Here is a 72,089-nt window from a genome sequence, read left to right as displayed (position 1 = left end):
TACAAAGCTACAGTAATCAAGACAGTATGGTACTGGCACAAAACCAGAAATATAGATCAATGGAACTGGAGAGAAAGCCCAGAGATAAACTCATGCACATATGGTCACCTTATCTTTGATAAAGGAGGTAATAATATATAATGGAGAAAAGACAGCCTCTTCAATAATTGGTGCTGGGAAAACTGGACAGCTACATGTATAAGAATGACATTAGAACATTTCCTAACACCATACACAAAAATAAACTCCACATGGATTAAATACCTAAATGTAAGGCCAGACACTATAAAATGCTTAGAGGCAAATAGGCAGAACACTCTATGACATAAATCACAGCAAGATCCTTTTTGACCCATCTTCTAGAGTAATGGAAATAAAAACAAAAATAAACAAATAGGATCTAATGAAACTTAAAAGCTTTGGCACAGCAAAGGAACCCATAAACAAGACAAAAAGACAACCCTCAGAATGGGAAAAAAATATTTGCAAATTAAGCAACAGACAAAGGATTAATCTCCAAAATATAGAAGCAGCTCATGCAGCTCAATATCAAAAAAAAAAAAACCAATTGAATCCAAAAATGGGCAGAAGATCTAAATAGACATTTCTCCAAAGAAGATATACAGGTTGCCAATAAACACATGAAAGGATCCTCAACATCACTAATCATTAGAGAAATGCAAATCAAAACTATAATGAGGTATCACCTCACACCATTCAAAATGGCCATCATCAAAAACCTACAAACAATAAATGCTGGAGAGGGTGTGGAGAAAATGGAACCCTCTTGCACTGTTGGTGGAAATGTGAATTGATACAGCCACTCTGGAGAACAGTATGGAGGTTCCTTAAAAAACTAAAAATAGAACTACCATGTGACCCAGCAATCCCACTACTGGACATATACCCTGAGAAAACCATAATTCAAATGAACCGTGTACCACAATGTTAATTGCAGCACTATTTACAATAGCCAGGACATGGAAGCAACCTAAGTGTCCATCGACACATGAATGGATAAAGAAGGTGTGGCACATATATTCAATGGGATATTACTCAGCCATAAAAGGAAATCAAATTGAGTTATTTGTAGTGAGATGGATGGACCTAGAGTCTGTCATACAGAGTGAAGTAAGGCAGAAAGAGAAAAACAAATGCCGTATGCTAACACATATATATGGAATCTAAAAAAAAAAAAAAAAAAAAAAAAAAAGGTTCTGACAAACCTAGTGGCAGGGCAGGAATAAAGAGGCAGCAGTAGAGAATGGACTTGAGGACATGGGGAGGGGGAAGGGTAAGCTGGGACGAAGTGAGAGAGTAACATTGACATATATACACTACCAAATGTAGAATAGATAGCTAGTAGGAAGGAGCTGCAAAGCACAGGGAGATCAACTCAGGGCTTTGTGACCACCTAGAGGGGTATGATGATGAGGGTGGGAGGGAGACACAAGAGGGAGGGGACATGGGGATATATGTATATATATATATATATATATATATATATATATATATATATATATATATATATAGCTGATTCACTTTGTTATACAGCAGAAACTAACGCAACATTTTAAAGCAGTTATACTCCAATAAAGGTGTTAAGAAAAAAAATACTTGCAAATCAATTTAATTAAATCTAATAACACTATTACTAATGCCTTTTTATTATTTGTCCCATACTCAATTTGGTGCTATTTGGGAATAATGTATAAAACAGCGTTTTGTCCCTGGGCAACTTTCCTACTAGTAGATAAAACTGAGAAAAGGGGTCATGCCATTAAATCAAAAACACTGATAATTTAGTGACACCAATATCTCTGGGCTTTGTAAATTTTCATTAAACTAGAAAATGTATTATCCATCAAGGAATAAAAAGATTCAATGTTGTCTGAAAAAAAATAAATAAATAAAGGAGATGAAATCAAATGCCTTGTTTTTATCAATATACCATATGCTCATCACTTTTAATAGTAAAAGAGATTACTGAAAGAGAATATGAAACATTAATGAATGCCTAGGAAAGAATTAATCTGTCCCACTTCACCCCACTCACATACTTTCTGAGAGGTTTCAAAGAGGGAAAACAAATAATTCACCCTCTGAACCTCTAAGGTCTCAAATCATAATCTTTCACTTGGCTGGATCTAATAGGGAGTGAAATCCTTTGACCCTCTATTCACATTGTAACTTTAAATTTTATCAACTGCTTTATCATCCAGAAATATGACTGATTAAGCTAGCTATATTTTAAATGATGTTAACCTTAGATTTTCATTGGACTCTGGTCCTTTGCATTTTAGCAGTGCCGCATGTTCTAAGATGTCTGTTCTGCATATTGATTTGAATTTTCATTGTTTTACTTGAACTTGTAAAGAGTGTACATTTAAAAATCTGCTCTTTGGAAAGCTAAGCACAAGTATCCTCTCTTCTGGTATCAATTAATAAATGGATTGGGCTACAGGAGATTCTCATAGACTTTAACAAGAAATTTAGTAGATAAACTCCTTTTGAAGGTTTGCTGAGCACATAGACTGCAAAACCTAGATCGAGGTCTTCCCTACATATGGAAGATTCTACCCATTTCTGGGTTACTCATGTGTTTTCCTTTTGAAAGTTTCCCCCTTTCTGCAAAACAAAAACAAAACCACAATCATTCATGTGTGCTTCTAGTTCCTAGTTCCTGAGAGTAAGCATGTAGTCCAGTGTGGCCAATGTGAATATTTTTGGTAGGTAGTAATATATAAGTTATCTCTTGCTACTAAAATCTCAGGAGTTGAAGACAATGGAAGCCCAGAATAACCCGACACAGTTATTCTAGCACATATAATAATTTGTTTGAGAATGATATCAATAGACAAAATCTGAGCCAAGAGGTGGAGGGAAAAAAAACTTATATTTTTTGCTCTCCTGGATTGAGCCATGTCTGGTGCAAGTTTTAGTCCTTGGACTTTGCAGTTACATAGGCCAATGTATTTCTTCTTTTGCTTTAGTTAATTTGATTTTGGTTTTTATCATATGCTACCATAATAAACATGAAAAATACACTGCCTCATCCCCAATTTTTAAGGTAATCACAAGAGAAAATTTTAAAAACTAGATTGAATGAACTATCTTGATGTCATATTTATCTGAAAGTCAATATCCACTGGTGGAAAGAAACTACTCCAATAAAGTTTTCCTTTGTTGGTTCTGCACAAAGCAATAGAAAAATATCAAATTTATATTTGGGAAGAGTGATATGGGTTGGTAACAATGAATCTGATTTTATTTATGTGGTCATCCTTACATAATATTACATAATATTCTTACATGCCTATAAATTCTATGTAAGAATATTATGTAAGAATATTCTACATAAGAATATTCTATGTAAGAATATTTAAATATATTATTCATTATTAATCGTTACATGTTCCTGCTATTAAGAAGTGATGTTTATTTTTATTACCAAAGGATGAGTAACATTTGGTTGAAGTCAGAATGCTAGAGCTTTTTACATGTGAAGCAAGTACCCACACTTCACCTGGTAACAGCATAGAAACTTTTCAGTACTAAGTAATGTGATATACATTTACTCTTTAACAGTTTGAACTCAAAAGAAGTTTCACTATTGACCTGCATGTCAGTTTAGTCTCTTGGTTTCATCAGGTGATTTCTAAAGCAATGGTTTTCAAAGGAGAGCCAATACATCTCAGAGAATGTTTAGAATTATGCAATGGGGTCCTGAAAGAAAATATGAGTTTCTATAAATTATTTTTGTATTCATAGTTTTTAGGTTTTCTAAGTCACGATATGGTAATAACTCCAAAATCTCAACAGCTTAACACCACAAAATATATTTGTCTCTCTCAATGTTCAGAATAGGCTTGCTGAAGTCTTTGTTATACAGTTACTAGGAGACCCAGGATGACAGAGTCTCTATTTTTTATGTGATCTCTTGCTATTCCTTTTTGTAAATTAATTTTATTGGAGTATAGGTGATGTACAAGGTTGTGTTAGTTTTTGCTGTACAGCAAAGTGAATCAGTTATACGTATACATATATCCACTCTTTTTTAGATTTTTTTCACATATAGGTCATTACAGAGTATAGAGTAGAGTTCCGTATGCTTTACAGTAGGTTCTTATTAGTTATCTATTTTATATATAGTAGTGTGTGTATGTCAATCCCAATGTCCCAATTTATCCCTACATCCTTCCCCACCTTGGTATCCATAAGTTTGTTTTTTACATCTGTGATTCTATTTCTGTTTTGTAAATAAGTTCATTTGTACCATTTTTTTTAGACCCCACATATAAGTGGTATCATATGATATTTGTCTTTCTCTGCCTGACTTACTTCATTCAATACATGAACCCCAGTGTTCATTGCAGCACTATTCATAATAGCCAGGACATGGAAGCAACCCAGAGTCTCTTGCGGAGCACAGGCTCCGGACGCACAGGCTCAGCGGCCATGGCTCATGGGCCCAGCTGCTCCGTGGCATGTGGGGTCTTCCCAGACCGGGGCACCAACCTGTGTCCCCTGCATTGGGAAGCGGACTCTCAACCACTGCACCACCAGGGAAGCCCCAGAGTCTCTCTTATCTCATAGATGAACCAATGTGAACACATGGCTTCCTTTACTGTGGTGACCTGGGCTTGTTACTGCTTCACTAACTATAAGAGAGCCAAAACATACACTCACTACCTCCTCCAAAAAAAGGGAAGTTGAATATTGGTGAGCACTGGTAAAGCTTGCTACAAAATATATTTATTATATACACAGTATATTGTAGAATAATACATGCATATAATTTTTGAAAGATAAATATATAAGGTAAATGCTCAAAAAATTTTACTAGTATTGTGTGTGATAAAACGTATTTTGAGATCATTAAGCCACTCTTAGTTAGATTTTTGTCTTAGTACTCTACGTTTTGTTCCTTTTTCCTTTTGCCAACTTTCATTTGCCTCCATGATTCCTATCATTAGTTTTCTTATATTTTCTAGTCTACAATCAAACTTTAAAACTTGTTTCTCCTAATACTTCTTCTCAGCTTCTACCATTTTTATATAAATAACTTAAACACATGAATCCAATAATTATGTAGCAACTTTTATAAGTACAAGGCAAGAATGGAGTAAAATGAATGTTTCACATATCCAAGCTTTGTTGACAATCTAACAAAACATGGTAAAGATATCACTAAAATCTATTTTTTTACTAAAACATGGTAAAAATATCAGAGGGCATCAAGGTGGTTGATGAAAATAGTGTCCTTGACACAACTGTAAATTCAGAGAAGTTTATTCTCCATTAACTTATGCTGATGGAATGATCCAGTCTGCATGAGAGTTTGATTTTTTTATTGTGCCTCAGATATCAACTGACTCTATCCTGTGACAAATGAAATCATGTGTTTCAACAGCCACCTCTTCAAATTCATCAAAAAATTTTTTTTCTGCTAAGTGTTTTGAAGAAGACATAAATTTAATGATTACATTGCTCATGCTATAGTGATATAATGTTAAAAATCCTCATTAGCTATTTCTATTCTCCAAGCCTTCTCCTTAGCTCCACAGCTGGTACTTCCTACCAGTCCTCCCTTCTCCATCCCCCACTCCGAAGTATCAAATCTTGCCAGCAACTATCATTTACCTACCAAAATTACCAGCAGAAAACTTCAAATTTCTTTCTGGAAAAAAAACAAAATGAAAAACAATTCAGCTTGTCAAAAGAATGAGAAGGCCACAGGATATAACAAAATATTTGCAAAAAAACACATCTGATAAAGAACTCTTATCCAAAACATACAAAGAACACTTAAAGCTCAGCAATAAGAAAACAAACCATGTAGTTTCAAAATGGGTCAAAGACCTCAACAAACATCTTACCAAAGAAGATATACAACTGGAAAATAAGCATATGAAAATATGTTCCACATCATATATTATCAGGGAAAGGTAAAATAAAACATCAATTAGACTCCACTATAAACCTATTAGAATGGCCAAAATCCAGAACACTGACAAGACCAAATACTGGTGAAGATGTTGAGCAACAAGAACTCTCATATACTGCTGGTGCAGAAACAAATTGGCATAGCCACTTTGGAAGACACTTCGACAGTTCCTTAAAAAAAACTAAACATATTCATACTACATTATCTATCAATCATGCTTTCTGGTATTTACCCAAAGGAGTTGAAAACTTACATCCACACCAAAACCTGCACGTGAATGTTTATATCAACTTAATTCAAAATTGCCAACACTTGGAAACAACCAAGATGTCCTTCAGTAAATGAATGTATAGAATACATTCCATTGTCTGGGTGTACCATTTGGTGGTACACCCAGCCAATGGAATTTTATTCAGTGCTAAAAAGAAATGAGCTATAAAACCATGAAAAGACATGGAGGAAATTTAAATGCATATTACTAAGTGAAATAAACCAACTTATGAGGTAATATTCTATATTACTCCAACAATAAGACATTCTAGTAAAGGCAAAACTATGAAGATAGTAATAAGATCAGTGGTTGCCAGGGTTTGGGGTAGGGAGTGAGGAATAGGAAGAGCACAGAGAATTTTTAGGGCAGTGATAATACTCTGTATACTGTAATGTTAAATACAAGTCATTATATATTTGTTCAAATCCACAGAATGTACAACAATGACTGAATCCTAATGTAAACTATGAACTTGAAGTGATTATGATATGTCAATATAGGTTCATCAGTTGTAAGAAATGAACCACTCTGGTTGGCAATGTTGGTAAATGGGATAAGCTATGTATGTGTGAGGGCATAGGTTATACAAAACATCTCTGTACCTCCTCTTAATTTTGCTGTGAATCTGAAACTGCCTTTAAAAAAACTTTAAAAATCAGCTACTAGTCTTAAATTGGTAAAATATATCCTGACATATTGTTTAGCAAAACAAATGATCTCTCAGGCATACCTAATTAGAAAGTAGTTTAGCCATTATCAATTGTTATGAAAGCAAATGGGTTGTGTCTTTTGTTCTTAACCCCCACTTTATGCATATTATCAAAACCTTTTTTCTCCAACAATTTCAGTGCTTCCCCAATTAGTATTCAAGGAATTAACAAAGGCTGCATGGGTTGGGTGTAGTAAGAAAAAATGATACATTCATTAATAAGAAGCTATAGTCATTTTGAGATACAATATAATAAATGGATTAAGAATACACATTCTGGAGCTATCCTTCTTCTTGTCCTTGCAATTACTCTTTGCCAGGCCAACTTACTTAACTAAGTCTCAGAATCCTGAGCTAGAAAGTGAGAATAATAAACCTCAGCTTGTTATTGTGGAGATTAGATTTTAAAATCTATATCAGGCATATAAAAAGTTATTATTATTATTTATTATTAATATAGTTGTTTAATCATTACTTTTTAAAAATCATTCCTAAGATATCTCTAATCTTCCTTTTTGTTTTCTGTATATACTGGCCTTTGGCAAGTAACTTAAAATATTTAAGACTTGGTTTTCTTATTTCAAACATGAAGTGATTAAAAGTACAAGAGGGGAAATGATACAAGCTAATTGAGATGATGGTAGCTAAAGAACCTAGCACAATAGTTAGTAACTATTAGCTATTTCTTATTGTTAGTAGTATTAGTCTTTAAATAATTAACAAGGGCTATACAATAGCACTTCCTTATTTGGTTTGGGGAGGGGCAATACTCTAGGAACCCTGAACTTCCCAGCAAGTTCTTACTGGGTAGACCAAGAATGTTTTGCCCTAATCACTCCTTATCAGGGCCATTTCTCAGGGTTATGTTTGCAGGGCAACCTCCATGGATTAGGTGACACCTCTTCCCCACTTTCTAATACTCTCCCTTCCCCTTTTGTCCCTGCCCAGACAAAGAACTGGCATGTTTCTACTTTCTATAAAAATGGTGAATCCCCCAAATTCAGTGTTCCTATCTTGTAACATAACCAGTTTCATGTGAAAGCATCCATAATAGGCCCTTTGCATTTTCTCAACAGGATCTGGGGGGCATTGGGAACTGATGAAAACCTATATGAAGCTCTGGCTAATGCTGTTGCCATGAGTAATGAAGTCCTTTGTTTCTGACCAAGGAGCTTCATCACTTGTGTCAACATTCTTGAAATTGTGGAGGTTAACATATTTGTGCGTGAATAGGGTAAAATTTCAGATGCTGCACAATTCTTGACACAGGTTAACTCCAAAAGATATTATGAAACATCAATTTCCCAAGGAACATCAAAGTTTAAAAAATATTTAAATAATTTATAATTGATACACTAAAAATATAATTCATTATTATATGAGCACAACACTTATAGTAAAGGGAAATTGACTAAAAACATTATATAATCTGCTACTAGTTGTTGAATATGTAAAATTGATTTACCCATATCATCAATAACAATACACAAGAAATTCTATTCACAAAAAGTTCAGAAACTCTAATATATTGCATTCTACCCAAGTTAAATGATTACCCTACCTAACTAGGAAAAGGAAATTTTTGCTCAAACCCTCTGCTGACATTTTGATCTAAATGAAGAGAAAAGTGCAAGGGTGGACTTCAGAGTTGAATCTGATAACTGACAAGTCACCTAATCCCCTTATTATAAGACTTAGCATTGTAAGGAGAAATATGACCTGAAAAACTGAACTTATGGAAGTAAAGTTCAGAAAATGAATAAAAGAGACAGAAAACAGGTAAAGAATGTTTTGAATTGCAAGAGCTATCTAGTTAATTCCTTGTTTTAATGTTTCTTGTGAGTTAAGTTTATACAACTTTGAAAGACAGCATATTCAAAAGCAATATATTTAATTTATCTTTTTTTTTTTGGTCATTGAATTTATGTTCAAAAGTAATGTGAATACAGGATGTTTATCTGTGAATTCTGGTCAAGATATTGCTGTGACTTGAACTGGAATCCTGCCCACCCTGATTCAAACAATGATTGTTAAAGTATTTTTACACCACACAGACATCCCTATGAAACAACCGAGTAACTAAAATCCACAACAATAAATGAAGCCTGGCCTGCTGTTCTATGAAGTTCCTAGATCAAAAGCTGTTGGAGTCACTTGGGGGATTGACCCCATCAGAGTACTAGAGCTCCTCCAAACCTCCCTCCTGGGGTCACACCATTGTTGCCTAATCCATATATTATGGCTCCAAGGCTGTTGTTACATGCCTACCAACCACAAGTATATGGTCATGATGACTTGCGGATGCTTCAGGCAAGATTTCCATTGGATTACTACAGCATCCCATTTCCCACGCCCACCACTCTGCTGACTGGGAGGGATGGTAACCTGGCCAGCAACACTTATTCTGGTGACCTCACAAAGTTTGGACATGGGGATGCCTCCTACCCGGCCCCAGCCACAACGTTGGCCCAACTCCAACAGAACCAGACACAGACTCACCACACCACGCAGCAGACATTCCTGAATCTGGGCTACCTCCTAGCTACATTTACATCAGCTGGCCATACTACACAGGGATTCTGGGCTTCCGCAACACCTTCCAGTGTGGACCTGCTGTGTTCCCTGTGGCTCCTACCTCTTCCAAGCAGTGTGTTGTGAATGTCAGTGTGTATGCATCATCCACCCCTTTCCAAGAGCCAAGTGAATATGGTCTTATGGATACAACACTGGAAGAAAATAGCTCCCCCCCCTTAAGCATTTCTGGACAGCAGAGAGCTAATTTGACCCAAGGCTGGGGGCTATGTTTTGTGTGTGTGCATAAATTTGCACTGAAGTCTTGTTTCAGAAATCAGACCACTGAGGAGAGTCTGCTGAGCTGTGGCCATGGCTTGTGTGGCTTGGGGAAATGACTTGGTGGATACTTCCTGGGCTTTTGAACTTGCCCTTCCCCAATTTCTATTTTGTGTGTGGCAGTGGGCAAGAGCCATGTTGAAATCTTAAAACATTCACAAAAGTAAATGTAGAAAGGCCACAATTTACTGCCTGGGGCTGTTCTAGGAAAGCTAAGTCATCTAGATTCAGGAGTTAGAACCATGATATCCCTGCAGGATGAGAGCTCTGAAACTCCAATTTAAGAAGTGATTTTAAATGTAAGATCTCACTTTTCAGGGTGGAAACCACTAGTCATAGATATATGAGCATAGGAATTAAAAAAAATAAATCTTGTGCACACATTTACACAAATATTTATTCAAGATGAGTTGACATACCAAGGTCTAAAACACACAAAAAAACTAAAAACTTTAAAAATAGCCAGATAGCTCAACAAATGGGAGAATTAACTTGTAAGAGCATGCAGATAATGTAGCAATCTTTGGAAAATGACTATAAAATGAATTTCCTTAATCTATTTGGAGGGATAAAGGAAGGAATAGCATTCAGAAGTCATCATAGAAAATTATGAAAATAAATAGGTGGATATGAATCAGGAATGAATTGAGATTTAGAAATACCAAATAGAAATCCTGGAAATTAAAAATATTATCAATAAAGGAAAAAGATGTAATACATTTTGGATGGGAAATAATTACAATTGCAGTAGAAATAATTATCAGACTGTAACACAATAGTGAGAAAATGGCCAAAGTGGAATGTAGAAAAAAATTAAGAAATATGGAATGTAGTTTTAGATTTGTCAACATATAAGTAAGAGAAGTTTCAAAAGATGAAAAAAGAGAAAATGGTAAGGTAATGTTTAAAGAAATAATAACAGAGTCATTTTCTGAATCAATGAAAGAGATGAATCATCAGATATAAAGCCAAAGAATATTGATCAGAATAAATAAAAATAATCACACACTTAAACACATTGTGAAATTACCAAACAAAAAGGATTAAAAATAATTCTTATAAACTATTAGGAAGAAAAATCAGAATGTTTACACAGGAATTAAAATTACTGATACAATTCTTTCAGTAGTAAAAAAAAGACCACGGAGTATTATTTTCAAAGGTCTGAGAGAAAATCACACCGAATTTTGAATTCTACACTCAACTATCAACACTTAACTATCACTTAAAAGTGTGCTTTAAGGCAAAACATCAGATTGCAAATACTAAAATTATTTTTCATAAACAAATGCTCATGTGAACCCAGAAGGAGGACTATGATATTAGAAACAAAAGAGACTTACAACATTAAAAAAAATAACATATATATATATATATATATATATATATATATATATATTTAAATAACAGTAACAAAATGTGGATAGGGAAACCTAGAGAGTAAAGTGTAAAGAGGCCACTGTCTAGTTTGGGAGGAAGACAGATGTTGTAAGTAACCTTAGATTTTGATAGTTTAGTGTGTATAAAAAGACAGTGATACAATGACTATACTACTCAAGGCAGTCTACAGATTCAATACAATTCCTATCAAAGTACCAAGGGTATTTTCACAGAACTAAAGCAAATAATTTTAAAATTTGTACAGAAACACAAAAGACCCAGAATAGACAAAACGAACTTGAGAAAGACAAACAGAGCTGGAGAAATCACCTTTCCTGACTTCAGACTATCCTACAAAGATACAGTAATCAAAGTAGTATGGTATTGGCATCAAAATAGACAGAACAATGAAACAGAATAGAGAGCCCAGAAATAAACCCAGGCACTTATGATAAATTAATCTATGATAAAGGGGCAAAAATATACAATGGAGAAAAGACAGTCTCTTCAATAAGTGGTGCTGAGAGAACTGGACAACTACATATAAAAGAATGAGATTAGAATATTCTCTAGCACAATATACAAAAATAAACGTAAAATGGATTAAAGACCTAAATGTAACACTGGAAACCATAAAACTCCTAGGAGAAAACATAGGCAGAACACTCTTTGACCTAAATCATAGCAATAGTTGTTTGGATCTGTCTCCTTAGGCAAATGAAATAAAAGCAAAAATAAACAAATGGGACCTAATTAAAAGCTTTTGCACAGTAAAGGAAACTTTTGACAAAACAAAAGGAGAGCTTACCAAATGGGAGAAAGTATTTGCAAATAATTTGACTGATAAGGGGTTAATATGCAAAATATAAAAACAGCTCATACAACTCAACTTTAAAAAAAAAAAATAACCCAATTAAAAATAGACAGAAGACCTAAATAGACATTTTCCAAAGAAGACATACAGATGGCCAACAGACACATGGAAAGATGCTCACCATCATTAATCATCAGAAAAATGCCAATTAAAACCACAATGAACTATCACTTCATACCTGTCAGAATGGCTATCATCAAATGACCACAAACAACAAATGTTGGAGAGGATGTGGAGAAAAGGGAACCTTTGTTCACTGTTGGTGGGAATGTAAATTGGTGAAGCCACTATGGAAAACAGTACGTTCCTTAAAAAAAATAAAATAAAAATAGAACTCCTGTATGACCCAGCAATTCTACTCTTGGGTATATATACAGAAAAAAGAAAACAATGATTCAAACAGATACTTCACTCCAATGTTCACAGCAGCATCATTTATAATTGCCAAGATATGGAAGCAATCTAAATGTCCATCAAGAGATGAATAAAGAAGATGTGATATATATACAATATCAATAGAATACTACTCAACCACAAAAAAGAAAGAAAAAATTACCATTTGCAAGAATATGAATGTATTTGGAGGGTATTATACTTAGGGGAATAAGTCAGACAGAAAGATAAGTACTGTATGATATCACTTATATGTGGAATCTGAAAAATAAAACAAACTAGTGAATACAACAAAAAAGAAACAGACTCGCAGATACAGAGAACAAACTAGTGGTTACCAGTTGGAGGAGGCACAAGAGATGGATAAGAGATTAAGAGGTACAAACTACTATGTATTAAGTAAATAAACTATAAAGATATACTGTACAACACAGGGAATATAGCCAAAATTTAATAAGTGGAATATAACCTTTAAAATTGTGAATCACTGTCTTAAACACCTGAAGCTTATACAATGTTGTACATTAACTATACCTCAATAAAACAAAGACATTGAGTAGGATTCATTCACTTATTCAGTACATACCTATTTAGGGCTTAATATGTGCTGGCTAGGGTCTTAAGTGCAGAGGAACTTCAGCCTATACCCTTAGCTGAGGAAAAATCATGAAGTGTCAAATAAATATTCTTAGATAGTCACTAGCTGGAGAAGGACAGTACCAGCTGTCAAGGCTTAAACCTGTGAGGGTTACTATGAGAGAATTCTGAGTCCTATAAAGGAAAAAAATAAGGAAATGCTTGCTATGTTCTAAGGTTTGGACTGTATTTGAACATGGAGACTGGTAACTGGTGCTGGTGTAGAAATTTCTATAAAGATTTGGGGAGTATTAAAAGAACTTGGAGGAACTGCGGTGCAGCAGACCTAAGAAGAAGATGGGACATTTCTTGGCAGAACCCAGTGGTTTCCTAGCTCCATAAAGAGAAAAATATGCTATGGGACTGCAAGGAAGGCACTAGAAACCATTAATCTTATTTATCTTCTAGGCTATAATTATGCTCGTTTGTAAGATTATTGTGCTTTGTTTTCATTTCCAAGAAGAGCTCTGTTGGGCTGCACCCCCCAGGCGTACAAGCCCTGCACTTGCCCAGCTTCAAGATTGAAGAAAGAGCCCAGACTCAGCAACAGAGACATCAGTGGTTTAATGCATGGGGGAGCTTACACGTCTGAAGCAAGGTACTGGAGAGACACCTCACTGTGTGCAGCGCATGGTGGAAGGACATGGTGTCAGTCTTCACTCCCAGGGGTGTTGGGGGAGGGGAAATTACATAATTCCTATAACTGGAATTATTAACCACTCAATTCCAGTTATAGGGGAATTGACATCAGGTGGGCTTATTAGTTACTAGGGAAACAAGAAGAGTGGCATGCCCCTCACTGCCCCTTTGATAAGAGCAATCACTAACTGGAGCCTGGGGCAAGTACATAGGAAGGTCACCGTGTGTCACGTGCATAGGGTATAGGTGAAGCAGGCACTGGTCGAAAAGGGGATATACAGAGAGCAAGAGAAGAGCCATCTTGACTGGCATCATCATACAAAGCTCCATTAATAGTATATAGATTGTATTGTATACATGTAGTTTTGAACTATTCTCATATGAAATTGAATTGATTAATGAGTTATATAACTAACAATATGCTGCCAAACTCAGATCATAATTAGTTCACTATAAATAGTCTTAGGGAAGCGTGAGGTAGAGGAAAAGCCATATGCTTGGGTATGGGAATTTCACAACTAGGTGAGAATACGTGAGAGAGATCATATGTGAACATTGCTACTTTACTAGAAGTTGACTTAATGTCTTCTGGTCAATTGCATATTATATGCCCTTCAATTCATTCCTCATTGTTCCCAACAGAATGCAGCTCAAGAGCTGAGCTTTGCTCAGTATAAGAATTCTATCTTATCCCCCACACAATCAGACAAAAAATATAGATAGATAGATAGATAAATATGTCAGATGACAGATGTGTTAAGTAAGTAGATAGTGGGAATCCTTTTACAATGTATACATAAATGAAATCACCACTTTAAATATTTTATACTTTTATTTGTTAATTATATGTCAATCAAATGAAATTTTAAAATTAATAAAATTAAAATTAAGAAAGAAATAACAGTAATCATGAGATTCCTAGTGTCCTGCTAATGAAAGCTGTACCAACTTCTATAACTTTGCCTACTGTCCTGTAAAATGTCCCTTTTGCAGCTTACCAAAACAGAGGAAGAATATTTCAGAGTAAAAAAATATGAAGAGTTACTTCTTTGAAGAATTGTGGGGAGAAGCCAACTCTTAATGATAATAAAATTTTGCACATGTATCACTAAAAATTAATAGAGGAAAAACAAGGATGACTATAAAGCTGTATTAATTCCTAAGCACAATCCTAATACAAATGATCTCTTGCCTGAAAGAGAAGTGTAAAACTCGTAAGTACTAATAAGTGGGGTTGAGGTTTGAGGAGAATAAACCTCTGGTAATATTCTTTAGGAGAAAATGTACAATGATGTTAATGATTGACAAACTTTCCTGAAAATCTGCTGAGATGAAATGTAAAAATAAAACTAAGTGTATTTATAGAAAAAAAAATATTTTTTTGTATAAGTGAGGTATTGGCCTAAGAGTCACACCTAAAACAATCTTTTTTTAGAGACTCACTCTTGTAGGTGCTTTGCAGGAACTTGTCAATATTTTAATATATCCAGAAAGCAATCAAGAGCACATATCAAGCCTGGTAAATATACAGTCCAAGGGGGAAATGTTGGTCCTGGTCAAGGGAGAAGGAGCCAGAACCATAGGATAAGGTATTGTTGGGTTATTTTGTGTATTTATTCAGAACCAGACTTTTCTGATGGATTTCTCTTAATGTCTTATTCCAAAACCAGTAAAATTTTAATTAACCTAATTTCCCTCATTCTGATCCCATGCTCCCCAAGCAATCATCAACTTATGAAGCTCAATCAAATGGACTTTAAATATTTATGATCTGTCTGACTGTGGTTTCTAGAAGTGAATTAGTACTCTAATTCTCAGTCCTGACTTTTTTTTTTTTGGTTCCCATGCAGTTTGAAAATAGTGACAGAGCTTGTTTTTGTAAATATGTAAATATGTTGGAGTACATGTCATTGCAAATGTTTTATTTTTCACTGTAAGTTTGGCGATTTAGCAGTCTCTTGTTTACTTTAGTGTTTTCAATATTTTACTTAGCATGACTCAATCCTCTGGCTCAGCCCTCATCACTCATGAACACTGATAAAATAAGCTTTTGGGACCCTAGAACGATGTTACCAAATTGAGGTGCTATGTCATGTGATCCAGCAGAGCTCAAACCAGTCTTCCTCCAGATTACACTGCTCCCACTTCCTACTCACTCTACTAATTTATACAATTCCTGTTTTATGAAGGAAAACCCATGAAGTTGCATTTAAGGATACGTGGTTGGTAACATAGCTAGAAGAAGTGGAACTAACATTTTGTGAAGTATATACTACACTCCACACACCATGCCCCCAACATCTTATGCAGATCCTTCTGTTTATTCCTCACTATTTCCTACATAGGTTTAAAGGGTTATATCATCAGTCCCACTGGAGAATTGAGGGACCTCCATACATAAGCTGGCATACAGTGTCTTCCCAGGGCATCTATGAATGGGGTTAATATTGATGTGTGGTTCCTCTGCTAGCTGTATCAGAATCAACTTGAGTGCTGATTAAACATACAGTTCCATGACTTCCCTTGCCACCACACACAAAACAACCACAAGAACAACAACAGCAATAAAAACAAAACCGTGAAGTTTTAATTTCCAGGCTGAGAGTTGAATCCACATGACCAAAAAGTAACCCCAGGTGATTTTTGTACAAATTGAAGTCTGGCCTCCACTGCTCTAATGAGCCATCCCTTTGGAGAAAGAACCAATGTGAAACAAGAGTCATTGGTGCTATTCTCCATTACACTTTCCTTAGTTTTTTCTTCTTTTTCCCCTTTCTTCTTAACATTAGGCATAAGTTAAAATTTCTTTTAGTCAGGCCTGAAGTACAGTTCCTTTGTGGTTATGACTCATCCAAAACACTTTCAGACAGAACTGCAGCAGAATCAATAAATCAATGTAATTAAATCACAATCATAAAGCATATTACTTAACAGTATAAGAACTGTAACACTTGCCCTAACATGTGTTTCTTTTCATTTCCTATCCTGCAAGTAGATACAATTCTCAAGTGAACAGTTTCAGAAAATATCTCGATAGAGTCTCAAGATGTACTTGAGCAACTGGTACACTGTAATGATGACTGTGACTTAAGGCGCTCTGGGGGTCAATCTTAGGACCATAAAAAGTGCTTAACTCCAAGAAAGAAAACACAAAAGGAAACAAAGTAGCTGGTGAGGAGTCTGCAAATAATAATGTGAGATACATGAAGTTTCTCTCAATTTTATAAAATCAGCATGTTTTTAGCCTATCTGGGCTAAAACAGAACTACCCTGTTTTGGTAGCAACATAAGGACATTTGAAGTTTCTCTATTTTCCTCCACTTTAAAACTTGAATTACTTAAGCTGTTAATGCAGTACAAATAATCTGCATATATCTGGCACAGTGATTTTTCTCCACCAGCTTATAATGAATTTAATTTTGTCTTTCACAGCACACCATTTAGAGTTCCCGTAGCTGTATCCATTCTTCATTTGTCTCAGACCTCAAATAGAAAGCATTTTGAACAATTATATTATATAGATTCCAAACTTTTATAAAACTGCTTCAAAATGCCATTTTCAGATGGTTTCTATTGTACCTTAAAATTAAGTTGTTACAGTTTAAAAGTGTACAAGGGCAGTGTGACAGTTCTATATACTATGGAAAGTACTAAATGGAAGATGATAATAGCTTCTTTTGGCCAGAAAACTGTACAGTAGATCATTCTTTACACATAACTGAAGGTAGACTGAAAAATATAGGCTACAATTTTTTTTTTTTTTTTTTTGGATTCTGAGCCTCATTTAACTTGATGAATTGACAAAAGTCTCAGACAGTACCTGAGATGGAGACTGTCCATAGATGGAAAGCATGACCCTAAATCAAACTGTGAATGAGCCTGTGGGGCAGCTGAGGCACAAGAGAGTCCTTTGGACTCAGCATACAGTCTGTCTTCTTAGCTTTAAAGGATTTCTGGGAGAAGTAAAGTGTTAGTAATTGTATGGTCTTTTCCATCACAGGATGCTGACGTTTCAAATTCCAAGAGCTATAATAACTGGTAGCTTGGGAGAGAACTTGACAGGTTTAGTTTGCAGACCTGCTGGTAGGAGGGTCGAGCATGGCTATGCTCTCGACCTTGGTGGCGGTATCTATGACATGTAAGGGGTGAAGGGATCACTGAAGCAACCTATAACTCAATATTGTTAATTGTCCTCAGGGACAGCAGACTGAAAATTTGCAGTATTGGATTGCCCTAAATGAAAGGAGGTGGGAGGCATCATTTTACTGTCCCATAATTGTATAGTTCGTGGGACACGGAGCAAAAGAGAGGTGCATATCTTGAGTTGTCCTGGAAACTTGCAGATTTTAAGAGTAATAGAATAGCTGAGATTACTATGGCTATTTTTTCATCTTCTTCTCATTTTTTTTTTTCCAAGCCATTATTTGGGCTCTTTTCTCTGTCTCAGGAAACTTCCATTTCTTTCATTCCTCAAGTTAACCTGTGCCCCTCCATGGTGGCAGTGGAGGGAAGTTTTACATGGGAATCCCCTGACTCTCATTCCCTGGAATCCCTTTGTCCTTGAGAATGCAGTCACTATCTCCTTTTTTAATACTTTGTTCTAAGAGAGGTCATCTACTGCCTCATAACCTCAGAAGGGAACAGTTTAAAGACATTTAAACAACAACATCAAAAATTAAGCCACAGAAACAAAATACTCTTCCTTAGCCCAAGGGTTAACAAAAAGAATATATGCACAGTATATTCAAGATAACTAATAAATGCTATCCTCTCTTGCTCTCAGAGGCTATAAGCCCAGACCAATCAAAGTATTGACCAGCTGGGCTGTGGCAGGTGTCACCTGAGCAGCAGCTTCAGAGAAACCTATACCTGCCCTCCTTGAAATTTACATTCAAAGACTTGAGGTTAGAGAGAGAAGACAGTTCTTCACCATCCTGTCTTCAGATTACCCTATGAATTTCATTTTTTTTTCTATTTTTGGATCACACTTTTCCCTTGAATAATTGACAGGGGATCCAAAATGATTAGTGTAACTGGAAAGCCAGGGTCCTTACTCCCATGAATGTGTTGCCTCAATAAGACAACCTTATCAGAATGCAGTACAACATTCCTAAACCAAGTGTGTGTAAGTAATGGGGGGGTCAGTGGGTGGGGAGTATCACTGTGGATCAAACATTCCCTTTCTCTGCATGATAGAATCAATTATCATTAATATTTCTTTGAGAGCAAAAGGAAAGATTAGAATCAATGAATAGCCAGAAAATATGGCATCATCCCTGAACTCTCTCTTTCCTTTACCCTCATAGCCACTTCTCTCCATCTCCACTAACTTAAAAATCAGCCCCTCCTGTACAATCGATGCCATGAAAAATTAAGACTCAATTTGAGAGACACTGAAGGATTGAGAATTTTCCACAGTGCTTCATGTGCCTTTGTCCTGGCAACTGTTTCTCCCACCACCTCTTTTTTTTTTTTTTTTTGGCGGTACGCGGGCCTCTCGCTGCTGTGGCCTCTCCCGTTGCGGAGCACAGGCTCCGGACGCGCAGGCTCAGCGGCCATGGCTCACGGGTCCAGCCGCTCCGCGGCATGTGGGATCTTCCCGGACTGGGGCACGAACCCGTGTCCCCTGCATTGGCAGGCGGACTCTCAACCACTGCTCCACCAGGGAAGACCCCATCACCACTTTTACAAGACCATAGCTCTTAACTGCTACCTCCTACTCCTCTTGACAAAATTCATACTGCATAAACAATGGCTGGTGACCTACACATATAATTCCTTCTCAAGAATCACCCTTGACCAACTCTTCCTGAAACCAGCCAAACTGCCACTCACCCTGCCTGCTAACCCTCCTGAAACCATTAAACCCTCCTGCCCCAAGTTAGAATGTTCCTTTGGAGCCTTCTCATGCTTGGTATTTTCAAATAAAGGCTTATGTTAATGATAATTGATTGATTTTCTTCCACCCAATGTATAAAACACATGCTTAATATTTTACCCCCTTAGAATTAATCACTATGCTTTTGCAGATCTTCAATATCACTCTCTGTGTTATTTTGAGATAATATTGTGATTTTCAAATGTATATTTGACCTCTTTTCAAGTGCATATCTTAGTTTGCTTTTCAAATAGGCTTTTTTTTTTTTTTTTTGTGGCACGAGGGCCCCTCACTGCTGTGGCCTCTCCCGCCGCCGAGCACAGGCTCCGGACGCGCAGGCCCAGCGGCCACAGCTCACCGGCCCAGTTGCTCCGCGGCATGCGGCATCCTCCCGGACTGGGGCACGAACCCCCGTCCCCTGCATCGGCAGGCGGACTCCCAACCACTGCGCCACCAGGGGAGCCCTCAAATAAGCTTTTAAAGTCTATTTTCTGTGAACCCCAGAGCAACTCTGGGAAAGACTGAAAGTTGGGGTTCTGCCCATGTATGAAAGGAAGCTGTAAAAATGATGCATTATTGAGAGATGTGTAGTAGATGCCCAATTCCTCGCTGGCAAGACTCATTTTTTCCTGTGTTCAGATCCTCAGCAAATATTACAAGCCATATTTCAGAATTCCTAGTGTGGGGGCATTTTTTCCCCATAACCACCACTGTGGAATTTGTCCCACCTGAAACCATCACTCATCTGAACTATAACTATTGCCTTCTAAGTGGCATCCCTGCTCTCATACTAGGCCCCTGCAATTTATTCATTTCATAGCAATCAGATTATTCTTCTTAAAAACATACAACAGAATGTGTCACTCTTCTGCTTAAACCCCCAAGGCTTCACACCACAGTACCCTTTGTGTTTCCTGGAAACAAAGATCTCATTTTTTCTCTGCCCTTGATGTACCCTTGTCATCCTTGTTCTCACATCCTCTTCAGACTGATTTCTTCCCACCATTCAGTCTCTGCTTAAGAGGCCCCTCATCAGAGGTGGCCCCTAGAAGACTGAATCTAAACTCTTACCTCTCCCTTCAGCCACTGTAATTTATTTTTTTAAGTATGTATCATTTTAATTTATTATTTTAACTTTTACTTGTTTAATCACTGTCTTATTAAGAATTTATGCTGTATAGAGCTAAAACTTGTCTACAGTGGTAATGCAATGCCTAGAACAGAAGTGACGTATAGTTGTTAGTCAGTTGAATTTTTATTTTAAGTTTTTTTTTTTTTTTTTTTTTTTATGTTCATGTCTTTACTTTTGCAAAGAGAACATATCCAATTTCTCTTAAAGTCCCTTAGGCTGAAACTTCAGCTTTTTATGTGTTATTTCGGTTATTTTCTTCCTGTCAATGAAATGTTCTCTGTGCATTTTTTATAAGTAAATTTTCTATTCATGATAATTGCAGATTCCAGTTTATTTTATTTGCTTGTTGGCATTATCATTATTATTAAACACCTACATAGAGCTTATACTATTTTAGGAATTATTCTAAGAAATTTACAAATATTAGCTCATTTACTAACATCCTTCTGTAATCACACAGATAATATTATTATCCTTATCACACACACAGAGAAAAGGAAGCACAAAGAAGATAAGTAATGCTCTTGATCACACAGGTAGTAAATAGAAGAACCAGAATTTAAACCCAAATTTAGGTAGTCTATCTCCAGAGTCCAACTTCTCAAATGAATAAATAGGTCAAAACCCCAAAATGGTGTACATTTAAAAACTTTTCTCATATATTCATTTCTTTTCAATCATGTGCTTCTGAGAATTTCTAACTCTTAAACAAAGGGCCTCCATTCCTTCAGGGGGAGAAAAATATGGCTTAGAATAAAATGGTTACTGATAATTTTTTTTTTCCCCGGACTGGGGCACGAACGCGTGTCCCCTGCATTGGCAGATGAACTCTCGACCAGTGCGCCACCAGGGAAGCCCGGTTTACTGATAATTTTTGAATCAAGAATCTAACATTTTTGGAATCCTAGTAATCACAATAATTTTAAATCTAAGCCAAGTTGAGAAAAAGATTTTTTTCTAAATTCTCAAAATCCATTTTTACTCAGATCAGATATCAAAGATATGTTCAGCAGACAATAGTAAAATATATTTGAGGATTATTACTGAATGTTGTCGCCTTCCAAAAGTAAAGCCTCCACAAAATTTAATTTTAGTGGATGGGAGGAGAGGAAAGAGATGAAAATCTTAACACTGGGACAGAGGTCTATTGCCCTTAGCAAAGTCTATATCTACATGGCATTCTGAGGTACAGAGAGGTTAAGGGCTACAGGAGGTGTCTAGGTTGTTGGGCTGGAGAGCAACCCCTTATAGTTTGCAGGTACCAACATGTTGCAGAAAAATAAGCCAAGATATCCTGGACTTTGGAGCTGTGGAATACTTGAAGAGAACTGGTGGATTAGAAAGGTCTGGGATTGGAATGTAGTGGCTGCAAACATGGACCTCTTGACAGGGGTCTCTGGCATGTGACAACAAGCCACACACAAAAAGCAGGCAGGGCCAGGCAACCTTCAGTGGATACCAGACCCTGACACAAAGAGAAGAGACCAGAGCAAACCTAGACATTGGGAAGATTGATAGAGGTCCCAAGGACAGCAGTTGGACCAAATATGTCTCTAGCCAAACACATTCATACAAACGTCCTCTTATGTCCAGATTCAAGGAGGGCAAAGTGTAAGCTTTATAGAGAGAAGAATAGCCCAAGATGATTGTTTTTAATTACAATGACATTTTATTAACAAGAGTCTGAGTTAATCTTAAAGACCCAGTTTTAACTTGGGAAACCTTGGGAGAAAAATAGAAACTCAAGAGAATTAGAGCTTTTTCTTATAAAAATAAAGAGAAAGGATTTTTTTGCTCGTACAGGATATAGTGTATGCACATTCACAATTCTGTTATCTAGGAGAACTAAGAATTCACAGAGGAGATGTGAGTAAAAAGAGGAGGTAAACATCAAGACTCCCTTGTGTATTATATTAAAATAAACATTGGGAGCCTTTAGACACAGTGCAAAATATTGAAGCAATTTGAAAAGATCAATATGAAGATGGCAGTCATGCATGTAAAATCTGTTGAGGTATATTTTTTATATGATTAAATTCTATTCCCATGTGAAAGAACATATTTGGAAAGCAATGAAAGTCTATAAATAGAGATAGACATTTCCATCCATAGGAGGGCCAAGGAAAAATTGGTTCCAAGCTTTGAGCAAGCATTGGTCTGTCACAGTCCTTCCCCTGTCTAATAAAGTGGCAACATAAATGTGTTCATAACTTGTACCTCTGGCTGGCATATTAGTGAATATTTTTACAACTAACTCTCACCATTTAGGTCTCTCTTAAGGGGACAGACTAAAGGAAGGTATTTACAGTGTTCTTGCAATGGGTCAGTGGAAAAGAAAGGTTGCACATCTTTTGTTCTTCTTCAGAGAGAGTTCCATGAATAGAAAATTGGCTCTTTTCCTAATGAGTCTTCTGGGAATCAGCTGCTGTGTGCAACTCCATGTGTGCAGCTCCATAACCTACATATCCTACAAAAGACATGGCAGAGGTTAAGTGATTTTGTTCTACATCCAAGACAGCTCATATAGTTTTACTGTTCCTTTGATGAATTGAGTCATTCACTGAAAATACACACTTTTACTGTGCCTCAGATATATTATCTAAGGTATTAATCTCCATTGCACCAAATTGAAATAGAGAAGAAAAATGTAAGCCACAACAATAATCGTAGAATCTTGTTGTTTAACCAATCACTTATTATATTTGACCAGCTGCATTGATAGAGAAGACAATGAAAAAAGAAAATAAATAAAAACCTCAAATGTAGTTTTATGTTATAATGTAAATTAAAGTCATCCTGGATGGCATTACTTACAAATGGCATTCTTTATAAAATGACAAAAAAAAAAGCTAGTTGAATTGGTGGTACCCACATTTATGTTTATCCCAGCACCTTAAGTGAAAGTTGATACATAAAACCTCTAATATTATTTTACCTTATAATCAAATGTAATCTGTATTACATTTTTTTCGTAAACTCAATCATTCCTGAAAGCAGAATCACAGAAGTATCATAGAATATATGTGTCAGATTCTTCAATGTGTTCACAATAATGTAGCTTCACTGAGAAGCTAGCATAACTGTGGGAAGTTTGACCTCACCACTGATGTGATATCAGTTCAACTTTTTAAATAAGGTTGCCACTGTTGTCACCGTAAGACAAACAAGATAGGGGCTGAGGTGATTAAATTCACTAAATGTTGGCAATACAGTGCCTAGCAGCTATATATATGAATAACATCTGAGTACAAGACTAAACTCTTGTCCTTCTTGCAGAGGCGTGTTTGCCATGTAGCTCAGGCTTATATCAGTAGTCAAATCATGTACATCAACTCAGTCAATTTATTGCTTCTGCCTGGGACATAGGGATTTCCAAATGTACCATTTTTATAATTGTTTTCTAGGCCTGAAGGCATGGCAAGGTGTTGGCAATGCCTTTCTGGTAGCTTATTGCTTTCTCCTTGTAGAATTCACTGTTTCTGACTTGGTTAGCACAATATCTTAACAATTTTCTGTGTTATACAGTATGCCAGCTCTCAAGCCACACTGGAGCCAAGAAGGAAAAAACATGATGAAATGCAGCTAAACAGTTTTGCTGACGTCTTCTTGTCTCATTTCGTTCACAGAGTGTGAACCCCTGGAGGTTTACAACCATTTGATATTCAAAGGCAAATGCTGAGAGCATACCATCATGAGAACTGGCACCAATAAAAAAGTTTGTCAAAACTGCTTTGGCACTGAAACCACTGAATGTTTCCAGCATAAGTGGAAAGCTGACACCATTCATACACAACTCATGGGCCAACCCCAAAAAAATATGTCAGCTCCAGTGAATTTCTTTCCTTTCAATTACTGTATGACTTCAACATTGAAGTCTATAAGAAATACTGCTTTTCTCTGAAATGTGTTCTGTGGTATTATTTTCTTTATCATGAGAGGTTTGTCTTCTCATATGTCCTTTACAACTTGAATATGCATTTTGGAAGCCTGATATTGATTTTGAATTTCAAAAGAGATAACAAACATGATTCATGTACTATGACTCATCCCTCTTAAATGTCCTAACTGTATAAACTACATCATTCAAAACATCCTACAGCCACATTAAATATTAAACACATTTAAAAGCACCAAGAGGTACGATTCCTTCATGGTCACTGATAAAACTGTAACTGATCCTCTACTTTATGTCTACAATGAAAAATAAAACTAAAATGATGGTAAGCCTTACATTTTTAATATTAAACTTGAACACACCAGCTCTAATATCCCAGAAGCCCCATTTTACGAATTAATGAAAATCAACTCCACTTCCATATTCATGGCTTCTATAATTTCCCACTTTGTTTGCTTTAAAAAAATAAAATTGAAATTATTTCTTGTATGTTGTACACATCTTTTATCAATAAGTTTATTTCCTTTAAAATAATGTAAGCTTCCATCTCCTAATAATTTGAGAAAGAAATGATCATTGTTCAAACCATTTAAAGAAAACCACTTCCAGCTACTTTCTATCATATTATTCTTTTATTTTGCCCAGGATACGTCTCAAGCTCTCTAATCACTCTTTTGCTTATCTTATCATCTGTCTCCCCTCATTAAACTCTATGTTCCCTCAGGATAAGGCCCTTTTTTTCACATGTTCAAAGTTGTATCCCCTCCCCCTAGGTCCTAGAAGAGTAGCTGATATTTAGGTGGTAACAGAGAACATCCCTTGAATGAATGAATACATAAATAAACAAATAAATGAATAAATCTATGTTCACAGTAAGGTTAGTCAACTAACGTCCTATTCCACAGGTAATTTTCTAAGCTGAGATTGATTCTGTTTTGGGGTCCTGGAAGAGAATATTACTTTACCATTCTCACCATGTAAAAGCAACATTCAAAAAGAATTGATCAGCTGAACATCAAATAACATTTGAGGGCTTTTTTCTGATATTACTCATTCACATAGGGGACTGAAGATATTAAAATTACTGAATTAGTCAGTTTTCTGAGAACATCAGAAGTGTATGAGTAATCTAGAATAGTACTATCTAATATGAATACAATGTGAGCTGCCCATGTAATTCAAAATGTTTTCATAGCCACACTAAGAAATGAAAAGAAAGTATGTGGACTGACTGATTGTGCTCCCCGCCCCCACAATTCTTATATTGAAACCCTAACCCCCAGTAGATGGTATTGGGAGGAGGGGCCTTTGGGAGATAATTAGGTTTCGAAGTGGTCATGAGGGTGAAGTTCCCAGATGGTATTCGCATCCTTTTAAGAAGAGGCAGAGACTAGAGCTTTCTGTCCTCCATGTGAGGACACAGCAAGAAGGTGGCGCATCTGCAAGCCAGACAGAAGGCCCTTACTAGACAGCAAATCTGTAAACACCTTGATCTTGAGTTTCTCAGCCTCCAGAACTGTGATAAATAAATTATTGTTGTTTAAGCCATTTAGTCTGTGGTGTTTTGCTATAGAAGCCAGAACTAAGACAGAAATGACACAATTAATTTTAATATATTTTATCTAATACAAAATTTTCAAAATGTGATTACAACATATAATCACATAAAAAAAATTATCGATGAATTTACTTCCATTTTTTTTACACTAAGCCTTCAAATCCAGTGTGTATTTAATACTCATAGCAGATCTCAATTTAGACTAGTTACATTTAAGTGCTCCATAGTCATATGTGCTAGTGGCTATCATATGGGACAGAACAGAGCTAGAATAGGGACTTATTGGGGTTAGACACTACATAATTATGAGAACTAATGGAGGAACCCATGCAAGGTTTAACCTCTGTGTTTAACATTGAGCCTGATGTTTCTAAAGATCAGCCTGATTGACAACTGGAGAAGAAAGTTTTTTTGTGGACAAGAAAGTTTTTTGTGGACAAGAATGAAGAAAGAGTGGAACACAAGGGGAAAAAGTGCAACACACCTATGTTTCTTACCACCTCCAACCTAGATGCCACAGGTGGACCTACATACTCATGTGGTCCAAAAGTCAGAGCTGCTGAAGGAAGAAAGCTGGTGGGAGGTGGGAAATCTGCAGGTTCAGATGCTGCCTCACACCTACAAGGTGAGATAACAAATCAGCTACAGCACATGCCAGCTGCCACAGTGTTTGAAGCCCTGCATCAAACTTTAAAGCATATAAATATGGCTATAGCTTTACTTCTGCCTTCCAAATCTCATGTAAAATGTCTTTTGTGGCCAGTGTAAACCCTATGACATACAGGGAATGAGTTCTGGGAAATGAAGTTCCAGCTTAAATTCATAACAGTATAAATGCACCACAGTGCATTTGAGTAGGGAAGCCTACTCAAGTGTTTCCAAGTCCTATTAAAATTGAAATTATTCTTTGGAAATATCACCTCAATGACATTACAACAGAGAGGTTTGAAAGAGATGTTCTAATGAAAACTCCTGTTGGGCAGAAACAGTTTTTACACTGAGAAATGAACACTTACAGAATTTGTGTTGGTATATCTCTCCTATCCTTTGCTGCTTCTTTTTTCTTAATCCAAAACTATGGACACAGACACAAAATCATTTAACTGCAGAGATCCTGGGGAATATAAAGAATCACCTATAAAGCCCAGGCAGGATTTGATGAGTGCTAACTGCACTTGAAGTCAAAGTTCTAATGCAATTTTTAAAGTAAAAAATATCACAGGCTTTCAGACTAGAAGTAATTTTTCAAAATATCAGATTGAATTTCCAGATAAGGAACTGAGACCCAGAAACATGAAGTGAGAAACCTCAAATCTGCTTATGCAGCAATTCAGCAAAAACTAGGACTCTGTTTTCCAGAGATCTAATATACCGTAACAGAAATAAAATGAGAAAAGCAAATAAGGTTATTCAGTCAAACGAGGATTACTTTACTGGTTAAGTCTATCTCACCGCACATACATAATACCTATTTGTAAGTATTATCCACGGCACTGTTAAAGACTTACCTATATAATGAGTGCAGTACATTGTGACTAGTAACCTTAGGGCACATGTCCCCAGGGAAAAGATAAATGTTCAAGAGGTATACTTTTAATCACAACAAATAGATTTTATAAAAATGATTAAGGTTAGATAACCTTCTCCCCACTTTCCATTATTCTCATTTTCTTTTCTTTTTACCTTCTTTTTTCTCTCAGCTTTCCCACTGACAGAGGTCATTACAGAAAGGTCTTCACTTACCCAACTTTGGGTTGAATCTCAGTGGAAGAGGTGGAACTATTCAGAGCACTTGAGATGGAAGCAGGGAGCAGGAGAAGGTGTGCAACTTGATTCTAGTTTGTTTTTTGTGCTCCTATGAGTTGGCTGCATAGAGCAGACATGTTTGTGACATGTTTCGGCAAAGATAGAGTCTGAGGAACATGCCTGCCATTCTCCTTCAGCTCCCAGGAAGTAGAGAGAGGGTCTTCTTGTTTGAGTAAGCTTGCCTGTGAGGTCACCACTGTGAGGGAAAAGTGACCTTGTAAGGAACATTGCAGGCAAACCAAAAGGCAAATGGAAATCAAAGCCAAGCCTAAGACGATCTGCACTATTAGAAATTGAGGTGAGTAAGAATATGAACATCAGTGATGACATAGACCAGCCCTTCCAAAACAATTGTCTGAACAACCAGTGCTGAGAGGACTGAATGTGAGTTACTATAGCCTCTGGCTTCTAGTCAGTGGTGACAACAAGGGCAGAGGTCAACGCCACCCAAAGCCAGTGGTGATAACAATCTTCCCAACACATTCACATACTCTCTTGGACCAAAGAAGAAGTAGTAAAACTCTGTGGGATGGGAGCAATAACTCAAGTAAGGAATTTGAATTTTGAAATAGTTACATATTTACCCCAGTGAGATCATGATAACTATAAAGAGACTGTTATAAGCTGGAAGTGTCTGTTGCCTTCAGTTGGGTGGGTTACTTCTTAGTGCTTCAGTATTCTATGGGTAAAATGGGGATCGCTGTACCCATTTTGAAGGGATTTTGAAGGTAAGATTAAGTTTAGTTAGGTTACTTAGGTTAGTAAACTTACTTTTTTTTTTCATCCCGCCATGTAGGAATCAAAGTGAGTAAATTCTCAACACTGTGTCATGAGTATGATGAATATGATCAAGTTTGCATGGTGAGTATGAACTTGATCATTTTGTTTGTTTGTTCCTCCTATATCCTATGGATTTGGAGAACTTGATGGAGAGAATGAATAGAGAGAAGTGTATGAAGGCAAATAACATGGAGAAGGCCAAATTTGGAAGAAACAAAAAGAACTAGACAAAAGTCAAGGTATAGGCAAACTGTAAGCACAAGTATGCTTAGAATGCAGGACTATGTAAGTATATATATTCTACTTATAAATTAAATATTAATTTATTATAAAAAGAATATCTTCCAACTGAAACATTTCAAATTTGTAGAACACAAAGTAATCCCATCCTATAATATGAAGCATTTCCTGTCCTTTTTCCATGTAAGAATTTTTACGTAGTTAATAAAAACTGTTTATATGATTGACTACCCTTTTTCTCAATAGCATTACAGAACAAGCATTTATGCCATCTAATAAAACTTTTTATAAACATTACTTTTAATGACTATACAATATCCAAAAAGATAGTTACACTATGATTGACTTTTCTTTCTTCCAAAGAACTTCATTATATAGGGACCAGGATGGTTTTGTGATTTGTCAACTGGCTAGGCTACTATCTCCAGTTATTCACTACAGGTTAACCTAGATACTGCTGTGAAGATACTTTGTAGATGTGATTAAAGTCCGTAATCAGTTGCCAGTCAAGGAGAATATCCTGGATAAACAGGACGGCACTGATTTAATCAGTTAAAAGGTCTTAAAAATAGTGCTGAGGCATCACCCTGTGGACAGTAGCTTTGCCTCTACCCAGAACTCCATTCTGCCCTTCCTGACAGTCTGCCCTACAATAGAAATTTCAGACTTGCCTAATCAGCCCCTGCTATTGCAATTGTGTAAGCCAATTCCTTGCAATATCTCTTAATATATATCTCCTACTGGTTCTACTTTTCTTTTTGGATTGCACTGGTACAGGGAGGAAATTTTGCTTTTCATAAATAATATCACCATGGAATATAATTTGAAGTAGGAAATAAATGACCAAGAAAAACTCATCAGCCTAGTGAATGCATGAAGTGCATAAGGAAAAAAAAAAAAACTGGAAATTTGAAATCTCTCAAGACTACTAGATCTGAAATGTCAAAGAAAAGGAAATGCCAAGGTGATTGATAATGTGCTAACTGAGCCTTCTTTTGTGGATGAGGAGGGAACAGTGAGAAAGAAGAGGAAAAGGAAACAACTCCTAATTGATGAACATAAATTAGTTTTTCAAACTTAGAGTTTCGGGGTAACCAGGATTTTCCTCCTGGCACCATGAAGCCTGTAAGTATTGTAGTCATGCTGATGTACTAACTCAAATGGAAAGGTTTCTACATAATTTGCAACAGGACCACATGGATTGTCTCTCCTCTCATGCTACGTTCCTATTTCTGATGAAAGAACATAAAATATCTTGCCCCTGAAAATGCAAATAAACTTTTCCTTACAGAGGTGCCCACAAATGATAAAGGGAAGCCTTGAAACATTTCCTCTAGTGAATTACATATTAGAATTACACTTTCTATTTCTGGGAACTTCACATTTTCACCTATTGCCTTGTTCAACATTTGCTGCCTCTGGCTGCAGAAACTGATTAGGAAGTAAGGCCATTTGGAGATTTGAAATGATACTGTATTGAGGTTTTTGTTTTTAATATGGAAGACATAGCCAGCAGAGAAATGTGTAGTAGCATTCTTTATTTAATTGTAGTTAGGGTCATATCTTGTTTCCTCTATTTCATAGTAGCAAATCATGAATATTCCATGCTTCCTTCTCAATTACACTCAGCTAAAAATATTGGGTGTTATTTATTTTAAAGGCATAAGGGAAGACAACAACACTAGGCAGTAGGAACTTTGTCCTTTGTTAGATATTCCTTAAATGATATCAAAAAGAATTCTCCAAGACAAGTGTCATAGATGAGGGCACTGGGGCTGCAGAAATTAAATGTCATATCCAAGGCAGAAACAGGATTTTAACTAAGGCCTGCTCTCTTTTTGCTTTGCCATGCTGCCATTGAAAGTTACTCATGTACTCCATAAAAGTCACATTTGAAATAAATCCCGTTTTAGTAAACATACTTGTGAACTATCTACTAAAAATAATCATTTGATATAAACTCCTTTTGTAGAACAAATGCCATCCTTATTGGCCTTACACCCTTTTCCATTTATTTTCTCTTTTAATTTTGAGAAAGATACAAAAGAATCCTTTTTTCCTAACATAACTACTCCATTAACTGTACATTCTAGGATTTGATAAATACAGGTAAAGAGATCATTTATTGAAGCTAAATGAAAGTAGTGCTCAGAGCTCTCATGTGCTTTTGTAGCATCTACAGAGAAGCAATTTCCTTTGAGTAAGGATGTTTGATTAGACTTATGACATGGTCCTGGACTACTTATACCAAATACATTATCTATGTAAATAAGCCCTCTCTTCCTGCCCCTCTTCCAATGACCCAGATTAATCATTGAAATATCTGAATAGAAAAATAAATAGTGGGTATAAAAGAAAATTTGGGGTGTGATTGTGTGAAATCTTCTAATCTCATTAATTTGGCTTTTTATAGGTTTACAGAATAGGAGAATCCCATCCACTTGTATTTAGCAAGTTGGATAATAATCAAAAGACTATATATTAAGAAATATCTTTATTTAAAATAGGAAGTGTTGGCTCAACAAAGATATGAACAAATAATCATAATGAAATGTTGATATGTAAATATGTTTTGTATACAATTAATGTAAGTCTAAATATCTGGCTCATCTGCATGTATGTTAAATCAATATGTACTTGACTTATTTATAGATGTGATATACAGATTGTTTAGTGTAATAACAATTGAAAGAACTATTTTGCATTTTGATGGTTTTGAAATCTAGTTTCCACTTAAAACATTTAATTTCTGTTATGTGATGAAAAATAGCTCCCCTAAAGAAAAATGCTTTTGTTTTCTTTGTTCAAAAATGCATTTTGGGCTTCCCTGGTGGCGCAGCGGTTGAGAGTCTGCCTGCCGATGCAGGGGACACGGGTTCGTGCCCCTGTCCGGGAAGATCCCACATGCCGTGGAGCGGCTGGGCCCATGAGCCATGGCCGCTGAGCCTGCGCGTCCGGAGCCTGTGCTCCGCAATGGGAGAGGCCACAACAGTGAGAGACCCGCATACCGAAAAAAAAAATGCATTTCACTTAGCCATAGAGTTCTGAGTTCTCAATTGTTTTTGTTTTTTGTTTTTGCTCTTTTTCTGATTGTGAGCAGATGAAAAAAGAACAGGAGGGGTGTAAAGCCCTCTTTGATACCTGAAGGATTCCTAAGGGTTCTTTTATTTGTTGATGGCTGGAATTTTCTCATTTACATCCTTTCTGAGAACAAATAATGTAGCTGCCATATCGTATCTGTGTCTGGATAACATTTTGCGCTAGACTGCTGTGTATGGATTAACTAAGGATTATTATTGATTCAGATATCCTACAGCATTTTTTCTGAGCAGAAGGCAGAAACCAGCATCTTCCATTCCTTAGCATAACAACAGCACCCAGGCCAATTTCTAGAATCATTAGATTTTTATTATAATAAGAAATATATACATTTTTCTTTTCTGAAGTCAAATTCTGAATTGCTACTAGTTCAGAAGTTAGTCTGAAGGTTTACATTAACTCAGAAAGCTTTTAAACCAAATAGGAAAAAAAAAATTAGGACAAAGCTTAAAGCCTTTTAAAAGGTTTAAGTCTTCTGATGCAGTGTGAAAAGTATAATTTGCATATAAACAATTGGTATGATAATTGTAATTATTTTTCCTCCAAAAAAGCAAATTAAGGATTTCTAAGGGGTAGCAATATTTCAGTCTAATTTTAACACTGGTTTTTGTTTGAATGTGGTAAAACATGCTTTCTTTAAATATTTTTTATTCTGAAATTTAATTCTCTTTCATGTAGTGCTCCATTCCTCCCCACCCCCAATCTCAGTCTCTAAAGTAAAAAGAAGGAATACCTTGTCACAGAAATGTAGTGAATTTGCAGCTCCAATCTTGAATCTTGCCTTGGAAGGCCCCAATCTGCTGTTCATTTCAGAGTGCTATGTGAAAAACTTCTTGAGTGAAATATGGAAACTCAATTTTTAGACTTGTTACAGAGAGTCAGAATATAACTCCACTAACAAATAATGGTATTGAGTTTTACTAAATAAGATTTATTCAAGAACATACAACTGGATGCTAAGCTTGTCCCTGTTTTGCAAATAAAGACAACATACTGCATTGACCCTGATTATTGATATCCCTTGTCATTATTAAGGACTCAAAGACCTTAATGTAAAATATGCAACATTATGGGCAATATTATATAGTGTTTAAGGGTATCATTTCTGCAGTCAGAATATTAAGGTTTAAATCCAAAATTTGTAACTTTCTATGTGACCTTGAGAAAGTTACAAACCTTTTCTAAGCCTCAGTTACCCATATCAGTGAAATGTTACTATGAATCTCATTTGAAGGAACTGTTGTGAAGATATAAGAAGAAAATGAATTTAAATCCTTTGCACAATGATTGGCAGACAGTAACTGCTTAAAAGGCTTAGCATTTATTTGTATTCATACTGCTAGCTCACGGATAAAAATTAAATTATTTGCAGATAAAGCCAATTCTTATTTATAAAACATGCAAACCAATTTTAAGAGAGACACACTTGCTTACATTTATAGATTATTACTTTAATGGTACTCATTATGCAGTAATAGATAACTGTCCAGAAAAATTTTTTAAAAAGCTCAACTGAAAGAGAAATTTTCAGTTCACAAGTGATGTTAATAGTAAATATAGAGAGTACAAGACTTGCTTTGTTTGAAAATTGTATTTTCTCCAGTCCTTCCCATTAGTAAAATATTCTCAAAATAAGAAATGGCGATCTGTGATATAGGGGTACGAGGGGAAGATGGAGGAAGAGTAAGATGCGGAGATCACCTTCCTCCCCACACATACACCAGAAATACATCTACACGTGGAACAACTCCTACAGAACACCTACTGAAGGCTGATAGAAGACCTCAGACCTCCCAAAAGGCAAGAAACTCCCCACGTACCTGGGTAGGGCAAAAGAAAAAAAGAAAAAACAGAGACAAAAGAATAGGGACGGGACCTGCACCAGTGGGAGGGAGCTGTGAAGGAGGAAAGGTTTCCACACACCAGGAAGCCCCTTCCGGGCGGAGACTGCAGGTGGCGGAGTGGGGAGCTTCGGAGCCGCGGAGGAGAGCGCAGCAACAGGGGTGCGGAAGGCAAGGCAGAGAGATTCCTGCGCAGAGGATCGGTGCCGACCGGCACTCACCAGCCCGGAGGCTTGCCTGCTCACCCGCCGGGGCGGGCGGGGCTGCGAGCTGAGGCTCGGGCTTCGGTCAGAGCGCAGGGAGAGGACTGAGGTTGGCTGCGTGAACACAGCCTGAAGGGGTTAGTGCACCACGGCTAGCCGGGAGGGAGTCCGGGAAAAGGGCTGGAGCTGCCGAACAGGCAAGAGACTTTATCTTCCCTCTTTTGTTTCCTGGTGTGCAAGGAGAGGGGATTAAGATCGCTGCTTAAAGGAGCTACAGAGACAAGCGTGAGCCGTGGCTAAAACCGCGGGCCCCAGAGACAGGCATGAGACGCTAAGGCTGCTGCTGCCGCCACCAAGAAGCCTGTGTGTGAGCACAGGTCACTATCCACACCTCCCTTCCGGGGAGCCTGTGCAGCCCGCCACTGCCAGGGTCCCGGGATCCAGGGACAACTTCCCCAGGAGAACGCATGGCGAGCCTCAGGCTGGTGCAACGTCACGTCAGGCTTGCCCCGCACTCCCTGGCCCTTGCTCCCCCCGGACTGAGTGAACCAGAGCCCCTGAGTCAGTTGCTCCTTTAACCCCGTCCTGTCTGAGCGAAAAACAGACGCCCTCCGGCGACCTACATGCAGAAGCGGGGCCAAATCCAAAGCTGAACCCCGGGAGCTGTAAGAACAAAGAAGAGAAAGGGAAATCTCTCCCAGCAGCCTCAGAAGCAGTGGATTAAAGCTCCACAATCAACTTGATGTACCCTGCATCTGTGGAATACATGAATAGACAATGAATCATCCCAAATTGAGGAGGTAGACTTTGAGAGCAAGATTTATGATTTTTTCCCCTTTTCCCCTTTTTGTGAGTGTGTATGTGTATGCTTCTGTGTGAGATTTTGTCTGTATAGCTTTGCTTCCACCATTTGTCCTAGGGTGGTATCCGTCCTTTTTTTTTCTTTTCTTTTCTTTTGTTTCTTTTTCCTAATAATTATTTTTTTTATTTTAATAACTTTATTTTATTTTACTTTATCTTCTTTCATTCTTTCTTTCTTTCTTTCCTTCCTTCCCTCCTTGAGACAACGAATCATCCGAAATTGAGGAGGTGGACTTTGAGAGCAAGATTTATGATTTTTTCCCCTTTTAACTCTTTTTGTGAGTGTGTATGTGTATGCTTCCATATGAGATTTTGTCTGTATAGCTTAGCTTCCACCATTTGTCCTAAGGTTCTATCCATCTTTTTTTTTTTTTTTATCTTTTTTCTTAATAATTATTTTTTTAATTTAAGAACTTTATTTTATTTTACTTTATCTTCTTTCTTTCTTTCTTTTTTCCTTCCTTCCCTCCTTCCTTCCTCCCTTCCTTCCTCCCTCCCACCCTCCCTCCCTCCTTCACTCACTTCTTTCTTTCTTTCTTTCCTTCTTTCCTTCTTTTCTTCTTTCTTCCTTCCTTCATTCCTTTCTTTTTTTTCTTCTTTCTTTCTTCCTACTTCTACTAATGCTTTCTCTCTACTTTTGCTCCCTTTTATTCTGAGCCATGTGGATGAAAGGCTGTTGATGCTGCAGCCAGGAGTTAGTGCTGTACCTCTGAGGGGGGAGAGCCAACTTCAGGACACTGGTCAACAAGAGACCTCCCAGCTCCACATAATATCAACTGGTGAAAATCTCCCAGAGATCTCCATGTCAACACCGGCACGCAGCTTCAATCAATGACCAGCAGGCTACAGTGCTGGACACCGTATGCCAAACAACTAGCAAAACAGGAACACAAAAACACCCATTAGCAGAGAGGCTGCCTAAAATCATAAAAAGTCCACAGACACCCCAAAACACACCACCAGACATGGACCTGCCCACCATAAAGACAAGATCCAGCCTCATCCACCAGAACACAGGCACTAGTCCCCTCCACCAGGAAGCCTACATAAACCACTGAACCAACATTAGCCACTGGGGACAGACATCAAAAACAACAGGAACTATGAACCTGCAGCCTGCAAAAAGGAGACCCCAAACACAGTAAGGTAAGCAAAATGAGAAGATAGGAAAACACACTGCAGATGAAGGAGCAAGATAAAATCCCACCAGACCTAACAAATGAAGAGGAAATAGGCAGTCTACCTGAAAAAGAACTCAGAATAATGATAGCAAAAATGATCCAAAATCTGGGAAATAGAATAGACAAAATGCAAGAAACATTTAACAAGGGCCTAGAAGAACTAAAGATGAAACAACAACGATGAACAACACAATAAATGAAATGAAAAATACTCTAGATGGGATCAATAGCAGAATAACTGAGGCAGAAGAACGGATAAGTGACCTGGAAGACAAAATAGTGGAAATAACTACTGCATGGCAGAATAAAGAAAAAAGAATGAAAAGAACTGAGGACAGTCTCAGAGACTTCTGGGACAGCATTAAACACACCAACATTCGAATTATAAGGGTTCCAGAAGAGGAAGAGAAAAAGAAAGGGACTGAGAAAATATTTGAAGAGATTATAGTTGAAAACTTGCCTAATATGGGGAAGGAAATAGTTAATCAAGTCCAGGAAGCACAGAGAGTCCCATACAGGATAAATCCAAGGAGAAATACATCAAAGACCCATATTAATCAAACCATCAAAAATAAAATACGAAGTAAACATATTAAAAGCATCAAGGGAAAAACAACAAATAACACACAACAGAATCCCCATAAGGTTAACAGCTGATCTTTCAGCAGAAACTCTGCAAGCCAGAAGGGAGTTGCAGGATATACTGAAAGGCTGGCAACTTGGGTTTTAATAGTGGCTCTGGAAACCAGAAATAAGACCTTAGGCTAAATAGCACCAAGGAGGTGGGCACACACACACACACACACACACACACGGGAAGTTGAACTTTCAGAAGTTTTCATCCTAAGTGAACTGATGGACTAGAAAAACTGTTCCTGCTGGCAATGACAAAACCCAAAACTAAACCACATTGCTATGAGACTAGATATTAATTACAAGAAAAGATCTGTAAAAAATACAAACACATGGAGGCTACACAATACACTACTTAATAATGAAGTGATCACTGAAGAAATCAAATAGGAAATTAAAAAATACTTAGAAACAAATGACAATGGAGACATGACAACACCAAACCTATGGGATGCAGCAAAAGCAGTTCTAAGAGGGAAGTTTATAGCAATACAAGCCCACCTTAAGAAACAGGAAACAATTCGAATAAACAACCTAACCTTGCACCTAAAGCAATTAGAGAAAGAAGAACAAAAACTCCCAAAAGTTAGCAGAAGAAAAGAAATCATAAAAATCAGATCAGAAATAAATGAAAAAGAAATGAAGGAAATGATAGCAAAGATCAATAAAACTAAAAGATCGTTCTTTGAGAAGATAAACAAAATAGATAAACCATTAGTCAGACTCATCAAGAAAAAAGGAGAAGACTCAAATCAATAGAATTAGAAATGAAAAAGGAGAAGTAACAACTGACACTGCAGAAACACAAAATACCATGAGAGATTACTACAAGCAACTCTATGCAAATAAAATGGACAACCTGGAAGAAATGGACAAATTCTTAGAAATGCACAACCTGCCAAGACTGAATCAGGAAGAAATAGAAAATATGAATAGACCAATCACAAGCACTGAAATTGAAACTGTGATTAAAAATCTTCCAACAAACAAAAGCCAGGACCAGATGGCTTCACAGGCAAATTCTATCAAACATTTAGAGAAGAGCTAACATCTATCCTTCTCAAACTCTTCCAAAATATAGCAGAGGCTGGAACACTCCCAAACTCATTCTACGAGGCCACCATCACCTTGCTACCAAAACCAGACAAGGATGTCACAAAGAAAGAAAACTGCAGGGCAATATCACTGATGAACACAGATGCAAAAATCCTCAACAAAATACTAGGAAACAGAATCCAACAGCACATCAAAAGGATCATACACCATGATCAAGTGGGGTTTATTCCAGGAATGCAAGAATTCTTCAATATATGCAAATCAATAAATGTGATAAACCATATTAACAAATTGAAGGAGAAAAACCATCTGATCATCTCAATAGATGCAGAGAAAGCTTTTGACAAAATTCAACACCATTTATGATAATAACCCTGCAGAAAGTAGGCATAGAGGGAACTTTCCTCAACATAATAAAGACCATATATGACAAACCCACAGCCAACATTGGCCTCAATGGTGAAAAACTGAAAGCATTTCCACTAAGATCAGGAACAAGACAAGGTTGCCCACTCTCACCACTCTTATTCAACATAGTTTTGGAAGTTTTAGCCACAGCAATCAGAGAAGAAAAGGAAATAAAAGGAATCCAAATTGGAAAAGAACAAGTAAAGCTGTCACTGTTTGCAGAAGACATGAAACTATACATAGAGAATCCTAAAGATGCTACCAGAAAACTACTAGAGCTAATCAATGAATTTGGTAAAGTAGCAGGATACAAAATTAATTCACAGAAATCTCTGGCATTCCTATACACTAATGATGAAAAATCTGAAAGTGAAATCAAGAAAACACTCCCATTTACCATTGCAACAAAAAGAATAAAATATCTAGGAATAAACCTACCTAAGGAGACAAAAGACCTATATGCAGACAATTATAAGACACTGATGAAAGAAATTAAAGATGATACAAAGAGATGGAGAGATATAACATGTTCTTGGATTGGAAGAATCAACATTGTGAAAATGACTCTACTACTCAAAACAATCTACAGATTCAATGCAATCTCTCTCAAACTACCACTGGCATTTTTCACAGAACTAGAACAAAAAATATTCACAATTTGTTTGGAAACACAAAAGACCCCGAATAGCCAAAGCAATCTTGAGAACGAAAAATGGAGCTGGAGGAATCAGGCTCCCTGATTTCAGACTATACTACAAAACTACAGTAATCAAGACAGTATGGTACTGGCACAAAAACAGAAAGATAGATCAATGGAACAGGATAGAAAGCCCAGAGATAAACCCAGGCACATATGGTCACCTTATCTTTGATAAAGGAGGAAGGAATGTACAGTGGAGAAAGGACAGCCTCTTCAATAAGTGGTGCTGGGAAAACTGGACAGATACATGTAAAAGTATGAGATTAGATCACTCCCTAACACCATACACAAAAATAAGCTCAAAATGGATTAAAGACCTAAATGTAAGGCCAGAAACTATCAAACTCTTAGAGGAAAACATAGGCAGAACACTCTATGACATACATCACAGCAAGATCCTTTTTGACCCACCTCCTAGAGAAATGGAAATAAAAACAAAAATAAACGAATGGGACCTAATGAAACTTCAAAGCTTTTGCACAGCAATGGAAACCATAAACAAGACCAAAAGACAACCCTCAGAATGGAAGAAAATATTTACAAATGAAGAAACTGACAAAGGATTAATCTCCAAAATTTACAAGCAGCTCATGCAGATTAATAAGAAAAAACAAACAACCCTATCCAAAAGTGAGTAGAAGACCTAAATAGACATTTCTCCAAAGAAGATATACAGACTGCCAACAAACACATGAAGGAATGCTCAACATCATTAATCATTAGAGAAATGCAAAACAAAACTACAATGTGATATCATCCCACACCAGTCAGAATGGCCATCATCAAAAAATCTAGAAACAATAAATGCTGGGGAGGGTGTGGAGAAAAGGGAACACTCTTGCACTGCTGGTGGGAATGTGATTTGGTTCAGCCACTATGGAGAACAGTATGGAGGTTCCTTAAAAAACTACAAATAGAACTACAATATGACCCAGCAATCCTACTACTGGGCATATAACCTGAAAAAACCATAATTCAAAAAGAGTCATGTACCACAATGTTCATTGCCGCTCTATTTACAATAGCCTGGAGATGGAAACAACCTAAGGGTCCATCATCGGATGAATGGATAAAGAAGATGTGGCACATATACAATGGAATATTACTCAGCCAGAAAAAGAAACGAAAATGAGCTATTTGTAATGAGGTGGATAGACCTAGAGTCTGTCATACAGAGTGAAGTAAGTCAGAAAGAAAAAGACAAATACCATATGCTGACACATATATATATGGAATTTAAGAAAAAAATATGTCATGAAGAACCTAGGGGTAAGACAGGAATAAAGACACAGACCTACTAGAGAATGGAGTTGAGGATATGGGGAGGGGGAAGGGTGAGCTGTGACAAAGCAAGACAGAGGCATAGACATATATACACTACCAAACGTAAGGTAGGTAGCTAGTGGAAGCAGCCGCATAGCACAGGGAGATCAGCTCGGTGCTTTGTGACCGCCTGGATGGGTGGGATAGAGAGGGTGGGAGGGAGGGCGACGCAAGAGAGAAGAGATATGGGAACATATGTATATGTATAACTGATTCACTTTGTTATAAAGCAGAAACTAACACACCATTGTAAAGCAATTATACCCCAATAAAGATGTTTAAAAAAAAAAACGAAAATAAAAGAAATGGCCTTGCAGTAAGGATTAAGTCTAATATAATTTCAAGATCCTCTGTTAATAATTTAGAAACATGGAATTACCAAATAGACCCCATCAGCTTCATAAAATGTTTTCTAAGAATCTTAAAGGCTCTGCCCCAACACTCTATGCAAAATAGAGAGGTCTGTTTCAGAAATAATTGTAGATATGGCTTGTGGAACATGATGTGAACAGTTACATGCATAGGAAGCTCACATTTTTAAGGGAGTAGTGTCAGATTGAACTAAAAGGGTAAGAAGTAGTTCAAAATGAAAAGATATCTCTATGCCCACATAGGTATTTCTTTGATCAAAAAACAACCTGAGATGATACTCAGCCTCAAACACTGGTCATTTCTTACAGAGGAGTATCTCACAGGGTAGAGCGAGGAGTCACCAAGGACAAAGAATTTGAGAATCAGACTCCCAATGATCAGAAACAGACTCTAATCAAGGAGCATTCCCTGTCTTTGGAGTGGGGAATCCTGAGAACAGACACACCCAGCTATTTTCAGAATTGTTGTGGACTAGTGACTACCTCTCATTTCTTAGCTTTTTGAACAGGAGTGTTTATTGCAGTTATCCTGTACTTGTCTCATCACTGTATGTTGGCAGTATAAAGGTGTGTAATTTATCTTTTTAGTTTATGGATTCCTGGAATAACAGGAACACATAAAGGTACTGAAAATAAAAAGTATTATCAATATCCAGAACTGATACAGATAAGGAACATGGACTTTAAGACTAATACTTTCATTGAATAAGACATTGGAGTTTTGGCAAAGTGCAAATATATTTTTACAGATGGACTGGGGCATTAATCATTGGACTCAGAGAGCAGAACAGGATAAATTGTTTTATATTACTCAGGGCTTCCCCTTCTGAAATATCATGGTCAAAGGAATATCAACACACATGACACAAGAAAAGACATGATAAATGATTACGCTGAGCTTGCCAGCTGTCACTATGTGAAGAAAAGATCACACTTTTTACACTAAACATCACATGGAGAGAGATCCCCAATTATCCCAGCCATCCCAACTAAGTCCAGCCTTTTACCAAACTTCCAGCTAAATGTAGCTGCATGAATAAACGCAAGTGAAATCAGCAAAATAAACTTTCCTCCAACCCACAAAGTCAATAAAAAATATATCTTTCTTGTTTAAACCTCTGAATTTGAGAGTGGTTATACAGCATTAGATAACCAGTGCAATTACTAATGCCATAAATTCTAATACAAGTGGCCTATCTCGCAAATGCACATCATTGGTTGAAAAGAGTCTAGAATAAAAATAATAAAAACAGGGCTTCCCTGGTGGCGCAGTGGTTGAGAGTCCACCTGCCGATGCAGGGGACACGGGTTTGTGCCCCTGTCCGGGAAGATCCCACATGCTGCACGGTGGCTGGGCCCGTGAGCCATGGCTGCTGAGCCTGCACGTCCGGAGCCTGTGCTCCGCAACGGGAGAGGCCACAACAGTGAGAGGCCTGTGTACCGCAAAAAAAAAAAAAATAATAATAATAATAATAACAATTAAAGTCCTTAAAAGACGACAGAAAAAGAAAAAAATCAAAAAGAAAGGAAAAGGGGAAAAGCATTTCTTTGTTACTAATTTGTTGTATGACAGTGAGGCAGCCATGTAGCCTCTTCTTATTTTGGTTTTAGATAATTTTTCTCATCTATGTAGTAATACAACATATTTTACTCATTTAAGATTTTTCCCATTTGCGGGTTAACTGAGATAATATATGTGGACCGTTCTGAAAAATATAAAACAGCCACAACAAAGATGTTTGTAAAGGTAGATAGTAGGAATTCCATTATTGGAAACACATTTTAAGCACTGAGTCTAGCACATCATTCCCAATGGATGTTTGGAAAGCTAGCTAGGATATATCTTGTTTGAAATGTGATGAGCTCTTTAACTGATAATGCTAACAGATAATATTTTTTGAATTTGTGCCAATAACAATTAATTTGAGAAATTATACCGTTTTGTTTTGGTTGGAATGAGAAAGACTCTTGATCCATATTTTTGAAATTTTAAGGCTTTCAACAACTCAAGGCACACATATTTTCACATTTTATATTGTGATAAGTTAATCAGTCCCTCCATAATTAGTGGAAATTTATGTCACATTCTAGGAGTTAAATATTCCAACTAACAAAGAGGTCTGTAATGCTTTCTTTCCCTGGCAAAACACATGACCCCTTAATAAGTCACAACTATTTCCCTGGAAAAATACTATGAGTTCTTTCAAATGTATGTTATTAGTATTCCTTTCAAATAATCTCTTGAAGTAGGTTGAATTATAATTACAATATCCAATTCCTCTCTCCTGCTGTTTATCACAATATCTAATATTTCCTACCTGAATATGACTAGGTCCTTCTACATCCAATGAGCACAGGGCAAATCTTGGAGGAGGTCTTGTATAAGTTTGGATGTAAGAGAAACTTAGTCCCCACTTCCAGATTGGTGAGCGTTAATCTCTTTCTTCTTTTCTGCAAAACAGTTCTTAGAAATGGCAACAATTTTTTCCCCCTCCCTCTCCCTTTCCCTCTTCCCCTCTGTTTTCCCCTTCGCCTCCTCCTCCTCTTCTTTTTCCTCCTGTTTTTCATTCCTTCTCTTCCTTTTTCTTTTTAATATTCTGAATCTATCTTCCTTTTTTTTCCTCAAGAATCAGAGTGCAAATAAAAGTCCATCAATATTTCAACAGATGATTTCTTTCAGAACTTAAGCAGTATTGGGTACCAAAAAGATGCCAATATTTTCCCTATTCTCCATTGTACAATAACTTAGTGAATGACTAAAGGGAAAGGGCCAGGGTGGAGGGGATTGTGTTAAAAAGTAGGTAGCATAAATATAGAACCACCAAAGTATGTTTGTTTAGGGAGTAACATAATATTACAAAAACTTAACCACCTCCGCCATGAAATGGACAGGACCCTATGGTCTTTGCCCCCATGTCCTCAGTCTGCCTTTTGTCTTTGGAAAACCTTTAGCCAAAGAATAATTTTAATTAGAGAAGTAAGGAAATGCAGAAACAAAGAAAAACTGTCCAACAAGACTAAATAATAACAGTTTAGTCATTAAGCATATTCAAGGACTTTTAGTTCCTCTTCAAGGGCTACAGATAATATTCTGAGCCATATCCTGTGAGCTGTCTTATAGATACTGAAACCCCCACCAGGTGGAAGAAGTTAACTACATGGTGACCAGATGGTAGCCATGACATAAGCTGCCACAATTTCGAGAACTGGCCTCAAAGAAATGCGAACAAACCAACCCTGGAACTAAAGACTAACTGTACTTAAAACAATCAAGATGACACTGATCAGACCACTGCATGACCAATTTCAAGATGACTGTCAGAGCTGACTGTGCTGTTTCTACATGTAGCCCACTCCCTCCACATGTAAAAGTTCTTGCCCACTGGTTGTCAGTGGGGGAAGTCTGTCCTCCCCCTCTCAGATTGCTGGCATCTTAAGTAAAACAAATTTTCCTTTCCACCAGCCTTGCCTCTTTTTTGGCTTTAGAGCACTGAGCAGCGAGACACCCACTTTCGGTAGCAACCAGGCTCTGTCTGCATATACATGGGAGATGATTCTTCCTTTATTTATTCCTTATTTTAGATGTCGTTTCATCAACGACCATTTCTACACATACTTGAAAGGAGACCCTAGTTAGATTAGTATTCCAGAGATTAAAGTCAGTTACCACTTCTTACAAATTATCTTGCTAAATAAACAAGCTATGACTACACGTGCCTCCTACTTAAGTCAAAATAAAGCATATAGAATGGGGGAACAACACATGCACAGCTCCAAAATTAAGTCATACATTATAAACATTGACTAAGACAAAATTTTATTTTCTTTGCCTTGGTTAAGTAATTTTACTGGGGATTAAATGACATTAAAGAACATTAAAGTGTAGTCTGTGGAACTCTTTTTGGTAATTAGGACTACAAGAGAAATAATCTTTTGATTTATTACAGTGATGATAATAGTAGGTAACATTTATGTGTCAGGGGCTGTTTGAAGCACTTTACATGCATCATCCTATTCAATCATCACTGAAACCTAGGACGGAGATATTATATTTTCTTGATTTTACAGATAAGGGAAATGAGGCTCAGAGAAATTAAAAACTTTGTGTAACTTGGAAGGTGGAGCTGAGAGTCAACTACTTATATGCCAGATTCTAAGTGTTTGGTTTTTAAACAAATCAATAATTATAGGAGTAGTTACTGTCCAACATATGCATTTGCAAAAATCTAAATTACAGTAATTTATAGTTTTACCATCTTTCAAATTATATTGCAAAATTACAACCAAAGTAATTCTAAGTGACTAGTTTTTATTAAAATTTGATATCTGACTCTATTTTAATTATTATACCATATATATGTAAATCCTTCTACAAAACCTGAAAAGCAGTTTATTGGCATATAAAAATTAAAATCCTGAATGAAAAAAGTTTTATTTGCATTTTTGCTTGCATATTGCACACACACATACACACACACACACACACACACACACACACACGTTAATCTAAGTATTATTTCAAAATTTTTGTCTGAATTAAAGTTAAAGATAGGGAGGGTGGGAGGGAGATGCAAGAGGGAAGGGATATGGGGATATATGTATAAAGATAGACGATTCACTTTGTTATACAGCAGAAACTAACACAACATTGTAAAGCAATTATACTCCAATAAAAATGTTAAAGAAAAATGAAAAAAAAATTATATTTTGGGAGGAAATTCACAGTATAATAATGAGTTATAGTGGTATACAAGTATTTAAAAGAATATTTCAATATTTGTAAATACAAGGCAAATGAATATTAGATACATCTGTTAATATTTAGTAAAATGTTACAGGAAATGTTCATTTGAAGAAAAATATATAGTACAACATAATGAAAGATCAGCAAAGAAAAAAATCTCTCCCCTTAGTTACAACTCTGCAACAGAATTTGCATTTTCCTATCTACCACCTTGATCTTTTGGTATCTGCCATATCACCAGGAAGTACTGCAATTACAGTAATCCCTATAGTGCCTATATCTCACACCACCCACCATGCCACTTCTTTCCTTTCCTTCTCTCCTGAATTATTTATAGACTGTTTGCACCACTAGATGTGAGTCTACTTTTCTGACACAGGCAATGTAAGGCCATCTCTTTTGATTTGCATGCTTCTTCATACCAAAGAAAGTGCCATGTAAGAGCAAGGTTCAGTGTTTAATGATGGAATAGATGCTTTAACCTGCGGATTTTTTTTAAGGTTACAAAATTGGAGAAGTTGAATTGACTATTAAAGGGAAATAATAAATGCTTTTAAAAATAGCTTATGTAATGGACTGAATTGTCACAGCACACCAAAATTAATTTTTAGTACATACAAGCACCAATGATTCAGAGGTTTTAAGACCATTGATGTGCTCCTAATCTCAATAGCCAGGTGACAGGGTCAGAATGGGTAGTTAGGTAGATCATGGTAAAAGCTATTTACCAGCCAGTGTAGAAGCCGTTTAATATTTTAAGAAATGGCATGACAGTACCAATTCTACCAGTGTAATATCAGCTCTGAGTGTATAATGTGCTTCCTGAATCACTAGGAGCATTCTAAATGATTATAGTTAAAAAGTGAATTTTCTAGAGGATCATCCCATCTAGTTTAATCATTTATTGACTGTTTGTCTTTTAAAATAACATGTAAGGGAAATATTACAAATATCAAAATATTTGAATTACAATGTACACTGCATTAATTTTAGCATGTTTGCCCAGTTCTTACCATGTGGATTTTAACATATTGTATTTGCAATATCCAAAATATATGTTCACTGAAGTTCTATTTGAGAAGCAGCAATACTGCTTAAGAGCAGAATAAAAAGAATTAACAATTCTTTTTTAAGCAGCTTCCTATATCTTTTTCTCTTTTTTTAGTAACTGTCTCCAGATTTTAAAGAACATAGAGTTCTTTCAACATAGAGTTGAAATAATGCACAAATATATAAAATGAACTCATGATTTTTCACTTTATACCCATATAAGCTTTGGTAAGGTCTTACACCAATTAAAATAAGCAATTTTTTATGGTACTACCTCTATTAAGCTTTCCATGGATAAAAGGAGGATTAACTTAAAGAGTTTAGCATTCAGCTAAGGAAAGAAAAGGCAAATGTACTTAAATCTAAAGTCCAAAATAAGTTTGAAGAAGGAAGAGATAACAGAAGGCAACATATGACTCCCTAAGCAATAAAAGATACATAGATCAAGAAAGTTAGCGAGTGTTCAATGATACAGAAGTGGAACGTCAGAAGCCAAAAGCATGAATGAAAATCAAGTTTCAGAAAACACTTAAAAATGTTAATCAGAGGACTTCCAGGAAAAAATGTTGAATTTAGATCAACTTTCTAACCTTCCATCCCTCCATTAGAAGCCTTCTGGAGAAGCCCAAGGGAATATAAGATAAAAAGGAATCATCCACATGGCTAAATATTTAAAAATTTTGCTTGGATATTAGATTCTGTGACAGGAAATTGAAAGAAAAAACAAAGAACCACTCTCGAGTCATCCTCTGTAATCTCAATGAGAATGAAGAAAATAGAAATTCTGAAAACAAGGAAACAACATCAAACATTGGACAAAAATTACTATGATGTTGATAAAAAGAAAGCACACTGAAAATAAACACAATATAAAATAGGTGGTGATATAAAGATCAAAAGATAAGAAGAAAACAACAGAGAATTAAACTATTCATAAGCAATAAAGTCAGAGCTATCCATGCCGACAGTAGATTCTATGACGTAGTGTACAGGTTTGATAAGTCCAGTATTAAGAGGTTAATGTCAGAGATGAAAACTCTAAAAGAGATTATTTGGTAAGGAAGTCAGAAAATAGAAATCTAATATATGGCAATTAGAGCTCCTGAAGAATAGAACAAATAAATTGTAAAAAAGAAATAACCAAAGATACAATAACATGAAACATTCTTGAGCAGAGGTAAGATTTGTTTCTAAATAAAAAGAATCATCATGTACCTTGAAACATTAGAAAAGGAGGCCAAGGGTAATAAAACAGAGTCCCACGAGGTAGGACAGGTTTCAGTGGTGACCAAGAAACCTAGACACTTGGTGGGGGCGGTGGGGAGGATGGTGCATCAAACAAAATCAGAGGATTAAAATGAACAACTCAAGAGTTGTAATATTACAGTATAAAATGTCTAATAGTGAGTGCTGCAATAATTGGTATATATAATTTAGCATGAGGAATTTGTATGTCCGTAAAGCAATGCTAAATTTAAATTTCATTTTTATTAAAAAATTCATTTTATTTTCATTAAAAAAATTTACTGGGCTTCCCTGGTGGTGCAGTGGTTGAGAGTCTGCCTGCCGATGCAGGGGACACAGGTTCGTGCCCCCGTCTGGGAAGATCCCACATGCCACGGAGCGGCTAGGCCCATGAGCCATGGCTACTGAGCCTGCGCGTCCAGAGCCTGTGCTCCGCAACGGGAGAGGCCACAACAGTGAGAGGCCCGCGTAAAAAAAAAAAAAGTAATACCAAATTATCTATTAGAAATCTTGTACCATGCCATCAACAATGTTATAAAGAGACTCTTCTCACTCCATCAAAGCTCAGACACTATCCAGGGTCTAATCTTGCCATTTTCTTAGGCAAGCATCTCTCTTAATTTGCAATTTGTTGATAATTATTGATGTAAATATTTTAAGAAATTTATTGGTCTGTGGTATTTATTTCCTCTTTTGTGAATAAACTATTCATGTTCTTCACCCATATTTCTATTGTGATTTTTTTTCCAGATTTGTAAGTGCAATTTATAATATATTATGTAGAACATGCATGCATAAGATATTATTCTTTTTGTTATTTATATTGCAAATATATAGTTCTAAATTTGCAATTTACATTTAATTTTATGATGTTTGTTGGCATGCCATTTTTTTTTTCAATTTCTATGCAAGCTAAATCTACTATTCCATTAATTTACTATTTGTTCCATTAAGGAGAGACTCATGCTTTCACCACTCTGCGATCAAATAAATATTTTCTTATAGCTGTCCTATGGTTTTATATCTGCATTTAATTATTCAGTCTACACAAAATTTGTTTAGCTATAATATCTGAGGTAGGGATTTAACTTCCTTTTTCAAGTAGATCACAGTTTTCTAGAGTCATTTACCCTAATTTACCCATGGTTAAAACTAGACATTGTTCTAGCAACAGGGATTGGAAATTATAGATTACTATAGATCATAGATTACTAAGGAAGCAGGATACATTTGAGAGCCTAAGGTTTATTTCTCAGTCCTCTTTGTATTTCATGTTTGTGTTAGTGATCATACGCAGTCTCCTGGTTTTAAGTACCATGTACGTCTGATGAGCCCCAAATGAATGACAACAGGGACTCAGTTTTGCTCTTATTGCCATATGCTAGAGCAGAGATTGTCACAAAGTAGAACTTCAATATATTTGTTGCATGAATAAATAAACAATTGAATAAATGAAAGCAAGCCTGACTCACTGAGATCTGTTTGATCCTATTTTCTTCCATTTCTTTTCTATGAGGTGTTCAGTTTCCGAGAAATTTAGTTATTAATATATGATTTATAGTAAGGAATACGCAAGTGTTATTCCTTACAAGGTGCTAAAGGGCTACATCAGAACCTTCTTAAGGCTTACCTGTTTAATTATTTTTAAATTTATCCGATTTATAAATAATATTTTTATAGTAATTATATTTCAATAATATGTTTGGAAATCTTTTTACTACCGATTTTGTCATATTGATTTACTAGGAATTTATAAAACACAAGTTTTCTTTCTTTCTGGATTTTAACTGTCCTTTATACCATAGAATATGTTTCTACTAATTTTACTATGTAAAAGTGATCCACCTGCAACACATTTTATATTTAATAACATTGACATGTTCAAACTCCTAATAAAAGAGCACACAGATGAAGAGGAAAAAAGGACTTTTGAGACAATCACAATCTATGGTTACCTGGTGTTTTTAAGTTAAAGTAACTAAAAGTTGCAACAGAAATGATGTCCTGGGAAGAAGGGCTTTAAATTTTAGCTGCAATGAAAGAACAGTAATTCCAAGGAACCAGCATAGGTTGTAATCTATTCAGTATTTAAAATTCACATTTTCTAAACAAGATCATTATCACATACATTTATTATTTTAAATGGGCTCTCAAGAAAGCATTGAATTTATATTTATGAAGACATTTATTGCACACTAAATGCCAAGTAAAGATTATAAAAAAATATCTTTATTGAAGTCTAACAACAGTGAAAGACATTTTCCATTAGTGGCATAATTAGATCATAATTATGTAAGCAATAAATGCATAATTAGTTTTTTTATTCTCAATATATTAGTATTGTATACAATATTGGCCATGCAGCTGTAAATAATATTGACAAATCAAATCACCATTTCCTTGTGCACTGAATATCAATTTAATTGAAGGAACAGATATTTCTAAAACACAGAAAAGTTTAAGAATTCTTCCACCACAAATCTACATAGAACTCTTCTCCTTGGAAATCTGAACATAGATTATACTTTCCCATATTTGAGGAGGTGAGGGATATAATAATCTAGGCTCTGTAAGAATCAACATTAGAGATAGGACGACTTATCATCTCATTTGATATCCATAGAGTCAAGATAGAGAACATTTCCTTCACCACAAAGGTCCCTCTTATTTCACTTTTAAAGCTACAGCCACCTCTCTCACACTCCCATCCTCTCTGTGTGATCAATTAGTCTCTTCACTATTTCTATAATTTTGCATTTTCAGAATTTCATTAAAATGGAATTATATAATAAGTAACCTTTTGGAATGAACTTTTTTCATTCAGCATAATTCTCTGGACATCTAGGTCAGTGGTCAGCAAACACCCTCCCCCAACCCACCCTCCAGCGCCAGCCGCGGTCTGCACAGCAGGAGGTGAGCAGCTAACTATGGAAGCTTCATCTGCCACTCCCTATGGCTCGCATTACCCCCTGAACCATCCCCCCAACCCCCGCCACCTGTCCGTAGAAAAATTGTCTTTCACGAAACCGGTCCCTGGTGCCAAAAATGTTGGGGACCGCTGATCTAGCTTGTTTTGTTTATCAATAGTCCTTTCCCTTTTATTTCTGAGTGCATTCCATGTTATGGATGTAATACATTTTAACAATTCACTTATTGAAGAACACCTAAGTTGATTTTAGTTTTTTAAATATTACAAGTGCAGCTGTTATAAAAAATGCTCCCCCTCTACTACATATGTTTGTTAGTTTTGTACCATCAAAGCACATTTTTATTAATTTCTATAGCATTTCAGGATGTTAACAAATATTACTTATTGAAAATCATATGCTGTCTGTGAAAAAGAACAATATAATATTTTTTTAAATTAAACTTCTTATGATGAGATAATTGTAGATTCACATGCAGTTGAAACAAATAATACAGAGATCTGTTTTACTACTTACCCAGCTCACTTCTAACATTAACACTTTTTAGTTTTATAACATAAAGATGGCTTGTCTCTCAAAATGTAATAACATCTTATTAAGTGGCTTAATACCAAAAAACTCCTATAAAGCATGAGATGAATTGCTTAAATGTTAAATAAAGACATACACTGCAGAAGTCGGTCATCGAAGTTTTTTCTTTCCCTTATTTTAAGGGCAGTTAGCAAAAAAACAGCATGCCTGAGGCTGAAACTATAACACAATCAATATTTCAAAATCATCATTTAAGTAGAAAGTATGCTTACTGTGTTGGTGCTAATTAAAAACTAGGAAAAGCTACAATTGTCCTATTATGGCAAATTGTTATGTAAATATTGTAGATCCTATGAAGGTATATTATACTAGTTTAAAACAAGTGTTTCAAAGTATTTTTAAAATGTGGAGAAATGTTCACTATAAAACACTTTCTTAAACATTTAATTAAAACAAAGTATACACAGAGCTTAATTATATATTATAAAATGAACATCCTTGTCACCAAAATCCAAATCAAGAAACAGAACTGGGCTTCCCTGGTGGCGCAGTGGTTGGGAGTCCGCCTGCCGATGCAGGAGACACGGGTTCGTGCCCCGGTCCGGGAAGATCCCACATGCCGCGGAGCAGCTGGGCCCATGAGCCATGGCCGCTGAGCCTGCGCATCCGGAGCCTGTGCTCCGCAACTGGAGAGTCCACAACAGTGAGAGGTCCGCTTACCTCAAAAAAAAAAAGAAACAGAACTTTGCCAGCCCCCTAGAGGTCCTGTACAAGTCCACCAACTTAAGCAAATTAAATGCTCTCCTGACATTCATAGCAAGTGCTTTCTTGTGAGTTTTTCTAGTTTTAATATCAACGTGTACTTCCTTAGACACTATAGTTTAATCTTGTTCAAATTTTAAAAATATGATATGCATTTTAAGTCACTGTTCAATCTGCAGATTCTCACTTCATCTTTTATTTTTCTCTTCCCAATTATGTCTAGAAGATTAGGGAGCATTTGGGTCTCCCACAGTATGGATTTTGCTGATTTCACAATCATGGTGCAGTTCAACATTCCTCTGCCTCCCATCTTTCTTGAAAATAAGCAGCTGAATCCAGAGACTTGATTAGACTTAGTTTTAATCACTTTGTCAAGGATACAGATGATGTTTTCTTTCTTCAGGAAGCATATTATGTCTATTTGCTTCATGCTGTTAACAACCATTGGTATTCAATGCCTGGAATCACTAATTTTTTGAGGGTTGCAAACTGGTAATAGCATTTTTTATTTATCAATTGGAATAATTCTATAAAGAGAAATTTCACTCATCTACTGTTAGTGTTATAGTTCATACAGCAAAGGCAGGATAAAGGTGAGATTTTTTTTTGTATTATTTCTTTTAAAGAAAATAAATTGGTTCCCTGCTGTCCTCCAAAGGTGACTAACTAGGATTTTCCTTTTTTTTTTAATAAACATTTTATTTTGAGATAATTGTAGATTCACATGCAGTTGTAAGAAATAATATAGACAAATCCTGTGTACACTTTACTCAGGTTCCCCCAATATGAACATCCTACAGAACTATAGTGTGATACTACAACCAGGCTATTGATATCCATAGAGTCAAGATAGAGAACATTTCCTTCACCATAAAGTTCTTCTTTTCTCACTTTTAAAGCTACAGCTACCTCTCTCACACTCCTAGTCTCTCTGTGAGATCAATTAGTCTCTTCATTATTTCTATAATTTTGCATTTCTAGAATTTTCATTAAAATGGAATTATATAGGAGGGTCAGGATCAAGATGGTGGAGGAGTAGGAAGCAGAGTGCACCTCCTTCCACAGAAACATTGAAAATACATCTACATGTGGAACGATTCACACAGAACAGCTACTGAATGCTGACAGAAGACCTCAGAAGTCCTAAAAGACAAGGAAACCTCCATGTAACCAGGTAGGACAAAAGGAAAAAGAAAAAGAAGGAATCAGGACAGGGCCTGAGCTTTGAGGAGGAAGCTGTGAAGGAGGAATGCTTCCTGCACCTTGGGAAGGCTCCTCACCATCAGAGAAATTAGACTGGATGGAGAGGGAAGATTTGGAGCCTAAAAAGGGGGAGAGCAGCAACCTGTTTGCGGAAGGCAAAATGGAGAGTAACATGCCCAGAGGGTCGGCTCCTCCACACTGCACTCCCCAACCTGAGATACTCCTGTGTCGGTCAGGTGCTGAAGCTCAGACCAGGAACCTCAGGCCCAAGGAGAGGACCAGAATTAGGTGTGGAAACAGTCTGAAGAGTTCAGGCCGTGGCAACTGAAGGTGTGCTAGGAAGAAACCTGGGCCGGCCAGAGAGGCAAGGCGTCATTATTGGGAGGCGCACGAGGAGAGGGTCAGAACCATCATAAAACCTTCTTTCCCTGTGAGTGCTCCCAGGAGACAGGGCACCACGTATGGGAGCTCCGGGGGTAGGAGTGAGTTGCCTCTGCCATCTTGGCTGCAGAGGTGGGCACTGGCTGCCCCTTCCAGACTCATGGGCAAATGCCAGCCCCCCAACCCTGCTGACCTGGAAAGGCATGGACAGCTCCTGAAACTAGAAATTCCACCAGCCAGTCACAATACCCGCCCTCCCAACCTGGAAGGGTGAAGACAGTTTCCCCAACTGGTAATTCTGCTGGTGGGCACTGGGACCCACCCCCAATGATCTGGAGAGGCGTGGACCAATCCAGCCACTGGAAATTCCACCAGCAAGCCCCAGGACCTGCCCATGTTGTCCTTTAAGGGTGCAAATAGCTTCTGCAACTAGGAGGTCCACTGGTGGATGCCTGAACCGGCCCTGATGCCCAAGGAGCATGTGGGTAGTTCTGTCTACTGGGAAGCCCACCAGTGGGTTCTGGGACCCACCCTGCTGTCCTGGGAAGACATGGAAAGCTTCCATGACTAAGAAACCCATCAGTGGGTACCAGAACCTACCCTGATGTCCAGGGAGCATACAGATAATTTCACCTACCAGGAAACCCATCAGTGGGTGCCAGAACTTGCTCCACTGCCCAGGGAGGTTTCACATAAATCCCCCCACTGGAAATCCATCAGAAGGTGCCTGGAGCTGCCCCAGCATCCTGTGAGTGTGGAGAAACCTTTCACTACTAGGAAACCTGCCTGTGGGTGCCAGGACCCACCCCACTGTCCTGGGAGGTCACAGATAGCTCCCCCACTAGGAAATTCACCAAGAGGAGGGGCTGAAACCACAGCTGAGCCCCAGTGGCTATGTGACTAAAGAAGAAGAGCTGAAATCTCTCCTCACAGCTGCATGAACTGCAGAGTTACACCTCTGCTGATAGCTTCCTAAATTCAGCACCTGCGAGACATCCAAGAGGACAGCAAGCACTTTTGCATCTGGGTCAGTTCTGGCTTTATTAACTGTGGACTCTGTGGGCATGTACACATGCAGGTTGGGCCAGACCAGAGTTCAGGCTCCCCCATTTGGTCCAGGTGAATGACTACTGCAGTACTGGGACCTAACCTCTGTGGACCTGTGCTGGTGGCTGAGTGAAAACAATGCCTGAGAGGCACTAGGGCCAATTGTCAGCATACCCACAGTTAAAGCAGGATGGAGAGCAGTGCCAACAACAGTATATTTTGTGAGCCAACACAACAGGTGAAAGGGGACACAACAGAGCACATTCACAGGTAAATACCTCCAAAGAGAAAAATGCAGTGGCTTCTCTCCCAGTAGCAGTGCTCCAATCCCACCCACTTCACACCACAGATCAGATCACAGCTAAGAAACAGATCTGGAGGCCTCTACCCCAATAACTAGGGAGCAGGCCCTGCCCCTGATAGGGCAGATACAACCATAGAGCAAAGGGGAGGCCCCACTCAATATCTAGGGCACGCTCTGATCACCACAACACCAAATCCATCAAAACCCTTATCAAGGGGATAATGGCACAAGCTGCTAGACCAACCTCCACACACTGGGGGCAGACACCAGAAGCAAGCGGAAATGTGATTCTGCAGCCTGTGGAAAGGAGACTACAAACACAGTAATTCCGACAAAATTAGATGACAAATCTCTCTGAAAAAGAATTCAGAGTAATGATAGTAAAGATTACCCAAGATCTCAGAAAAAGAATGGAGGCATGAATCGAGAAGATACAAGAATATTTTAACAAAGACCTAGAAGAACTAAAGGACAGGACAAACAGAGATGAAAAAGACAATAAGCAAAATGAAAAATACACTAGAAGGAATCAGTAGTAGAATAACTGGGGCAGAGGAACAAATAAGTGATCTGGACAACAGAGTGCTGGAAATCTCAGCCGTAGAACAGAATAAAGAAAAAAGAATGAAAAGAAATGAAGACAGTCTCAGAGCCCTCTGAGGCAACCTTAAACACACTAACATTTGAATTATAGGGGTCCCAGAAGAAGAAGAGAAAGAGAAAAGGCCTGAGAAAATATTCCAAGAGATCATAGTCAAAAACTTCCCTAATGTGGGAAAGGAAATAGTCAACCAAGTTCAGGAAGCACAGAGAATCCCATACAGGATAAACCCAAAGAGGAACACACCAAGACACATATTAATCAAACTAACAAAAATTAAACACGAAGAAAAAATATTAAAAGCAACAAGGTAAAAGCAACAAATACCATGCAAGGGAAGCCCCATAAGGTTATCAGCTGATTTTTCAGCAGAATCTCTTCAGGCCAGAAGGAAGTGGCAAGATATATTTAACTGCTGAAAGGGAAAAACCTACAACCAAGAATACTTTACCCAGAAAGGCTCTCATTCAGATTCAATGGAGAAATCTAAAGATTTATAGGCAAGCAAAAGCTAAGATAATTCAGCACAACAAAACCAGCTTTATAACAATTGCTAAACTAACTTCACTAGGCAAGAAACACAGGAGAAGAGAACAAAAGAGGAAGGGAAGAAAAAAAAGACCTAGAAAAACAGACCCAAAACAAGAAATTGTAATAGAAACATACATATAAATAATTACCTTAAATGTAAATGGACTAAATGCTCTCACCAAAAGACACAGATTGGCTGAATGGATACAAAAACAAGACCCTTATATATGCTGTCTACAAGAGACCCACTTCAGACCTAGGGACACATACAGACTGAAAGTGAGGGGATGGAAAAAGACATAGTATGCAAATGGAAATTAAATGAAAGCTGGAGTAGCAATTCTCATATCAGACAAAATAGACTTTAAAATAAAGACTGTTACAAGAGACAAGGAAGGACACTACATAATGATCAAGGGATCAATCCAAGAAGAAGATATAACAACCTAATATTTATGCACTCAACATAGGAGCACCTCAATACATAAGGCAAATGCTAACAACTGTAAAATGGGAAATCAACAGTAACACAATAATAGTGAGGAACTTTAACACCCACTTACACTGATGGACGGATCATCCAGACAGAAAATTAATCAGGAACCACAAGTCTTAAATGACACATTAGACAGGATAGAATTAATTCATATTTATAGGTCATTCCATCCAAAAGCAGCAGAATACAATTTCTCAAGTGCACACAGAACATTCTCCAGGACAGACAACATCTTGGATCACAAATCAAGCAACAGTAAATTTAAGAAAATTGAAATCATATAAAGCATCTTATCTGACCACAATGCTATGAGATTAGAAATTAAGTACAGGAAAAATAAAACTGTAAAAAACAGAAACACATGGAGGATAAACAATATGCTGCTAAATAACCAATGCATCACTGAAGAAATCAAAGAGGAAATCAAAGAATATGTAGAAACAAATGACAATGAAAACACAACAATCCAAAACCTATGGGATGCAGCAAAAGCAGTTCTAAGAGGGAAGTTTTTAGCAGTACAATCGTACCTCAAGAACCAAGAAAAATCTCAAATATACAACCTAACCTTACACCTAAAGCAATTAGAGAAAGAACAAACAAAACCCAAAGTCAGTACAAGGAAAGAAACCATAAAGATCAGTGCAGAAATAAATGAAATAGAAATGAAGAAAACAATAGCAGAGATCAATGAAAACAAAAGCTAGTTCTCTGAGAAGATAAATAAAATTGATAAACCTTTATCCAGACTCATCAAGAAAAAAAGGGAGAGGACTCAAATCAATAAAGTTAGAAATGAAAAAGAAGTAACAACTGACACCAAAGAAATACAAATGACCATAAAAGAATACTACAAGCAACTATATGTCAATAAAATGGAAAACCTGGAAGAATTGGACAAATTCTTAGAAAGGTACAACATTCCAAGACTGACCCAGGAAGAAATAGAAAATATGAACAGACCAATCACAGCACTGAAATTGAAACTGAATAGAAATCTTCCAAGATGTAAAAGTCCCAGACCAGATGGCTTCACAGGCAAATTCTATCAAACATTTAGAGAAGGGCTAACACCTATCCCTCTCAAACTCTTCCAAAATATCTCAGAGGAAGGAACACTCCCAAACTCATTCTATGAGGCCACCATCACCCTGATACCAAAACCAGAGAAAGATATCACAAAAAAGAAAATTACAGACCAATATCACTGATGAACATAGACACAAAAATCCTCAACAAAATACTTGCAAACAGAATACAACAAAACATTGAAAGGATCATACACCAGAGCAAGTGGGATTTATCCCAGGGATACCAGGATTCAGAGAAGAAAAAGAAATAGGACTCCAAATTAGAAAAGAAGGAGTAAAAATGTCACTGTTTGCAGGGGACTTGATACTATACATAGAAAATGCTAAAGATGCAATCAGAAAACTACTAGAGCTCATCAATGAATTTGGTAAAGTTGCAGGATACAAAATTAATACACAGAAATCTCTTGCATTCCTACACACTAATAATGAAAGTTCAGAAAGAGAAATTAAGGAAACAATCCCATGTACCATCACAACAAAAATAATAAAGTATCTAGGAATAAACCTATCCAAGGAGGCAAAATACCTGTATGCAGAAAACTATAAGATACTGATGAAAGAAATCAAAGATGACACAAACAGATGGAGATATATACCATGTTCCTGGAATGGAAGAATCAATATTGTGAAAATGACTATACTACCCAAAGCAATCTACAGATTCAATGCAACCCCTATCAAATTACCAATGACATTCTTCACAGAACTAGAACAGAAAATTTCACAATTTGTATGGAAACACAAAAGACCCTGAATAGCAAAAGCAATCTTGAGAAAGAAAAACAGAGATGGAGGAATCATGTTCCCTGACTTCAGACTATACTACAAATCTATAGTAGTCAAGACTGTATGATACTGGCACAAAAACAGCAATATAGATCAATGGAATAAGATAGAAAGCCCAGAGATAAACCCACGCACATATGGTCACCTTATCTTTGATAAAGGAGGCAGGAATGTACAGTGGAGAAAGGACAGTCTCTTCAATAAGTGGTGCTAGGAAAGCTGGACAGTTACATGCAAATGAATGAAATTAGAACATTCCCTAACAGCATACACAAAAATAACCTCAAAATGGATTAAAGACTTAAATGTAAGGCTGGACACTATAAAACACTTAGGAAAACATAGGCAGAACACTCTCTGACATAAATCGCAGCAAGATCTTTTTTGATCCACCTCCTAAAATAATGAAAGTAAAAACAAAAATAAACAAATGGGATCTAATTAAACTTAAAAGGGTTTGCACAGCCAAGAAAACCATAAACAAAACAAAAAGACAACCTTCACAATGGGAGAAAATATTTGCAAACGAAGCAACTGACCAGAGATTAATCTCCAAAATATACAAACAGCTCATGCAGCTCAATATAAAAACAAACAAAAAAACAACCCAATCCAAAAATGGGCAGAAGATCTAAATAGACATTTCTCCAAAGAAGATGTACAGATTGTCAACAAACACATGTAAGGATGCTCAACATCACTAATCATTAGAGAAATGCAAATCAAAACTACAATGAAGTGTCACCTCACACTGATCAGAATGGCCATCTTCAAAAAATCTCCAAATAATAAATGCTTGAGAGGGTGTGGAGAAAAGGGAACCTTCTTACATTGTTGGTAGGAATGTAAATTGGTACAGACGCTATGGAGAGCAATATGGAGTTTCCTTAAAAAACTAAAAATAGAGCTACCGTATGACCCAGCAATCCCACTCCTAGGCATATATCAAGGAAAAAACATAATTTGAAAGGATGCATGTGCCCCTATGTTCATTGCAGCACTATTTACAATAGCCAGGATATGGAAGCAACCTAAATGTTCATTGACAGAGGAATGGATAAAGAAGATGTGGTACCAATATACAATGGAATATTTCTCAGTCATGAAAAGAAGCAAAATAGTGCCATTTGCAGAGACATGGATGGACCTAGAGACTGTCATACAGTGTGACGTTAAGTCAGAAGGAGAAAGACAAATGTTGTATAATATTGCTTTTATGTGCAATCTAGAAAGATGGTACAGATGAACTTATTGGAAAAGCAGAAATAGAGTCACAGATGTAGAGAACAAACTTACCAAGGGGGGAAAGTAGGGTGGGACAAATTGGGAGATTGGGATTGACGTATATACACGACTATGTATAAAATAGATAACTAATGATAACCTTATGTTTAGCACAGGGAACTCTATTCAATGATCTGTGGTGACCTAAATGGGAAGGAAATCTTAAAAAAGAGTGGATATATGTATACGTATAACTGATCTACTTTGCTGTGCAGTGGAAACTAACACAACATTGTAAAACAACTATACTCCAATAAAAAATTTTTAAAAAAGAATAAACCTGAGCTCCCCCCATCAAAAAAAATGGAATTATATAAAAGGTAATCTTTTGGAATTTATTTTTTTCATTCAGCATAATTCTCTGGACATCTGGGTTGTATTTATCAACAGCCTATTCCCTTTCATTTCTGAATGTATTCCATGTTATGGATATAATACAGTTTAACAATTCACTTGAAGAACACCTGAGTTGATTTTTGTTTTTTTGTTTTGTTTTTTGTTTGTTTGTTTGTTTGTTTTTTGCAGTATGTGGGCCTCTCACTGTTGTGACCTCTCCTGTTGCGGAGCACAGGCTCTGGGTGCGCAGGCTCAGTGGCCATGGCTCACAGGACCAGCCGCTCTGCGGCATGTGGGATCTTCCCGGACTGGGGCACGAACCCGTGTCCCCTGCATCGGCAGGAGGACTCTCAACCACTGTGCCACCAGGGAAGCCCTAGTTTTTCAAATATTATAAGCACAGCTGTTATACAAAATGTTCCCCTTTTACTAAATATGTATGTTAGTTTTGTACCATCAAAGTGAATTTTTATTTATTTTTATAGCATTTCAGGATGTTAATGAATATTAGGTATTGAAAATCATAGATGGTTTGTGAAAAAGCACAATCTATATTTTTTTTAAAAAAATTAAACTTCTTATGTTGAGATAATTGTAGATTCACATGCAGTTGAAACAAATAATACAGAGATCTATTTTACTATTTGTCCAGCTCCTCCCAATGGTATATATGAATAAGGACATGAAAAATATGTGTATAAGTTTTACACGAACATACATCTTCATTTCTCTGGATCAGTCCCTAGGAAGTACAGTTGATAGGTTTTATGGTAGTTGCATGTACAGATGTTTTTAAGAAACTGCCAAAGTGTTTTCTAGCACCATGGTACCATTTTACATTCCCATTAGTAATGTGTGAGTGATCTGTCATATCCTCACTAGCATTTGGGGCTGTCACTAATTTTAATTTTAGCCCTTCTCTTAGATATGAAGTGACATTTCACTGCAGTTTGTATCTGCATTTTCTTAATGGCTAATGATGTAAAACACTTTTCATATGCTTATTTGCAATCTGTATATCTTCTGTGGTGAAATGCTTCTTCATGTTTTGCCCATGATATAATTGAGTTATTTGCTTTTTTACTGTTGAGTTTTGAGAGCTCCTTATATGTTCTAGATCTTAGTCATTTGTCAGAGATATGGTTTGCAAATATTTTCTCCTACTCTGGAACTTGTGCTTTCATATATCCTTGATAAGTTCTTTCACAAGTCAAAGTTTTTAATTTGAATAAAGCCTAATTTATTACTTTTTCCTTCTTTGGATCGTGGTTTTTTGTAATAAGCCTAAGAACTTTTGTCTAGAATTCTTTTCAAAGGACCAACCCCTTGCTGCACTGAGTTTCTCCATTGCTTTTCTGTCTTCAATTTTACTGATCTGCTTCTTTTCTTTCTTTCTTTTTGTTGTAATAGGGCACAGGTTATTGCACATAAATTATTATTTAATAAAGATTATAAAAATAAATAAAATGCGAAATGAGTCACTCTTAACTTCTACCCCTTGATTTCTAGACCTACATATTCTGGCTATAAAGGAAAGAGTAACATTGATTGTAGGTTCAAAATATATACTGGTTCTTGTAAGATTTGACAATATTTTTCTGTTGTGTCTGTATACCACAACTAAATTTTTAGTAGGACACTACATTGTCCCATCAGGAAAGTTGAGCCCATATGCATGAGTCCAATGCTAGTCTTCTTTAAGTATAAAATGCATTCTATTTTTTTTTTACCTTTGTTACAGTTGAAGTACTTGTGTTCATTACATTAACTAATAATAATCAACCAAAAAGTCCATGGTTTACATTAGTGTTTACTCTTGGTATTGTACTTTCTATGAGCTTATGTAGTACGTAAACTTTGTTATATGTAAATGTATAATGACATGTATCCATCATTATAGTATCACACAGAGTATTTTCTCTGTCCTAAAAATTCTATGTGCTCTGACTAATCATCACTCCCCCACCCCCTCCCAACAACCACTACTCTTGTTACTGTCTCCATAGTTTTGCTTTTTCTAGAACGTCTTACAGGTGGAATCATAGAGTATATAGCTTTTTGATTGGCTTCTTTCACTTAGTAATAGTCATTTAATGTTCTTCCATTCTTATGACCTGATAATTTATATCATTATTAGTAATTATGAGTTGAGCTGCTAAAAACATCCATGTGCAAGTTTTTGTGTAGGCATAAGCTTTCAACTCTTTTGGGTAAACACCAAAGATTGCTGGATAATATCGTAAGATGTTTAGTTTTGTAAGAAACTGGCAAAGTGCCTTCCAAAGTGGCTGTGACATTTTTTTCATTCCCTGCAGCAGTATAGGAGAGTTCCTGTTGTTCCACATCCTTATTTGCATTTGGTCTTGTCAGTGTGCTGGATATGGCCATTTTAATAGATATGTAGTGGTGGTATCTAATTGTTGTTTTAATTTGCATTTTCCTGATGACCTATGGTGTAGAGCATCTTTTCATATGCTTATTTGTCATCTATATATCTTCTTTGGTAAAGTGCCTGTTAAGGACTTTTTTGTTCATTTCTTAATCAGGTTGTTTTTCTCTTATTCTTGAGTTTTAAGAGTTCTTTGTATATTTTGGAACAGTCCTTTATCAGATGTATCCTTGGCAAATATTTTCTTTCTATCTATGGGTCTTCTTTTTGGTCTCCCCTAAGAGAGTGTTTTCTCATTACTTCTGGGTGGAGGGCAAAGTTCCAGATTCTCAGGCTTCCCTGGTGGCGCAGTGGTTGAGAGTCCGCCTGCCGATGCAGGGGACACGGGTTCGTGGCCCGGTCCAGGAAGATCCCACACGCCATGGAGCGGCTGGTCCTGTGAGCCATGGCCACTGAGCCTGCGTGTCCGGAGCCTGTGCTCCACAACGGGGGAGGCCACAACAGTGAGAGCCCCGCATACCGCAAAAAAAAAAAAAAAAAGTTCCAGATTCTCTCATGGTCTCTACTTGACATCATGTTGGGTGAAAATTTCAGATCCCCATGTGGTCTCTGCTGACAAAAGGTCATTACCATATGGCCGTGGTGAAAGTCCTGATTCACCATTCATCTCTTCTGATACCAAACCAGCAGGAAGGGAGAGGGGACCTAATTATTGTTGGGTGAGAATGTATGTTCATCTTGCTTACAAGGCCTCCACTGTCACTGTGGTATAGAGGGTCTTGTTACCAGCTGCCAGTGAATTCTGGCTCTCTACTTTACTTTTTGAAACCACCCTGGGGGTGTTGAGATGTGTCATTAGAGCCTCAGGAGGAGAGACATTTAACTTCTCACTCAATTGTTGCTGGAGTGAGCAGAGATGAGGCCAGGTTTTGTTTTTGTTTTTGTTTTTGTTTTTCTGTAGTGTTAGGATGCCATACAGCATGTATCTCATAAAAGATTTTTGTCTTGTTAGACTGTCCCTCTCCTGGTCCCTTGGCTAGAAAGAGCTGACTTTGCTAGGACTTTTTTGTCTGTGCATGTTGTCATTTCTGCATTACCAGCTTCTCCATCTTCAATTCAAGCGTATATGAGACAAAGAAAAATCCAAGGAACTTCTCACCATTTTGTACCCTGAGTCCAAGATCCCTAGCTTATGTTCCTTCTTCTCTATACTTTTCAAAGTCTTCTTGTATTTGTTTTTTATATAATGTCAATGGTTTTTATTTGTAATTACTGAAAAGAATAAGGCAAAATAAGTCTATTCCTTCTTCTTGGAAGAAGTCTCTTCTTTAAAAAAGATTGTAATTAATTTCATCATATTTGATGTATTTCAATTAATTGTAATTTTTAGCCTCAGTGAAGTTCAAAGTCTTCCAGTTTTAACTATTTGGAGTCTTGTTAAGTAGTATATTGACCTATTTTGATATAACCCTAAAAGTATTTGCTAGATCTGGTGCCAATGTACTCTCTCCCTCTTTTAGTCTTAAATCTGTAAGTAACTATATTTCATGTTTTTCACCAGTCCTATGTTAAATTTTCTCTAGTAATTTTGGCTATCTGATGCTTGTTATCTAATGGATTTTTTAAGAAGTTCTCATGGGAACAATATTCCCTGAGTTCTTGCATGTTGATACAATTTGACTATGATTCATATACCTGAATGTCAAGATGGGTGAATATAAGACTCGTCTCATATTTTCTTCTCTTTATTGTTTTAAATATGTATAGTATTTTTCATGAATAAACCATTGCTTTTATAATGAATTTTTCCATTAAATTCATTTTCCTTTTTTGTCTGTACTCACAAGTGATTTTCTTTTTCTTTCATTACAGTCTGATAATTTTATTATAATTCTCTTGGTGTTTGTTGTTTTGGGTTATTACCCTCTGATACATGATTTACCCTTTTGTATGCTATTATTCATATGTTGGATTTATTTGTTTTTTTGGCTTTCAATATTTGTCATTTTATCTTAAATATTTTAGCTTTTTCTTCATCTTTTCTTGAAATTTTAAATATTTTTATTTCTTTTTACCTTGTATTTCTCTTAAGGCATTATCTGTTGTGTTTATTTGCTTTTGTGTTCCTTCTACCTTCATCTTTATATCTGAAATGAATTTTTTTTGAATTCTAATGGTTTTCTGAGCTTGTCTAATTTTTAAAATTTTTCTCTAGATCTGATTTATATTGTTCTTTCATATCATATATTTTGATTTTAATGTTTTTTAGCTCCTTGTATTTGTAGTCTTGTATGATTTTGTGGACTGATCTGTTTTGTGAAGATTTGGGAAGAATCTTCAAACTTTAAAAGTAAAGAGTGGAGAGGACAGTTTTTCTAATTCATCACCATTTCTTCCTCTTTTATTATTCTGTAGTGTTCATAAATATGGCAGCTCACTTTCTGAGTTTTCTTAGCTCTCCTTTTTTCCTCACTTTTATCTAGAATTCTCTTTTCTTCATTTCTATTTTCCTTGCCCTCTTCAATTTTGATTCCATTCTAAGAATTTTCTCCCTGGTAAAGAACCATATTCTAGAATGAAGGAGCACAGGTTTGTCAGTGTTGAGAATTCAGAAGTATTTACTCTTCCAATGCCTGTAGATGTGAGCCCAGGCCACTTGTACTTATTCACCTTTGGGGTTAGTGAAATGTTTTCCAGGTTCAGCCTGAATTTACAAAGTGGTCCATATATGTTTTCCAGTAAATACCCATTGGCTATTCTGGGGTTCTCTTGTTCTTGGTTCCATCAGATGCCTTATTGCTTTTATTTTGTTCTTTCCTTGCTGAAGCCAATAGGTCTCTACCTACTTGGATTTGAGGGTCCATGGGAATTACCTTGTCACCTACTTTTGTAGTAAATATTATTCATGGGCTTTTAATTTAGCTGTCTCATTTCTCTGTCCATTCTTATGTGTGATTTGTGGAGATTCAAACACTATGCACATCTATAACCACATTTTCTCACAATAACCAAGATAATTGACTCTTAAGATATTTTTGTACTATTCATAAATTACCCTTCATAATCCCAAGGAAGATAAACTGTCTTCCATCCTTAGCCTTCTCTCACATACAAGACTGGTATAAGGATCATTCCCATCTTGGGAGGTATTTTCCTGAGAGAACACTCACCTGTGAGATGGGGACAAATGAGGGGCAGAGTTTCAGTGGGTGTGGTTAGGATAGTGATGCTTTTTAACTTTTTTTTACAAAATATGGAACAATAGAACATTATGAGAATTAGTATGCTACCCTATATGTTTGTGGCAATAAAAAATATTGAAATAATAATATTTCCCCAAATAATTTAAATATATTTTAACACATCAAGAAAATTCAAGACAGACACAAAAAGCAAAATGTTGAAGTAGGAACCAAGGAGGGAGAATGAGATTGGACTATCTTGCAGGCTAACTACAGAGAACTTCTATTTTTTAACATTTCACAATGAAAATGAAAGTCTTTATAAATACATACATACATGTATATTCAGTTCAGGGTTATAACAAATTAAAATGAAAGAAAGGGACTTTTTTTTTTTTTTTTTAGTGGGGAGAGGTGTTGAGGGTCAGCTTGTATAATTTATTTATTTATTTTTGCTGTGTTGGGTCTTCGTTTCTGCGCGAGGGCTTTCTCTAGTTGTGACAAGCTGGGGGGCCACTCTTCATCGGGGTGCACGGGCCTCTCACTATCGCAGCCTCTCTTGTTGTGGAGCACAGGCTCCAGATGTGCAGGCTCAGTAGTTGTGGCTCATGGGCCCAGTTGCTCTGCGGCATGTGGGATCCTCCCAGACCAGGGCTCGAACCCGTGTCCCCTGCATTAGCAGGCAGATTCTCAACCACTGTGCCACCAGGGAAGCCCAGAAAGGGGCATTTTAATCTAGGAGCAAGACAGAAAAGGAACAGAAGCTGCCTCATGGTGAATATGAGCTGACATTAATGGAAGGCAGAGACTGTACTAAAAATTTCAACTTACATCTTGCATATGTATTTTCCAGAATGGAAAATTACCTGCAGTTTTGAAAGAGTTGAAAGCATCAAACTAAAGAGGAATATGTAGCTTAACATTCGAAGGTGTAGTAAGTTGGCACCTAAAGAGTCCATGAGTTAATATATATTCTTTAATTTTAAAGGCATTTGCTGATTCCTTTTAAAAATACTTTTCCCGAAATTTATGAGTTAAATCTTACAAAACCAGAGATAAGGAAATGATTTTTAAATAAGGAAAATACAAATTCTGGAATCAAGCAGAATATCTAGCTCTAGCAAAATTTTATAAAACTGAGCATTTCTCAACTTAATAAAAAACTGCAAATATTGAATAAATGAGTGTAAATCTAGTTAAGATAAGACATGTCAATCTAGATAATTTATTTTTCTGATGAAATTACTGGATTGACAGACTCTACCAAAAATGCCAAATGCACTGTGTCTTGATTTTATCCAGGTATGACGAGGTCTGACATGTTAATTGTGTGGAAATAGGTCTATACCTTGTGAAGATGATAGTAAAATTATGTAGTGTCACAGCTGGTTCAATAATTATATCTAAATAGAGTGGATTAATAACTTTTTACTACTTTAGAAAACGGTATCAGGTGTCTCTTTATTAAAGTTTTCAAGGAAATTATGGAAGTAAAGCTTACCTAATTTTCCGATGATTGAAGGTAAACCAGTAGGATAGTTCACAAAATTAACATTTTAAATTTTTAACATACCAGTGTGCTCTTCCATAATCAAGAGAATAAAAATTAATAGTATAAACATTAAATTTCAAAATAGCACAAATAGAGAATAGGAGGTATTTACCAGCCACAGAGGTTTTAGCTGAACAGCCACTTGATAAGAATAAATATTATGATCCAGATTTAAAAACATTAACCAGTAATTTCCAGTAACAGTGCCCAGTAATGGGAAAGAGGCAGTACCATAGACTCCACTGGCTAGATACATTCGGGGACACTATGTTCAAACTAGGGATATCTCTAAGACCAGACTACAAAAACTCATATGTGGACAAAATAAAACAAAACAAAACAAAAAAAATAAAACAAAAAAAACAAAGTAATGAGGTTCTGAACTTCATGCAACATAAGAAATAGTTGACCAGAGTAGCTTGGTGCTAATTAAAACAGCTATAGAAAGTGGCTGGTAAGTACCATGGTCTAGAACAGCAGTTGGTAAATACACCCATGTATCCAGTCCAACTCATCACCTGTTTCTGTAAAGTTTTCTTGAAACAGTCACTCATACTTATTCATGTATTGTCTATGGTTGCCATTGCACTACAATAATAGAGTTCAGAAGTTATTACAGGGACCATATGGCCCAGAAGCCTAAAACATTTACTATCTGGCCCTTCACAGAAAATTATTTACCAATTCTTTGGCTAAATAAAAGGCTAATGGGACACATGTTGGCCATATTCGAACATGCATGTTTGAGAACTATCTTTATATGTGAAAATGTATTCATTTACTTAAATTCCATAAGCACTGGATATTTGCTAGGTTTCGGAAATGGTGGTAGATGTTATGATTCATCTGAGGTGTCTGTGGGAGAAAGGGTCTGTTTGCTTCCCTTTTGTGCCCAGAAGATTTCTTTGCATATGGCCAGTACTCAGTGAATATATAATCTGTGAATAAATGATATTTGTGTCAGGTAGAGACTCTGCTTTCTTGGAGCTTACATTCTGATGGAAGACACCTGTAATTAAATAAATAGTTATTTAATAATGCACAATTTTAGTAAGTTCTATTAAGGATAAATAGAAGTTGCTAAAAACCATGTATGTTATTTTGCTAATTCTAAAATACCTCTTTTCCTCCACATTTTTAATATCTCTGAAATAGAAATACTGTATATTTTAGTCAATAATGTCACCTTATAAAAATGGTATATGTTATAATTGGTGAAGTTGTATATTGGTTGGAAAGTGATAATTAGAGGTTTCTCTGTCTATAAAAGTAATGTTTAAGCTGAACAAATAAGCTTTTCTTCACCCAGGAGACCAAACTATGTTGACAATGGATTTAGGTAGAGTTAGAATTAGCTGAGGAATTGTATCAAAACTTCAATGATTAACGGTAGTTGATTTATGTTTGCCCTCTTCATCTTGCATTCTCAGGGGAAAGTTTCATGGCAGGAATGCCTAAGACTATTCACTTTGCTTTCTGCAGGACCAAATGTTAATAAAAATTATAATTATGCATATAAAAGGTGTTATCAACTGTCAGAGTGAAGTTAATGTTAGCTACTAATATTTAAATAGACAGTTTTTAGAGAAGACAGTTTATCTCAATAAAATGAAGAACTTAAAAACTGGGATATTAATGCTATTTAACCCTTACATACAAATTACTATTTGCAAGAACTGTGACAAGTGCTTAAGAGATAAACTTTCTAACACCATTGGAGTTAGGGGGCTTGCTCATGGTCACTTGGAGTGAGTGGTGCAACTGAGATGTAAACCCAGGTTGACTGGCTTAAGAAATTATGTTCTTAACTGCTGCACTGTACTGCCTCTCAAACTAGAACTATTCAAAAATAAAATGGGTTAGTCCCAGAGCTTATCATTGTCAACCATAATAGCATAGCAGGACCTTATTCAGAGTTATTGTAGATAAGATCTGTTCATTGAGTTGGTAGTTTGATTTCATGAGCAATGTTGATCAATTCTAAGATAGTGTGATTCTAAGAGAAGTGGTCATTTTCTATGTCATAAATCATATGCTATGACTAATACATATATATCCACCTATTTGTTCAGCTGTATTTTTATTTCTTCTCTGATGTGCTTTAGTATCTTCTTTTCAAATCATCTTAAATCAACCTGTTCTATTTTTAAAGCAAACTGATTCTGCATAGTGCTTAGAAAAATGAATGATCATCTCAAATTTTCATGCCATGTTCTATAAATTATCATAAAAAGGGGCGAGATATTTTATGGTTTTGTTAACTGTCACTTTTATTTTTAATTGTTTGCTTGGCATTTAAGTAGTTCTGCCAAAATTTAAAATTACCTCAGGGTTCCTGGATAATTATGTTTGGGAGTTTAAGAGTACCCAGGTGTTCTGGTTTGGTAAAAAGGAAACATGAGATATGCCCAGCATATTAACCATGTACCTTTCCTAAGCAATATGATATTAAGTACTAGATAACAAGAAATGAAGGACATATACATATCTAAGGAAGTTCTACAAAGATTTCTACATACGTGTATACTCGCATATATATAAATGTTTGTGTGTATGTGTGTGTCTTCCCATTGAGGAGGAGCTGAGAAGGAAGTGAAGTTCTGCTCATTTTATCAATGTTGCAAATTCCAGGGATGGCAGTATTTCTCACACCCAAACCTAAGTACAAGGGCATTTCTCAAAATTAGTTTTGGAATTATTTATCTTTAAACATTTTATATGTCACTACTCTCTTTCATTATTATGGATAATCGAGAGTTGACAGTATTAGGAAAAAACAATGTTTCAGTTAGTACTTTAAGTTCTTTTTTCTATTAAGATTGAAGCACTGTTCTCTTAACATTCTGAACAAATTTGAAAGTAAATCATCACTACAGGTGTTAATATTGAGCTTTTATATCATTGTGTTCATACACAATTTTTAAGGCTATCATATCTTGCAATATTTACTTACTGTGCTAATCTATTTTCAAGTTTTAAGCACAATCTTGACCCTTCTGTAATTTCCTAAAACTATATTCTGTTTTCCTACAGTCAGCTCAACTTCCCTTTATGTATTATATTCTAGGACAACACTCCATTGTAAAATAATCATGAGAGTTTTCTTTTGTACTAACAAAAAGAAAAAAAGAAAACGAAACAAGAATACATATTTACATGCATAAACATGTAAACTAACCCCCATCTCATTCCCTGCCCCTTCCATGAGCCCCAGAATCATACTGAAATGTCAAAAATATTAGACTAATAAAATGCACCACAGATCTAACTATACTATCACTCAAAAAATAGGAATATTTAAAAGTGCTCTATAATACTGATGAAGGTAATACGTAGATACAAACTGTTTCATTAAGTTATTAATGTGAGAAATGTCTTTCATTTGTAATTTTAAAAATTAACAATTATATGCTACTAAAATTAATGTCAGGATTATATATTCTAAATTACAAAAAAAAAGGAAGGAAAAATAGTGCCCATAAAAAGTTATAGGACATATAAATAGTATATTCTTAAGATGGATATAAATTAAAAATCATTTGACAACACTATGTACTGACCTGAGGAAATGTTCTTGGTTCACTTTTAGGTAATAAAAGCATATTAGTAAGCAGTATATTTAGAATGAAGCCTGAATATTTAAGAACAAAAAAATAATATGAATATATAGAAATATTCAGATTACATATATAAAAGTTTTCAGGAAATTCTCTAAATTTTTAATTTATTCTTTGCGCTTTTGGGCCTGTCTGCATTTTGTGTGTGTGTATACACACATTCATATGTATATATGATGAATGAATGAGTATATGTATAAATTCTGTGTAAGCTATAATCACATTTTGGGAAAGCATGAATAATGTTATTAGCATTTTATCCCAATAGCTTTTCTTTAAATGTAAATGTTAAGTTTGAACTATTTTTGAAATAGTTATTTTGAACAAAGACCAACTCTATTTGAAGGAAAATAAATAATGTAAAAAGAGTAGTTAATCACAAGTTTTGATTATAATACACAAAACGTTCTTGAAGGTTTTTCTAGGACATTAGACTAATTTGTTACCTAGTCCAGCATTTGATTTAATGACAAACACTAATCAGATTTGTAGTTGCCCTGCATCAGTCAGTGGAGATTCACTTCCTCATGAAGAATACCCTTTGAATGTATTTAAATTGTATGTTATATTCAGGCCAAAATCTCATCTCTCCATTCACTATTTATTTTGCAAAATCCTGTCCTATCTCTGGCATGCAGTAGGATTTTAATTAATACAAATTTAATTAAATAAGTTAATACGAGAGTTCTAGTCATGAAGAGATTACACTTATAATCTGAAATGTTAATAAATTATTTGATATTCCAAAATTAGATTGAATAAGAAATTATAGGTAAGAAAGAGAAAAGCAGGACTAAGTCTTGAGAACGTCTCTCTCCTCCCACAAAATTGGTAGATTAAGAGTAAAAGTGACAGCAAAGGAAACTGAAATTTTTTTTCCAGGGCACACAAAAGGAAATCCAGTAGACTGTGGTATTCTGGATTCAACAAAAGCAGAATATTTCAAGAATAAGGGTGATGCCAGCTCTGTTGAAAGCTACTGATAAGTAGAGTAAAATCAGGACAGAAAAATGTCAAGTGAATTTAGCCACATGGAGATTATTGATGACCTTGGAAAAAGCAAATTCTGTGAGGCAAGAGGGGATTATTTTAAATGTATTTTACTAGTGGTAAAAGTCATTTTAGTCGTCGGATACGGTTGCCTCATACTTTTGAAAGCCAAATTTAGAATAGGTTAAAAAGTGATTGAGATTATAAATTTTTTTTAATTAAATAATTTAGAAGATTTCTAACTTTATACTTTTCAAATTACCTCACATACTTACACTCATCTAATCCTCAAGAGACACTTTTGAACTGAATGCCCAGAAATATCTTTTTCTCTCATAAGAAGGAAACTATTATATAGCACAAAAGAGACGAA

The sequence above is a fragment of the Tursiops truncatus genome, chromosome 14 (genome assembly GCF_011762595.2).
Source record: "Tursiops truncatus isolate mTurTru1 chromosome 14, mTurTru1.mat.Y, whole genome shotgun sequence".
NCBI lineage: Eukaryota > Metazoa > Chordata > Mammalia > Artiodactyla > Delphinidae > Tursiops > Tursiops truncatus.
The sequence above is the reverse complement of the archived record's forward strand: the minus strand, read 5'-3'. Positions refer to the sequence as shown.